This window comes from Euphorbia lathyris, chromosome 8, assembly GCF_963576675.1.
Source record: "Euphorbia lathyris chromosome 8, ddEupLath1.1, whole genome shotgun sequence".
In the NCBI taxonomy this organism is placed as follows: Eukaryota; Viridiplantae; Streptophyta; class Magnoliopsida; order Malpighiales; family Euphorbiaceae; genus Euphorbia; species Euphorbia lathyris.
In genome coordinates this window covers 74,024,968-74,097,056 of record NC_088917.1, presented here as the reverse complement: position 1 = coordinate 74,097,056, position 72,089 = coordinate 74,024,968, and the positions used below count along the sequence as shown (strand labels likewise).

At 36.9% G+C, this 72,089-nt stretch overlaps 1 protein-coding gene, 2 long non-coding RNA genes and 1 other non-coding gene across 9 annotated transcripts; 2 read left to right on the top strand and 2 right to left on the bottom strand.

The window, feature by feature from the left end:
• The first annotated feature begins 5,495 nt into the window (after nt 1-5,495).
• On the top strand, nt 5,496-5,602 carry LOC136204331 (small nucleolar RNA R71). Its single transcript, XR_010675175.1, has one exon. It is a non-coding gene; the product is annotated as a small nucleolar RNA R71 (small nucleolar RNA).
• Nucleotides 5,603-45,436: 39,834 nt separating this feature from the next.
• LOC136202959 (uncharacterized) lies at nt 45,437-47,272 on the bottom strand. The gene is made up of 4 exons (XR_010674681.1): nt 47,049-47,272; nt 46,726-46,908; nt 45,779-45,922; nt 45,437-45,689 (listed from the first exon to the last, which is right to left on the bottom strand). It is a non-coding gene; the product is annotated as an uncharacterized lncRNA (long non-coding RNA).
• A 2,448-nt stretch (nt 47,273-49,720) lies between these two features.
• LOC136202497 (uncharacterized) lies at nt 49,721-59,299 on the top strand. 5 transcript variants are annotated; one of them, XR_010674458.1, is made up of 4 exons: nt 49,721-51,006; nt 54,259-56,395; nt 56,680-56,754; nt 56,846-57,291. It is a non-coding gene; the product is annotated as an uncharacterized lncRNA (long non-coding RNA). The 5 variants fall into 5 exon arrangements; XR_010674456.1 differs by having other exon boundaries at nt 49,722-51,006; nt 54,259-54,532; nt 54,859-56,754; XR_010674457.1 differs by adding an exon at nt 57,645-59,299 and having other exon boundaries at nt 49,724-51,006; nt 54,259-56,754; nt 56,846-56,985.
• Nucleotides 59,300-64,512: 5,213 nt separating this feature from the next.
• On the bottom strand, nt 64,513-68,793 carry LOC136202609 (uncharacterized). 2 transcript variants are annotated; one of them, XM_065993338.1, is made up of 3 exons: nt 68,422-68,793; nt 65,943-67,162; nt 64,513-65,327 (listed from the first exon to the last, which is right to left on the bottom strand). In XM_065993338.1, the coding sequence occupies exons 2-3, from the start codon at nt 67,156-67,158 to the stop codon at nt 64,720-64,722; spliced, it is 1,824 nt and encodes a 607-aa protein (XP_065849410.1). In that variant the 5' UTR covers nt 67,159-67,162; nt 68,422-68,793; the 3' UTR covers nt 64,513-64,719. The 2 variants fall into 2 exon arrangements, with proteins under 2 accessions (XP_065849410.1, XP_065849411.1); XM_065993339.1 differs by having other exon boundaries at nt 65,027-65,308.
• Nucleotides 68,794-72,089: the final 3,296 nt, after the last annotated feature.

Here is a 72,089-nt window from a genome sequence, read left to right as displayed (position 1 = left end):
AAAGAAAGAGGAAAAGGACCCATGAAATCAATTCCCCACACGTCGAAGATTTCAACTTCCAATATGTTCTTAAGAGGCATCTCATCTTTCCTTCCTATATTCCCCGTTCTTTGACATTTATCACAGTGGATAATAAATGAACGGACATCTTTAAACAGAGTAGGCCAAAAGAATCCGCATACAAGTATTCTAGCTGCTGTTTTTCTTACGCTATTATGACCTCCGTAAGCGCTAGCATGACATTCTAACATTATAGAGTCATGTTCAAACTCACTAACACATCTCCTAAATATTCCATCGCCGCATGTTTTGAACAAGAATGGATCTTCCCAAAAATATTTCTTAACTTCTGAAAAGAATTTCTTCTTTTGCTGGTAAGTCAATCCATCTGGCACAACATGTTCAGCTAAGTAATTGGCTATATCCACATACCATGGAGTTATGACACTTTGTAATTGCATGAGATGTTCATCGGGGAAATCATCTCGAATGCCTGATGTTTCACCGATGGGACCGTTTTCATCCTCAAGTCTTGACAGATGATCGGCGACCAGGTTTTCAACTCCCTTTTTGTCTTTAATCTCAATGTCAAATTCTTGCAATAGTAAAACCCATCGAATAAGACGTGGTTTTGCATCTTTCTTAGCAAATAAATATCGTAGAGCTGCATGATCAGTATAAATGATGACCTTAGATCCTAATAAATAAGATCGGAACTTATCACATGCAAAAACTGTTGGTCCCGTGTAATTAGTTCCAAGGGGGGGTTAGGAACTAATGTAACTTTTTCGCTTTTAATTATGCTGACTTAAAGTTATTTTAGGAGTTTGATAACTTATTGTGTTGGTCAGCACGGCTGATTCTTAAGTAACATAGTGTTAGTACTATGCTGACTAATACTGCTTTACTTGTGAGTTGAGAATTGACATTTGATGAGTCAGCTTCCAACTCAGCACTCAATATTTACTCAGTTTCAGTTTTGACAATTTATAAGCTGAGTAAATTTTACAAGCAACACATGCACATATATATATTGAGAGAGAGAGATTAGAAGTTACTCAGTACGACTTATCCTGGTTCGGGCTCTCTGCCTACGTCCAGTCCCTAGTTCGTCCTGGGATTTCCAATCCAATACTGAGCTCTTTCAAGGTAGAGCACAAACCTTTTACAAGGCAGTGAGTATGCAAGAGTACGTCCTCTATTCGTCTACTCAACTCCTACTAAGTACTACAACCCAGCACTTAGATTTTCCTACCCCTGAATGCTTACAACCAAGCACTCAGCATACACTCTCAATATTACAATTGATGAACGATCTGTTCTTTATCAGGTAAAGAACACTTTAGAAGATTACAAAGAATCACTCGAGCATTTACACGAGAATAGAAAGTTTGGTGTAAGATCTTTTTGTATTTGAGTGCTTTCAGATTTTTTTTTCTCTTGGATTTTTATTGCTTCTTTTGGCTATTTTTCTATATGTTTGATCCAAGGATTCTGATTGTTCTTATATAGGTGAATGATCTGGTGTTTGGATCCTTTTAGGATGATGTAGCCGTTGAATCCAAAACGGCTCTTTTTGGGGAACATCTTCAGGTCAGCGCATTCCTTTTCTCTGATTTCTTCAGACGTCAGATTTGTCTTCTTCCTGCAATCTTCGTCTTCTAGTGACAGTTTGTCTTTTACCAATAATCCATCGTCCCATGATTCTTGGAATTAGCCTTCTTTGTATTTTCGAGACTTTAATTATTGGTGCAGAAGATCGGCAGACTTTGTCCTTTAGTGAACGGATCTTTCATGCTGTCCTGACTGTCACTCAGCTTCATTCGTTGTCTTCGAATGTTGTCAACTTCCATGCTGAGTTCCTTCTTAGTCAGCTCTGTTCTGCTCGGATAATGCTGAAGAAATCCTCTGATGCTAAGTTTCGCTCGACTTAGCTTCTATTCTTTCATGCTGAGTTCCGTTCTACTTAGCTTCACTGACCAGTCTTCAAGCTTCTATTCTCTCATGCTGAGTTCCATTCTTCTAGTCAGCTTAGTTTCTGCAAGACAATCTGAATCAGACTTCTGATTTAGTCAGCTTCGTTCTGCTAGACAATTCTGGAAAAGACTTCTGATTTAGTCAGCTTCGTTCTGCTAGACAATTCTGGAAAAGACTTCTGATTTAGTCAGCTTCGTTCTGACAATTATGAAGGAAGCTTCTGATGTTGAGTTCTACTTTACTCAGCTTTTATCCTTTTGTGCTGAGTTCCGTTCCACTCAGCTTTTGGCTTATGCTGACTTCTGACCTGTCTTATTTTATATATATGTTTTTGCACTCAATATTGAAAAAACACATTAGTACAATTAAATCAAAGCATTTAAATTTAATTGCCTCTTAATCATGGATGATTTTGTCAAATCAAAATCTTGTGGAAAGGTGTTTCAACAAAAACTACTGCTAACATTTCCTTTTCAGTTGTAGTGTAATTTAGTTGTGCACCGGACAAAGTGTGACTCGCATAATATATAACATGAAGTTTCTTATCCTTCCTTTGACCTAATACACATCCTACAGCTAAGTCACTCGCATCACACATAATTTCGAAAGGTAGATTCCAATCGGGTTTTGATATTATAGGTGTACTGACTAAAGCCGTTTTCAAAGTATTGAAAGCTTGTAAACAATCTTTATTAAAATCAAAAGTTGAATCCTTCATAAGAAAATTAGTAAGTGGTTTGGAAATTACAGAAAATTTCTTTATAAACCTTCTGTAAGAACCTGCATGACCTAAAAATGATCTTACTCCCTTAACAGTGGTTGGTGGGGGTAATTTTTCTATAACTGAAGACTTTGTTCTGTCCACTTCTAAACCTTTTTCAGAAATCTTATGACCTAAAACAATTCCTTCATCTACCATGAAATGACATTTTCCCAATTTAATACTAAATTCGTTTCCTCACATCTAGACAATACTTTATCTAAGTTCTGTAAACATGCATCGAAAGAATCTCCATAAACTAAAAAATCATCCATGAAAACTTCCATTATGTCTTCATTGAAGTCATTAAATATTGATGTCATACATCGTTGAAAAGTTGCTGGTGCATTACATAAACCAAAAAAGCATTCTCCTATATGCAAAAGTTCCGTAAGGACATGTGAATGTTGTTTTGTCTTGGTCATCCGGGTAAATGTAAATTTGAAAGAATCCGGAATAACCGTCTAGAAAACAGTAAAATGCATGACCAGCTATCCTTTCGATCATTTGATCAATGAAAGGTAGAGGAAAATGATCTTTCCTGGTTGCTTTGTTTAGGTTCCTATAGTCTATACAAACCCTCCAACCGGTGGTGGTTCGTGTAGGTATGAGTTCACCTTCATCATTTCTTACAACAGTTATGCCTCCCTTTTTAGGTACACAATGGATTGGACTAACCCATTCACTATCCGAGATCGGATAAATGATTCCATTGTCTAAAAGTTTAGTAATCTCATTTTTTACTACTTCTTTTATGTTCGGATTTAAGCGTCTTTGCCTATCCGCTTTAGGTGGCTTATCTTCTTCTAAATGAATTCTATGCATTAATATACTAGGATTAATTCCTTTTAAGTCTGAAATTTGCCATCCCACACTTCCTATCCTATTTCTAACAACTTCTTTCAATTTTTCTCCTTAATCGCTCGTTAATTTGTTAGAAATAATTATAGGTAGAGAATCGCCTTCGCCTAAGAAAGCGTACCTCAAATGACTGGGTAACTCTTTAAGTTCTAATTTAGGGGGTGTGACAATTGAAGGCGGAACTGGTCCATCTTCTCTAATCAAAGGCTCTGGGTCCTTATCGTTTAATTCCTCATATATTATAGGTTCAATTATTTCTTCACGTTGAATTACATCACTGACACATTCCTCGACTAAATCAAGTTTCATACAAGCGAATTCCTCCATAGGGTATTTCATCGCTTTGTTCATGTTAAACTCGACCTTATCTTCTCCTATCCTTAAAACTACCTTCCCTTCCGATACATCTACTAGAGCGCGTCTCGTGTTCATAAATGGTCTACCGAAAATTAAAGGGCAATTTACATCATATGCAAAGTCTAAGATAACAAAATCGGTAGGAAAAATAAATTTATCGACTTTGACTAAAACATCTTCAATTATACCATATGGCCTTTTAGTGGTTTGATCCGTTAATTGCAAAACCATATTGGTACGTTTGATATCTTCTTCTAAACCTAACTTGTTAAAAATAGATAATGGCATCAAGTTTATACTTGCTCCTAAATCACAAAGACAACTAGGGAATTCAATATCTCCCAACTTACACGGAATAGTAAAACATCCGGGATCCTTGAGTTTAGTGGGAAAATTACTTGATACTATTGAACTACAGTCTTCAGTTAACGAAATGGATGAAATTCCTTCCCAACTGATTTTCTTTGAAATCAAATCCTTTAAAAACTTACCATAGTTAGGAATTTGTGTTATTGCATCCATAAACGTCAAATTGATATGCAAATTTTTAAGTTTATCCAAAAACGTTAGAAGTTGTTTATCATAGTCCTTATTTCGGACTTTGTGCGGAAAAGGTGGTTTGGGTACAAAAGTTTTGGTACCTGTGTCAAATGGTGAATTATTTGTGTTTAAGATATCTTCTTTGGACTTTGGTAAATCAGTTCCTTATAATGTTGCATCTTTGGGCATTTCAGGCCCTTGATAATTCTTTCCTGAACGAAGAGTGATAGCCTTCACCTGCTCCTTCGGATTTTCTTCCATATGGCTGGGAAGACTTCGATCTTTTCGGGATGGAATTGATTTAGCAAGTTGACCAATTTGAACCTCCAAATTATGGATGCTAGATGAGTGGTTTTTAATAAGCTGATCGAATTTATTTTCGATCCGTTTAAAACCATCGTCGTGATTACTTATTTTTCCACTGATGGCATCTATAAACTTGTCGATTTTAGAAGATAAAGTGCTAATCGTATCTCTTGACTGATTTTGATAATTAGTGGTACGATTTTGGTTAGCACTAATATTATTGTTACTGTTATCTTTCCAGTTAAAGTTAGGATGATTCCTCCATCCAGAATTATAAGTATTAGAATAAGGATTATTAGTTTGGTTTTTCCCTTGGACAAAATTTACTTGTTCGATCTCACTCATATTTTCGTAGTCCACATCCGTTTGGATTGGATTACCATTGGTATCGCGCGGTGCCATAAACTTATCAATTTTGTGCGATAAAGCAGAAAATTGGGCTTGTAGCATTACGATTGGATCAAGTTCAACTATACCTTTAACTGACGATGTGGTTGAGGATGATGGTTTTGCTACCAGCATATGTCCATGTTCCGCGGGCCACATACTGCTGTTGATTGCCATTTCCTCCAAAAGTTCCCTCGCTTGGGCTGATGTTTTCTTCATAAATAGTCCTCCCGACATAGCATCTAATGAACCCCTAGTTGTAGGATTAAGTCCATTGTAAAATGTTTGCATTAAAAGTTCAGCGGGTAATTGGTGGTGTGGGCATAAACGTTGAAGTTCTTTAAAACGTTCCCAAGTTTCATAAAGAGTCTCATTATCATTTTGAGAAAAAGATGTTAACTCCTTTATGACTCTTGCGGTTTTTGCTAAAGGAAAATATTTAGATAAAAACGCTTGGGCTAATTGTTCCCAAGTGGCAAAAGTTGCGGCTGGCATAGAAGTTAACCATTCTTTGGCTCTATCCTTCAAAGTGAAAGGAAAGAGTCGAAGTTTGATTGCTTCTGCAGTCACATCTGGGATTTTAAATGTGTCACAAATTTCAAGGAAATTTGTTAAGTGGGTGTTAGGATTTTCGTTAGATAACCCGTAAAATGTTACATTATTTTGCAACATATTAAGCAAAACTGGCTTGATTTCAAATTGATTTGCGGTGATTCTGGGTCTAACGATACTATTGGTTACACCGGCCACACCTGGCCTAGCGTATTCCATAAGTGTTGGTGGGTCTGCCATTTTTTCTGGCTCGGTATGTGTGTTTTACTAGGGTCTTATTTTTGTTTTTCTTATTTTTCTTGTTCTTCCTAATGGTTTTCTCAATTTCTAGGTCTATAGGGTCTGGTGCAATGACTGAATTTCGAGAACTGCGCATGAACCTGAAATCTTGCATGAACCGAAACTACCTACAAAACAGAATTTGAAAAATAAATAAATTAGTATATGAAAACTTTTAAATTATAAAAGTTAAAATAAGTATGTTTAAACCTAGATTCGAAATAAAACACGAAAAATTTAAAATTTTGTCAAAAATTTTGGCGATCTCCGGCAACGGCGCCAAAAACTTGTTGAGCGATTTCCGCAAGTGCACGGTATACGCTTGTAGTAATAATAGATATCGAACCCACAGGGAACGCTTTTTAACTAAAACTTTATTTAATTCGGTTTAATCACGTGTTTAGGTTTAATAAAAGAAATACGTTTAGTTGATTGAATAGGTTTTGGTAAATTAGGGTTAGATAGAAAGATTATATCGAGTTTAGAGAACAATTCCGTTTTGGAATTTTGATTACAAAACAGATACTTCCGTAATTGGAATAAAATAGATTTTATTTTCATAAAGCAAAGTAAACAACTTTAACTTTGTGAGATTATGGACATGTAACAATATAGTAATTTACTCAATTAAATGGCTTCGAACCATAGAAATCCCTCTAGCGTAGAGACGATTCCTACCTTAATCAAACTAGTGTTTTACTTCTGATAAGCCGCGATCAGCGATCATGTCATCCATAAAAACTAAATTTTTTAAGTGTTCAACAAAGTTCTTATATGAATAAGATGGAATAGAACGTTTTAATGAAAACACCAATATATCATTTTGAAAATCGTTTTGTCAGAACAACATCAAAATAACAACAGTAAGAATATATTGAATAAATAAGTATATCATTAATTGAAATGTGAATTTTCACAAGTTAACAGAGAAGTAGAAACTTGGATAGCATGGTAATGAAGACTTTGAGATCCGGGTCGTCAAACTTTCTCTCAAACTTCGTAGGCTCGTCAAACCTTATGCGCTTCAGCTGTCAATTCTTCTCGCTGGATCTTTGGAATAGAGACTGGTCTCGTCCACTATCAGAATGAAAACTAAACTAATACTGTGTTTATAACTAATCTAAATACAATTCGTGTACAACACGATTGTTTACAGAAATGAAATCTAACTTTCTGATTCTTTTTTAAATCAGAAACTCAACATAACAGCTTTCTTCTCTAATTTCTCTAACTTTTCCAACTCTTTCAATTCTGAAATGAATCACTTATTTATAGTTGTTGAAGGGTTGTGAATGATGGGTCGTGTCTGCTGGTGAAGGGTCGCTTTTATCCGAACGAACAGACGCGTTTTTACGAATTAAACATGTGTTTTGTGTGCAGGAAGACTTGCTGTCACGACTGAGATTCTGAAAATCTCAGTCGCGACAGGGGGTATAGGGGCGAGTTCAAAACGTTGTTTTCCCCCGGTCTGGCCTCCGCAAGTCGCGACTGAGATTTTGAGAATCTCAGTCATGACAGAGAGTTTTCCTCCCTGGCGCTCGACTGTTTTTCGTCCTCCTCGAGCGTTCTTCTGACTGATATGCATTCTCGGTACGTTTTTAAGGTTTTTCCTCCATTTTAGCTCCTTTTTTGCTCCTATTTGGATTTTACCAAATATTTAGGTACCTTGCATCAAAGAAGTAAATAAAGACGTAAAAGTATTCTAAATGAATATAATTAACACGATTTCAATGTAAATTTATCATATTTATATAGGATATTTTAGGTATATTTTGGGCTTAACACAAGTCAGGATGACAACGACTGGAAGTCATTTCCCTCCAACGGTTATTTCTAAATTCGAAATGACCGATGCCTCAAGACGTCTCTATAAATAGTGCCATCAGAAGCTTCACTCAACACAGAACTTGATCAAGCCATTATGCTAACCAAATTTCTACACAAGTTCTGCAAGCAAAGAAGCAAAGCAATCTTACACTACATTTCATATATTTGTGTAAAAGTCTAGAGTGATTATCCAATCATCTAAGGTGTCTTAGCAATCATTGTTTAGGACAAACACTTATCATTTCTAGAGATAGAAAGGAGAGGCTGAGTACTCGGTTATAGTACTCAGCAAGAGATTAGGATTGAGTGGAGGTACAGAGGAAGGTACTCTTTTTATACTCAGTTTCTAAGATTGTAAAAGGTTTGAGGCTCTACCTTTAAAGAGCTCAGTAGAGAATTTGAAATCTCGAAATGTGTTCCGGGGACAGGACGTAGGCTTAGAAGAAGTCGAACCTGGATAAATCTGCTGAGTAACGTATTTCTTACCTTTAACTCCTTATATATATTGCTTGCTTAAATAACCAAAAACTGACCAAGTAAAGAGGTCAAGCTGAGTTGTGCGCATCGAATATCTGAGCTCAGGAAAAGACTTTAAGTGCTATTTCCTGACTCAAGCTAAGAAACTGACCTAGTCACCAGTTGACTAAGCCAGTATCTTGCTGATTACTCAGCGCCGCTGTTAAAACCTTTTTCCTAAAGAAAAAGAAGTCTTCCCTAATTGTTAAAAAGTTTAAATAGTTCCTAACCCCCCTTGGAACTATACTTGCAACATTATAAGGGACCAACAAGTGGTATCAGAGCTTAAAAGCTCATTGTAAAAGGTCTAACAACCTTGAGCTGATCCCTACCATGGGCGAAAACAGCACTCGGTTTCTCCCTGGAAACCAAACAACTCAGATATTGCCTGAGGGGCTGTCCATTACTAGGCCTCCCCTATTCTTCGGGTCAAACTATACCTTCTGGAAGAATAGGATGAAAAACTTCATTCAGGCTACAAACATGAGTGCCTGGCTATCTATAGTCCAAGGCCCATTTGTACCTGTCGAAGTTGTTGCCGGCCAAACAGTTATAAAAGCTGAGGCTAAATGGACAGAGGATGATCATAAAAAGCTTCAAAATCATGTTTCGGCTATCAATATGCTTCACTGTGCGCTCGATGCTGCAGAATATAATAAAATCTCAGGCTGTGAGTCGGCGCAAGAGATCTGGAAGAAGCTGGAAGTCACCTACGAGGGAACCAACAAAGTAAAGGAGTCCAAGGTGAATCAGCAGATGAGACTGTACGAGCTGTTCGAGATGAACAATGATGAGGGCATTTCAGACATGAATGCAAGATTCGCCAACATCATAAATGAGCTCAAGAGACTTGGGAAAATCTTCACTGAGGAAGAACAAGTCAAGAAGATCCTCAGAAGTCTTCCTAAAGATTGGCAAGCAAAGAAGACCGTTGTAGAGGAAGCTCAGGATCTCACCACCTACAAATATGATGAGCTCATCGGTTCACTGCTGACCCATGAGATCTCAATGAAAAAATTTGAGGTGAAAGAAAATTCTGATGACAAGAAGCAGAAATCTCTTATCATGAAAGCTGACTCCACTGAAGGGAGCTCAACAGAAGATGAAGAGATGGCTATGTTCACAAGGAAGATGAAGAGGCTATTTAGAAAGAATGAAAAATATTCTAAGAAGCCATGCAGAAAGTTTGACAAGTATAAAGCTGACTCAAATGACAGCAAATACAAGAAGGACAGCTCAAACCCCATTACTTGCTTTGAGTGTCATCAAACTGGCCACATTAATTCGAGCTGCCCGACGCTGAGGAAAGACAATAAGAATGGCAAAAAGGCAATGGTGGCAACATGGAGTGACAGTGATGATTCTTCATCAACAGAAGCTGAGGCCACCGAGTCAGCAAAGATATGCTTCATGGCTGACGAATTTGCTGAGCCATGCATCTCTAAGCATGCTGACCCATCTGATGCATCAGACGATGAGGAGCAATCAAATGAGGTAATATCACTCTCCCTGCTCAGAAACGAAATGGGTAATGCCCTGAGTGATCTCTATACAGTTGTCAAAAAGTGTAATAAGAAAATTAGAGCACTCAGCAGGCGCTGTGATGAGGTTGAAGAGGTCAAGCTGAGTGACCTTAGATACCTCCTTCAGGACAACTCAATTTTGCATGATAACATGAAGATCATACATGAGTCTGTCACTGAAGTCCAATCAGTTTCAAAGAAACTGAGAAAGGACGTCACAACTATCCAGAACCAACTAAAGGTTCCAAATAAAAGAAACATTCCTCTGAGAACTCAATACCAAGGTACTCAGCAGAGATGGAATCCCCAGCGAAACGTCTAGTGTGACTTCTGTGGGAAGAAAGGACACACCACGAAGGTGTGCTAGCACGCTCAGCACTGGGGTGCTGACAAGTCAGTGAGAAATCCTAAACAGAAGGTCAGCTGTGACTTTTGTGGAAAGAATGGCCATACTGTCCATGTATGCCGCCATAAGATAAAGTATGATGCATTACATGTTGAACCTAACAAGCCAAGATCTAAAAAGAATTGGGTACCTAAAAGAAACTAGTTACAATGCAGGTAAGCATGAGGTGTGCTGAGAAGTCAAGGATGTGGTATATTGACAGCGCATGCTCGAGGCATATGACTGGTGATGAAACTCAATTCATCACGTTTGAGCGTAAACGAGGAGGAAGTGTAAGTTTCGCAGACAACAAGAAGGGTAAGATAGTAGGGTCAGGAACCATTGGAGGTAATCCTACTATTGACTCTGTCTCCCTAGTCAGCGGACTCAAATATAACTTACTCAACGTAGCTCAACTATGTGACAATGGGAGAAAAGTTATATTTGATGCTACTAGATGTAAAATATACGAGGGTAAATCAAATGAGTTAATTTTAACTGCCCCTCGGATAGATAATGTCTTTATGCTAGACTTAGAGAAAAAGTTTTCAAAAACTTTATGCTTAGTTTCAAATGAAGAAAATTCCTGGCTATGGCACAGGAGACTTGGTCATGTAAGCATGGACCTCCTGGCCAAATTAGAAAGAAAGCAATTGGTTGAAGGACTGCCTGAACTTAAATTTGAAAAAGATCAATTATGCCACGCTTGCCAAGCTGGAAAACAAACCAAACAATATTTTCATAGCAAAAATATTGTCTCAACTAAGCGTCCGTTAGAATTACTACACTTGGATCTCTTCGGTCCAGTCCAGCCGCTGAGTCTGGGTGGAAGAAAATTTTCCTTGGTCATTGTAGATGACTTCTCTCGGTACACTTGGGTCATCTTGCTGAGTAGCAAGGATGAGACCTTTGAGACATTTTCAAATTTGGTTAGAAAAATTGAAAATGATAAAGACCTAAAATTAGCTCACATCCGTAGCGATAATGGTGGAGAATTCAAAAACCAAAAGTTTGTTGAATTCTGTGAAGCCAGCGGCATTGACCACAATTTTTCTGCTCCTAGAACACCTCAACAAAATGGGGTTGTTGAAAGGAAGAACAGAACTCTGGTTGAAATAGCCAGGACAATGTTGGATGAGCATAGGCTTCCAAAGTATTTTTGGGGAGAGGCTGTCAACACAGCGTGCTATATTCTTAATAGGGCTCTAGTTAGATCTATACTAAAGAAAACCTCCTATGAACTTTGGAAAGGACGAAAGCCCAACATTGGATACTTTCGTGCCTTTGGTTGTAAATGTTTTATTTTGAATACCAAAGATAGCTTAGCAAAGTTTGACTCAAAAGCTGATGAGGCTATCTTTTTGGGCTACTCAACAAACAACAAAGCATACAGAGTTTTTAATAAGCGAACTCAAGTTCTAGAAGAGTCAGTACATGTGGAGTTCGACGAAACTAACCCTGCATTTAGATACCAGCCGCTGACCGAAGATGATCCACACTCAGTACCCACTGACCCAGAACCAGCTACTGAGTCATTCACTAAGAGGTTGACCAAGAGTAAAAGTGAACCTAAAATTGTTTTCACTAACCAGTCTACTTCTGTAGAGAATGTTGAAACACAGACAGCGCAAGACGTCAATCTACCTAAAGAGATAAGGATCCCAAGAGGGCACTCAGAGAGTGTGATCCTTGATTCTGCTGGGAATACCCTGATGACCAAAAATCAACTCAGGAAGTACCTCAGCAACGTGGCCTTCGTCTCAGTTCAAGAACCAAAAAATTTCGCTGAAGCTAAGCACGACGAATTCTGGATGATCGCAATGCAAGAGGAGCTAGATCAATTCAGAAGAAACGATGTATGGGAGCTAGTGCCTCATCCAAAGAGTCAAAAGACCATTGAAACTAGATGGGTCTTCAGGAACAAGATGGATGAACAAGGGAACATGGTCAGAAACAAAGCAAGACTTGTAGCTCAGGGCTACAGTCAGCAAAAAGGTATTGACTACGGTGAGACCTTTGCCCCGGTGGCAAGGCTAGAGGCAAATAGAATTCTATGTGCATATGCATCATACATGAACTTTAAATTATTTCAAATGGATGTCAAAAGTGCATTTCTTAATGGAGTTATAAACGAGGAGGTTTATGTTAATCAACCTCCAGGTTTTGAGGACCTTAAATTCCCAAACCATGTTTATAAACTCAAAAAGGCTCTGTACGGCCTCAAGCAAGCACCACGTGCTTGGTATGAGAGGCTGACCAGTTTCCTGCTGACTAGAAATTACGTCAGAGGCAAAGCTGATACAACCTTATTCATTAAGAAAAAGGGTAAAGATACTCTGCTGGCCCAAATTTATGTTGATGATATAATATTTGGTGCAACTAACGAATCAATGTGCAAGGAGTTTAGAAAACAAATGCAGATTCAGTTTGAAATGTCCATGATGGGAGAACTCAACTTCTTCCTCGGTCTTCAAATTAAACAAGGAAAGAATGACATCTTCATCAGTCAAGCCAAGTATGCCAATGAGATATTAAAGAAATATGATTTGGAAAATTGCAAGCCAATATCCACTCCTATGGGCACTGACACTGTCCTGTGCGCTGACAAGAATGGTAAGTCAGTAGACAGCAAATTATATCGAGGTATGATAGGCTCTCTACTTTACCTAACAGCAAGTAGACCGGACATTCAGTTCTCAGTATGCTACTGTGCTAGATATCAATCTAACCCTAAGGAATCTCATTACATAGCTGTAAAAAGAATCCTTAGATTTTTGCAAAGCTCAGTGAACGCAGGTTTATGGTATCCCAATGCTCATGATTCACACTCATTGGATACACTGACGCTGACTATGGACGGGACAAGCTGGAACGAAAAAGCACCTCTAGAGGATGCCATTTCTTAGGAACCTGTCTTGTATCTTGGTTCAGCAAGAAGCAGGCGTCAGTAGCCTTGTCTACCACTGAAGCTGAGTACATTGCTGTTGGAAGCTGTGTTGCTCAAGTCCTATGGATTAAGCAACAGCTTGAAGACTATGGTGTTCAAACAAAGACAATCGAGGTCAAATGCGACAATAAAAGTGCAATTGACCTATCAAAGAACCCAATCCAGCACAGCAGAATGAAGCATGTCAGCATCAGACATCACTTCATTAGAGATCATGTACTCAAAGGTGAGATCAGGCTGACCTATGTCCCAACGGGTGAGTAGCTTGCAGATATCTTCACGAAGCCACTGGCTCGTGAGCAGTTCAGCATACTGAGGGAAGCTATTGGTATGTTTAATCCTCTTCAGTAAATTCCTGTACTAAGTGAATATGCATGCTGAGTAAATTACTATGTTGAATGATTGTTTTTGCTAAATACTCATTAAAACTGATTGAACAATCAAATACTGAGTAACTTTCACACCGAGTAAGTTAGTTTAAACTTAGAAATCATCCCTCTATGCAATACTGACCACTTAGAATATCAAACGCTTGGTATTCTAAACGCTGAGTGTTAGATCCGTTAGAATAAATGCAAAAGCACGCGTATAGCCACCTAGGATGACGTACACGCCGAATGTGTCATAAATGCCATGATCATTGTCGGTTCACAATCCCGAGGCAAAACTGACACATTGATTTGATAAGATCCATTCCTCACCTCTATAAATAATGGAAAATTCCCCATTTTTTATTCTTTACGTTTATCGAACTCCCTGGCATAGAAACTCTTTCTCTCCAAGATTTCTATACCTTCTTCTCCAAAAATATGACAAAGATTTCCTTCAATCTCTCCGGCGCTGGTCACTCAAAACCCAGCTCCGATGAACCTACAAGAAATCCTCCCACACCCAGCAAAGGAAAAGCTGGTCAATCCTCCTCTGGTAAGGAAAAGCCTACCAAAGTCAGGACCTACACAAAGGTCTTTAACAACGTACGAGAATGGAAGGTTGAGCCCTCAAGATGGGTATCTGAAGCCTTCGTACAAAACGAACAACCCTTCTGTGAGTGGATTTCACAGAATGGATGGACTGAGCTGTTTTCAGTTAGGGATCCCACTTACCCTGGCCTTGTAAAGGAATTTTACCATAACCTCCGTGTTGCTAATGACAACCAGGATTATCTGGTAACAGTGGTGAAAGAGAAAACCATCTTCATCAACCCTCTCTACCTAGGAAATTTGCTCAAGTTAAAAACTGGGGGAGCAAGGCTGCGGAGATCTGGAGATCGGGATGGCACTGGGTATGAACTAAAGTTCTGCAAACCTGAAGGCTACTCAGGAGAAGTCTCGAGTTCATCTATGGGTCAGCACCAGAAGATGGCTCTTTATCTGCTGACTTACTTCATCTATCCGAAGATCAACTGCACTACCTCAGTAACAAACTTCGAGCAATGCTTTATATGGCATATGCTGACGTACAAACCAATCAATATGTCAGTCTTTCTTATCGCTGGCTTCCTACGTAGTACTAGTACACTGAGGCTAGGATCGATCATCACCAGGATCCTAATTGACCATAAAGTTAGTCTTAAAGGTGAGGAGATGACTCAAGGCTCTGAAATCACAGCAGCTTCGCTGAGAGCTTTGAAGTTCGGTCAGCCTCTGAAGAAAGGAAAAGCTGCTGCTGCTGCGGGTGCTGAACAGCAGGCTAAAGAAAATGTTGTCCCAAAGAAAGGGAGAAGGACTAAGGCCCCAGCTTTCAGAAAAATAAAGACTGCTGAGACTCCTTCAAAAGATGTTGAGTCTCCAGCGAAAAGGCAGAAGTCTGCTACTAAGTCAGCTGAGAAATGAAGCAGGCAAGATGAGCCTGCAACTGAGGAAACCACTGAGCAACCTCAGAAAAAGAAAAAGCCTTCTAACCTGACTCTCATCAATGTTGTACCTACTGATTTTGTTGTGCCTGGTGACTCTTACTTCACCCAGTGTCAAGGAAATCTAGCTGAGTATGGAGAAGATGAGGTGCATTTGGACGATCACTACTCATTGCACAAGTTGAGGAAGAACTAGATGGTGACAGTTCAGAAGAAGAAGAATAAGAAGAGGCCAGCGGTTAGGATGATGCTGAGGATAATAAGGAGACAGCTAGTGAAAACGAAGCTGAGTATGCCAATACTGAGTTGGCTGCTGGAGAAGAGCAAGAGCTTGACCAACACAATGTTAATCAAGTCCAAGTGCAAGCTGACCAGCCTAATGATGAGCAACAAGAATCTTCTCCTTCTCACTCAGGAGATGCTATTCAAGCTGACACTCCACCTCAACAAGTCAGGTTGAGGCGATTACTGTCAATGTTGTTCATCCAAGCATTGTGCTGACTCCAAATGTCTCTGCCCCAGTCAGCACCGACAGTATTCGGATTTTCACTTCTCCTATACACATATTTGTCGATCAATAAACCCTTCCAGAACCTCAAGTGCAGATTAGAACAACACTACCAGTCACTGACCAAGTCATTCCTATAACTCCTCTTCCTACCGATCACACTGATGTCACTGAAGGATCACAAAGTTATCTCAATGCCACTGAGTCTGGCAAACGAATAATCGACTCAGTGTAAGCTTTGATTAAAGATCTTCAATAATCTACTCCTCCTGTTGCTGGGTCTTCCACTATTGAGACTACTCAGCTTTCCCAAGTCACTCAGCTTCTCAATGAAGTTAAGGGATTCAAGGACTTGCTGAACATCATCATTACTTTCCAAGCACAGCAAACTAAGCAGGACTCCATCGCCAAGCTGGCTGAGTCTACACCATCAAGTCCAAAATTTGTCAGCTGTGAACCCTGGCTATGCCACTTCTGCTGAAGTCAAGATGCTCTTTGCTCAGCTTCACACCGAGCAACTCAAGACTAATGAGCAAATGGTCTCTTACTCTCAGTGCTCAGTAGAGAAAATTGGTGAAGTTGTTCGATTGCTAAATCTGAATAAGCAAGAGATGGATACTGACGCAATGAAGTAGAATGAGATGCTGTCTATCACACGCCAAACCTTCAACCACATTCGACACAGCAATATTCAAAGACAGTACTACGACACAACACTTTTAAAGACCTTTCACCAATTCATTGCTGGTCTTACAGATGCACTCACCTGGCTGGGCAAATCTAAGGCGTTTATCATCAATATGATCAGCGCTGCTGAACTCAACATACCCGAAGAGGTATCCAGTGATGGAGTTGCAATTTTTGATGGAGTCAATGAAAGCGCTGACAAGCTTAAGACACTGTCCTAAGAACTGACTAGAGCTGTCTTAACTGACTCCTTCCGCATTCCTCCTCCCGATGCTGACAAAACGGAGGAGAAAGAACAAGCAGCTAGAGCTCAGCTTGAGCGTAGTCAGTCTCAGTCTCAGTATAAGAAAAAGAAATAGAGATAGGCTAGATCAGTGCTAGGATTGTGTCATCCTTTGTACCTATTTCTTTTATCTTTTGTATACTGACTATTTATATCAATACTTGCATATTCTGCTCAAACTCTGAGTTATGAATTATTTGTATACATATGATGCTTTGTATTATGGTATTTTGTATCTTCAATTAAATCAGCTATGTTTAAGGCTTATAAATTTCATTGATTGAACTAAATGCTGATAACATGTTTGACACTGACTTATATGTTTATAAAACAATTACCTTATAAAACTCATTGAACAACAAATTACTCAACACCCTCTGAATGATAATACCTTCCGCTTAAACACTGAGTAAAATAGAATATGTTCCATGAGCTGACCTATATCTGAAAACTGACCTTAGACATACTCGATTAAACCTTTAAATGTTTAGAGTAAAACTAAGTCAATAGCTCAACCCTGACGGGGGAGTTTGCCAAGTATATTAGGTCAACTATCATGGGGGAGCTCAATACTGAGTTCTTCGCTGAATAGTTTTGCCAACATCAAAATGGGGGAGTTTGTTGAAACACCTTTCCACATAATTTTGATTTGATAAAAATTTTTAAGTAAAATATTCTAAACACACTAAGTTTAAATGCTTTGATTTATTCAACTAATGTGTTTGTTCAATGTTGAGTTAAAATTGTTTATAAGACACAAAAGGCCCAAGCCCAATACAGAAGTCAAAGACAAAGTCAAACCACTCAGTACAACTCGGCCCGCGTTTTTCAAAACGTTATCGCTTTGGACAAAACACAACTCAGCGAGAGAAGGATCTAGAAGACCTTCAAGGAACAACTTCGGAACGAAGCTGCTGAGTTGATTCGACAAAGCGTACAAGACAGCAGCTGGCTATGGAAAACTTCCAGACAAAGAGTTTCCTCTTTGGGTAAAGTTCAGATGACACAGTATGCTGTCTAGTTGACTTTACCATAAAAGGAGAGACATTCTGCCGAGCTGACTAAAAGCTGACCGAGGACTGAAGATACTCAAATCTGATTGGCCGAGAGCTCTGAGCAAGTCAGGATGACAACGACTGGAAGTCGTTTCCCTCCAACGGTTATTTCAAAATTCAAAATGACTGATGCCTCAAGACGTCTCTATAAATAGTGTCATCAGAAGCTTCACTCAACACAGAACTTGATCAAGCCATTATGCTGACCAAATTTCTACACAAGTTCTACAAGCAAAGAAGCAAAGCAATCTTACACTACATTTCATATATTTGTATAAAAGTCTAGAGTGATTATCCAATCATCTAAGGTGTCTTAGCAATCATTGTTTAGGACAAACACTTATCATTTCTAGAGATAGAAAGGAGAGGCTGAGTACTCGGTTATAGTACTCAGCAAGAGATTAGGATTGAGTAGAGGTATAGAGGAAGGTACTCTTGTTATACTCAGTTTCTAAGATTGTAAAAGTTTTGAGGCTCTACCTTTAAAGATCTCAATAGAGAATTTGAAATCTCGGAACGTGTTCCAGGGACAGGACGTAGGCTTAGAAGAAGCCGAACCTGGATAAATCTGCTGAGTAACGTATTTCTTACCTTTAACTCCTTATATATATTGCTTGCTTAAATAACCAAAAACTGACCAAGTAAAGAGGTCAAGCTGAGTTGTGCGCATCAAATATCTGAGCTCAGGAAAAGACTTTAAGTGATATTTCCTGACTCAAGCTAAGAAACTGACCTAGTCACCAGTTGACTAAGCCAGTATCTTGCTGATTACTCAGCGCCGCTGTTAAAACCTTTTTCCTAAAGAAAAAAAAGTCTGCCCTAATTGTTAAAAAGTTTAAATAGTTCCTAACCCCCCATTGGAACTATACTTGCAACGTTATAAGGGACCATCAGAAGAATCATCCAGTCAGCTCAAACTCTCCTTCAAGAGATTCATCAATCTCAAGCCAATGATGCTGGGTCCATTCCTACTGAGCTAACTGGAGCTCGTGATATTATCTCCTCTACTTCTCAATGCTCTATTGAACAGATTGGTGAAGCAATTCGCCTACTCAACTTGAGCAAAGAGGAAATAGATACTGACTAACTCAAGACCAATGACATACTTCGTTGCTGCCAGTCAACGCTTGTGCATGTTCGGCACATCAATGTTCAACGTCATTCGTATGATACTGCATTCCTCAAAATGTCTCATCAATCCTATACACGAATGACGGATTCCTTTACTTGGATTGCGAAATCCCTTGAGTACTTACTCAGCATGCTCAGCACGAATATTAAAATCCCAGCTTCAAGTATGGTCGATGGCGTTCAAGTCTTCAAGGGTCTTAGAGAAAGTACGGTCCAAATGCAACAGTATTCATCCATCCTGACTCGTGTTGTCTAGTAGGGTACATTTTATGCTCCTCCCCTTCCATCTGATACTGACAAAATGGGGGAGAAAGATAAAGCTAAGCAGCCAGCTACGGAACTTAGCAGAAGCCTCTTGGCTCAACTTCTGCTGACCCTGGCAACCAAAGTCAGCATCAAAGAACAGCCAAGACTAAGGGCAAATCTAACCAAGTTCAAGTCAACATGAAGAAATAGAACTAGCAATGTCTTAAGCTTGAAACTTGTATTTTGTATCTAGCATGTTCTATCTTTTGAGCTGACTGTCTATCTATATAAGCATCTATTCTACAAACTGTTTTTATATATATGATGCTTACTTGGGGTGCTGATCTGTCTTATTTAACACATTGAACAACAAACTAATAAAAACTTGTGAACATAGAATTTAAACAAGTACAAACTACTCAGTATACCTCAACTTTGATTAATCCAACTTTGATACATGTACTTAATGAAATATTTCAGAAAATATCTAAGTATCAAAACTGAGTAATGTTTAAATGTTCCAAGTATTGACCTTCTTCGGAAGCTGGCATTGGGCTCTTTTCGATTAAATCTTAGAAGGTTTAGAATTGAACTAAGTCAGTGACTCAAGTCTTATATTCACTCAATTAGATCTTAGAAGGTTTAGAGTTGAACTAAGTCAACAGATGCAACCCTTATGGGGAAGTAATATCAGAAGAACAAAAAGGTCAAACAATCATGAGGGATGCTCAACAATGAGTTCCTTGACTAAATACTTTTACCAACATCAAAATGGGGGAGTTTGTTGAAACACCTTTCCGCATGATTTTGATTGAACAAAATTATTTAAGTTAATCCCATGATTAAGATAATTAAATTTAAGTGCTTTGATTTAATTGTACTAATGTGTTTGTTCAATGTTGAGTAAAATTACTAACGAGAACAGGAACTAAAAGTAAGACAGAATGAAGTCAGTATAAGCCACAGAAGTTGAGTGGAATACAAACTCAGCATTGCAAAAGAAAAGTATTCTTCAGAATAACGCTTGAAGGCAAAGCCGGCCGAAGAAGCTGAGCAGAACGTAACTTAGCCCCGTCAAAGGAAATCTTGAAGGCGAAGCTGAACAATCAAGCTAGTATTCGTTAGGACAGTGCCAATGATCCGTTTACTAGAAGACAAGGTCCGACAAATCTCTGCAACAAATCAGAAACCTCGGAAATATGATCAAGGACCTTTTCGAGATGCATGGATCAACTGGCATTTGGCTAGAAAACAAAACTGGCAAGCCTAACTCCTGCTAAAATTATACGACAGGATTAGCCTACAGCTCTGAAAGCTGACCACATGGTGACAGATGACTGTTCTACAAACAACGGCTATTTAGAATTCAAATCATTAAAGACCAGAAATCATTATAAATAGACAAAGTTCATCATTTTAACATAGACAAGTAAATACAGACAGAAAAGTAAATCTTCACAAGAGTGAAAATCCAAAATAGAAGTTGTCTAAAAAGAAAGCAAGCTCTTACACCAAATTCCAATCTTTGTGTAAAAGTCTAGAGTGAATTTGTATTCATCTAAGGTGTTTTTCAGTTAGAAAGAACAATTCTGTATCAATTGTAAAGGTTAAAAGAGTGGTACTGAGTACTCGGTTTTAGTACTCAGCGATAGAGAAAATCTGATATATATATATGTGTGTGTGTGTGTGTGTGTGTGTGTTTTTAGCTTAAATTGCTTAGGAAATAATCTGTATAAGCCGACACTGTGTAATTAAAGTGCTGAGCTGGAAGCTGACATAAAGTGTTATTTCCCAACTCAATATCAAAACAGCTCTAGTCAGTTTCTGATTAAAGCTGTCTTGCATATCACTCAACCTTGCTGACCTAAAGCTGAGTTAAATTATCAAACATTTAACTAAGTCATCATTATTAAGCGAAAAAGTTATATTAGTTCCTAACCCCCCCCCCACCTTGGAACTAATCCTATTACATTACACGGGACCAACACAGTTTAGTGATGTTTCAGTTCAGTAATATTTCAGCATAGTGATATTTCAGTTCAGTAATGTTTTAGTTCAGTAAAATTTCAATTAAGTAATGTTTCAGTTTAGTAATATTTTAGTTCAGTCATGTTTCGGGTTAGTAATATTTCACTTTAGTAATGTTTCAATTGAGTGATGTTTCAGTTTAGTAATATTTCAGTTTAGTGATGTTTCAGTTCAGTGATGTTTCAGTTCAGTGATGTTTCAGTTCAATGATGTTTTAGTTCAGTGATGTTTCAGTGCAGTAATATTTCAGTTTAATGATGTTTTAGTTTAGTAATGTTTCAGTTGAGTGATGTTTCAGTTTAGTGACATTTCAGTTTAGTGATGTTTCTGTTCAGTGATGTTTCAGTTCAGTGATGTTTCAGTTGAGTAATGTTTCAGTTTAATGATATTTTAGTTCAATAATATTTTAGTTCAATAATATTTCATTTCAATAATATTTCAGGTTAGTAATGTTTCAGTGGAGTAATATTTCAGTTCCGTAATGTTTCAGTTTAGTAATATTTCATTTCAGTAATGTTTCAGTTCAGTGATGTTTCAGTTGAGTGATGTTTCAATTTTATAATATTTTGGTTTAGTAATGTTTGAGTTCAGTGATGTGTGAGTTTAGTAATATTCCAGTTCAATGATGTTTTAGTTTAGTGATGTTTCAGTTCAGTAATGTTTCAGTTTAGTATTATTTCAGTTCAGTAATGTTTCAGTTGAGTAATGTTTTAGTTCAGTGATGTTTCAGTTCAGTGTTGTTTCAGTTCGGTAATGTTTAAGTTCAATAATGTTTCAGTTTCGTAATGTTTTGATTCAGTAATATTTCAGTTCAGTGATGTTTCAGTTTAGTGATATTTTAGTTCAGTGATGTTTCAGTTAAGTGATGTTTCAGTTCAATATTGTTTCAGTTTATTAATGTTTCAGTTTATTAATGTTTCAATTTATTAATGTTTCAATTGAGTAATGTTTCAGTTCAGTGATGGTTCAGTTCAGTGATATTTTAGTTCAGTGATGTTTCAGTTCAGTAATGTTTCAGTTCAGTGATGTTTTAGTTCAGTAATGTTTTAGTTCAGTAATATTTCAGTTTAGTAATGTTTCAGTTCAGCGATGTTTCAATTATTGATGTTTTAGTTCAATAATGTTTCAGTTCAGTGATGTTTCAGTTCAGTAATATCTCAGTTCAGTGATGTTTCAGTTCAATAATATTTTAGTTCAATGATGTTTCACTTCAATAATGTTTCATTTCAGTGATATTTCAATTCAGTGATGTTTCATTTAAGTAATGTTTCAGTTGAGTAATGTTTCAGTTTAGTATTTATTTCGGTTCAGTAATGTTTCAGTTGAGTAATGTTTTAGTTCAGTAATTTTTTCAGTTTAGTGATGTGTGAGTTGAGTGATGTTTCAGTTTAGTAACGTTTCAGTATAGTAATGTTTCAGTTTAATAATGATTTAGTTCTGTGATATTTCAGTTGAGTAATATTTCAGTTTAGTGACGTTTCAGTCGAGTAATGTTAAGGATTTAGAAATTGAGCTTACAATCCTAATGATTTATAAGTTGAGCTTATATTTATTACATTATGCTACTTTATGTTATATTAGGTTAGGTTAGATTAGAGATTGAGCTCACAATCCTAATGATTTATAAATTAAGCTTGCGTTATGTTATGTTACATAACGGATTATAAGCTTAATGATTTCTTATTAATAAATGAAAGCTGAAAAGAAATAAAAAAGCCTAAGGATTTTTAATTTGAGCTTACAATTCTAAGGATTTATAGATTGAGCTTACAATCCTAAGAATTTATAATTTGAGCTTATATTTGTTACGTTACGTTAGGGATTGTAAGTTATGTTAAGTTATGTTATGTTAAGTTTAAAGAAATTAAAAAAACCCAAGGATTTACAAATTGAGCTTAGAATCCTAAGGATTTATAAATTGAGCTTACGATCTGAAGGATTTAACATTGAGCTTATATTTATTAACGTCACGTTAAGTTACGTAATGTTAAGTTACATTACGTTAGGTAACGTTAAATTACGCCACGTCACATTATATTAAGTTATGTTACTTCCGCACATTAAGTTACATTACATTACGTAACGTAATGTAACATAACGTAACACAATGTAACATTATGTAAATATATAAGATTTACTTAAAGTTTAAATGTTTTACATAAAACTCGATTTTTCGCAATGTTAATGATTTTTTTAAAACAAATACAACTTTACGTTAACTAAGTCAAACTTTACATAAATTATCTCTAAAGATGTGATTTTGATTTTGTAACATAATAACTTTACGTAAATTGAGCTTATATTATTATGTTACATTACATTACGTTACGTCATGTCAAGTTATGTTACCTTATGTTACGTTATGTTATGTTGGATTACTTATGTTAAATTACGTGACATTACATTACATCATATTACATTTATCGAGTTACGTTACGTCATGATAGCTCCCATTTGTATACGGTTTTTAAACCCCTTTTAGTTCATTTTTGTTTTATTTCCTTTTAATTTTAGTATCGTTTTGTTACCTTTTAGCGAAAATTAGTAATTTCTGGTATTTATGGTATTTTCTGTGGTTTCAGGTGTTTTTAGGCCTATTTGAGCATTTCCGAACCAGACCCAAGCCTATTGGAGCATTTGTAGATTATTCAGGGACCGTCAGAGCACTTTTGGGATCTATCAGGGACCATTGGAGCACTTTTCGGAAGTCCATCGACCTAAACAGATAAAAGCCGGAGCAAAATCGCCCTAATTAGGACCTGTCTCGGTGAGACAATACCTGTGTCGTCGAGACAAGCCCTCGTCTCGTCGAGACAGGCCTTGTCTCGACGAGACGAGGCGGGGTAAGGCGCACCAGCGCCTTCCCCTTTGCTGAAATCCGCGGATCAGGCCTAGAATCCCAACAAAACACTTTGTAAATGTCTATTTCGCCCCCAGAGACATTAGGGTTTCTCCCTAACTCTATAAATAGGGAGCTAATCTTCATTATTCGGAGAGACGGATTCTTTAAGAGTCGTCATAATATAGACTTAAATTTCAGAATAGTTCTTTTTGCTTTTTAGATTAGATTTCCAGCTTTCTAGCTTAGATTAATTTTAGTTTTTATTTATTATTCAAGAACAGTTGATGGGAGAAGCGCCAGATCTTCTATTTTTGTAATCATATCAGACAAAGCGGGTTTTAGATTTCTATCTCTCTCTTATCTTTTGCTTTTATATTCAATTGAAGATGTTTTTCCATTATTCCTTTACTTCCTATTGCTATGATTAGTTTGTCTATGAATTAATCCCCATCCAATTTGGGATGTGGATGAAATTGATTGTATGAATATGTATGATTAGGGATCTAGGACCTTTGATTGATCGGTTTATGCATGCTTAATGCCTAGAAATTGTTAGGAACATGATTTATGCTACGATGAACATTAATAATGATCAACTAGCTTGTTTATGTATATAATGTGCTTAATGCCTGTGACCTTGACATTAAATAGGATTATAGATAGATGAGAACCTGACCACGGAATCGTCTATACCGAACTTGTGTAAATCTGACTTCGCTAGAGACCACTAGGAATGAGGCTTTGTGGTTGGGCTATGGCTCTAGCCTTAATTTCAAATAAACCTAATGCTTTGCATGACCTAGGGTATATGCCTAATCAAGCCGTCACCCGAATGCATGTGAATAGGAGGACAATACTGATCACATTAGTCTTTCACTTAGGGCAATTTGTTGGGGTTTAGTGTCCTATAGACAATTGTTCTAGGATACAAACTTAATGTAAATGAAGTGTTCTTCATATCATTTGTTTTAATGAGATATATGTTTTATAACTATATAAAGGCAATCCTTTTTAAGCACTAAATAAAGTCTAATAAAAAGGAAACCCGTAAGTTTGTTTAAAGTGATTATAAAGTGTTCATACAAGCATGAAGTGAGATGAAACTTTGTAATAAACTAATAAACTTAAAACCACCCCAAGTCAAGCAATATGTTTAAGATTGACATATCGCAGTTGAGGCTTGCATGTAATAATGTCTTCTGTCTGACAAAAAGCTGATCTCACAAGCTTCATATATATAGATATCTGAACAGTTACATGGATCCGATGAAAAGTAGTTCATTAGGATTGGGGACCCGACTTGAGATAACAGGATGGGTAGATTCATCCTTGTCACCTGTTCATCTCATTGGTATTAATAGGTATAAATAATCCTCAGACTCAAAGGAATGTTAATTGGTATTCTGAATTACGGAATGTGACGCTTTGACTCTGTTGTAACACGATCCTTAACAGAGATGACTCTGGGGTGTGAACATCAGATGTTGGGTATCACAGGAAGTGATTGCGGGATCGTTATACATTGGATTTAGCATTTATCACTCCCGATAAATGGGAGATATGTCCATGGATCGTTTGTGGAAGACTTGACTCTAAATCCTTGCAAGGTGATAGCTTAAGATTGAAATGTGGATTTCTCTTAACCTATCTAATTGGAGTTGACTCGTCCTAGACAAGTAAAACAAACGTCTCGCTATATGTGACTTGACATTATCCATAGTCATAAGATTCAGTTCAAGGACGTAGTTGATAAAGGATCGAATTATACCGTAACTAATACGGAAAGGTCAACAACAGAATCAACTTGTCTTCTTATAACTCTAGGGGAATAATTACGGACTTGCTAATCACATACTCTGTACATCATTCCGTTATGCAAAGATTAAATATAATTTTTTGAAAATTAATTTCAATAAGTTGCATACGGCTAGAAGCAATAAGAACCTAATTGGTCACACATAAGACTTGGAGCCCAAAAGAGAGACAGATGTTAATTAATTGACGGAAGCCCAACTGAGCCCAATAAGGCCCAAGTACTAGGGGGGTCGAAATTTATGTGTATTAGATACATAAATAATTAATTTGATTTTATCAATTCTAATTAGATTGAGATTGTGAATTAAATTAATTAAAGGATAAATAAGTTAGGAGTTTTAATTAGATTAAAATACTCCCATTATTATCCAATAAGGTTATTATTATTATCTTTATATTTAGATATATTAATAGATAATAATTAAGAATTCTATCCCGAAGTAAATTCTTATTAAGTAACCTAATTCTATTTAACTAGGGTTTAGATACAAGAGATTATAAATACCCCCTTAGTGTAATTTTCGATACATACAGAGCAACCGGGAGAGAGAATTTCGACACCCCTTGTTGAGGACGAAATAATCCACCGCTTCCTACCCATTCAATTGATTTCATCTCTTTCTCTTTATCCTTGATCTTGTATTGATTAATTAGAGGCAATCTATTTTGGTTGCTATTCATCGGTTGATTTCTAATCATTTACTTGTTTTGTTTTGTTGTGTTCATGAGAAGAAAAACAAACAAAAGGGAGAAATTCGTTTTACTACTCCTACATCAGATCAGTTCATGATTTCACGGATTCCCGGAGATTGAACCGTCGGATCGTCGCGATTTTTGGACAGGAGCTTCTAGACATATTCTTCCACGTTTCCACCGTTAGGATTGTCGTTTGGAGGCCTTGAAGGTATTTTCGGGTAGGGGCAGATTGGTAGACAGTTTCTATCTCTTATGAAGTTGTGGGCACTTCGTTTGCAACGGTAGATAGAACTTCTGAAAGGTATTTCTTTTATCCCTCTTTATATGAAATAACGATTAACGGATCTTGGGGTTAATGGAAATAGGTTAAAATTTTTACATTTCCGCTGCTATACGTTAGTCTATTTTTCCTTCACAATTACCTTCAATCATCGGTAAAACATAAATCTGAACTCCCTAAACTTATACATAGGATGTAATCAAAGGATTCCTCAGCCTAAATTGTGTCATCCATTAATTCACCTTCTACCCTGTCAATCGTTCACTTTATTTTGCTATCTTTATTGCTTTCAATTAGTTAATTAGTTATTCAAAAACCCAACTCTTTATCCAACCCTCTAAACAATTAGATCATTCTAGGTAGATTCAGTAGTTGTAACAAATAGTCTTTGTGGTTTGATCTCGTGCTTAGCACAATATTACTTGGTGCGATAGGATACACTTGTCCTATTAAATGCTATATATTTTACGAGCATCAAGTTATGTTACGTTATGTTACGCCACGTTACGTCACATCATGTTACGTCACATGACGTTATGTCACCTTACATTATGTTACATTACGTTATGTCATGTTACGTCATGTCATGTCACGTCACATGGCGTTATGTCACCTTACATTATGTTACATTACGTTATGTCACGTTACGTCATGTCATGTCACGTCACGTTACGTTACGTCATGATATGTTACTATTAGCATGAACTTTTTCGACCCTTGTAATGAAATTATAGTTATCTTTGCTCCACATGTTGCAGGTGGGCCCCACGTCTCGTCGTATGGGATCACAGTTTGGAACACGATGAGAAAAGCTAGAAACGGCTCCTTGTCTCGTGAATTCAAAACACAAGCTCTTGATATCTATCATTTTTTATTAGCATTTTCATAATTTACATCGTTTTTTATATTATTATTATTAGTTTTTAGTTTACATAATTACATTATTGATAACATCAAGATATTATCCCAAGAACCAAAAGAGATATTACTCTTGAAAGTACGCCACGTAGTAGTCTTTCAAAGGAAGCTAGCTGGCGGATCCCCCTGGATCAGCTCCAGGAAATCCGCTGGTGGATCTCCAAGGCGAATCTCTTTGTTCGCCTCGGTAACGGCTGGCCACCGGCTCGGCCATAAAAGATCATTAATGAAACGTTAACTGTCTTACCCGCCAGGTTAAGAGTAACTTGTAACCGCCATTAATGGAGCATTAATGGAGACTTTCTAGTTACTTGAGGGTTACAACTTCCCAGTTATATATAGCCTAATTTCCTAGGTTATCAAGGTACACCTACTTTCTATATTCTCTAAGCTTTGTCAATTCAGTTTATTCTCCATATTCTCTACTGACTTTGGCATCGGAGCTTCCCCCCGTCGAACCCAACGACGTCCCTCACAGAGACGAGCTCCGATCAGAAATTCTCCACATGTTATCAATTGGTGCGGTGAACGTGGAATCCTTGATCAAATAAAGGGTTTTTTCATTCACAATGAGACATCATGACCAGCGGAGGACAAAATCCCTCCTCTGGGATTGAATCACCCTTAGTTACACCGTCTAGTGCTGGTCGCACCTATACAACTGCTCCTATAACATATGTCGACACAAACATGCCCACTGCTTCTTTCATCAATATGTGTGCTCAAGATATTGAGGCACGATATGGGCTTGAGATAGGAAACCGCCTTCGGGCATTCATGACTCTTCCTCCACGTTGGAGCACGACGTCTACCTCAGCCGTTTCATCTTGGCCTTTGCTAAAACTTTGGTCTTGGACCAGGTGCCAATAGCTCTTCATTCCTTCAAGCTCACAACACAGATTCCATGATAACTACCACGACATCGGGTGGCAAATGACCGATTAATCGGAAGTTATTCCTTGGTGAAGGAAGTAGAAGGAATGATACGGTCCTCCCTGGCGGAGCTGAGGTCCCAAGGTTGAATCTTGGTGGGCCAAACGTACCTAGGCGTCCACGAACGAATTCGTCTCTTGGCGGATCTAAAGGGCCAACTCGTAAGAGGCATAGAAAAGATAAAGATAAACGAGCAAGGTCCCCTTCGCCCCGACGAGCAAGATCTTCTCGCCGTGGCACATCACCCCCATCTACTGGCCATAGACGAAGTAAAAGGCCAGAAAAAGCACCCCATGCAAGTGGACCACCACCACCTCCATCTTCAGGAACTGTTGGACACATCCCGTCAGGAGGCCAAGGGGGAGGAAACAGTCCAACTCCCCCAGGTAGAGGAGGAGGTGGAGGAGGTGGTGGAGGAGGAGGAGGAGGTGGACGCGGTAATGAGGGAAGACGTTCGCCATCGGATCCATCATCTGATTCGAGTTCTTCCTCTTCTTCTTCTTCTCCAAGCAGATCGCCACGAAGAGGCCATCCCAGGGCGGATCTGGAAAACTTTGATGATAGAGTAAGGGCCCTGGTGCTCCAAATGAACGAAGAAAATGTCAGGTACAACCCATTCGCCAATAGGGATTCGCCTTTTGTAGCTTGGATCGAGGCGGAGGAAACGGAAAGAGCTTTTAAGATTCCTAATCTCGCAATATACACAGGCAAAGACAATCCAGAAGCTCATGTTCGAAAGTATCGAATCCTGGCCAGGCTCAATCGAGCCACTGAGCCCGTGCTCTGCAAAATGCTTGTCACCACGCTAGGGGGCCCAGCCTACTTGTGGTTTCAATCTCTACCTCCAGGCTCGATAAACAGCTTCGATCAATTAAGCAGGGAATTTTGTGCTAAATTTGCTGGTTGTATTCCTGCAGTGGTGAAATCTGGAAAGCTTTTTGAATTAAAGCAAAAGGCGAATGAATCCCTTCGGGACTATGTGGACACTTTCAACCAATTGTGCATACAAATCGTTGACGTGGATATCTCCGTAGCTGTGGAATGTTTCGTAAGAAACACTACCTGTAAGAGTTTGCAGGAAGATCTCATCCGAAAGAAACCCACCAGCATGGCAGAACTAATGGAGCGTTGTAAAGACTTTATAGAGGTCGACGACATTCACCGAGGTTCACCATCATCGCCAAAAAAGGACAGAGGCGAATCTCGTCCTCGGGACCGGGACAAAGACAAGCGTCAGGATTCTTCCTCTCGGAACAAGCGAAGGGATTCTAGGAATAAATCGACGTTTGTCACCTCCTTCACACCTCTCAATGCTTCTAAGAGTGAGGTTCTTATGTGGATTGAGAACAGCCAACACAAACGGAGCATTTCATACCCCGAACCAAAGGGGGGGAGTATACCAATAAGATATCTATATATAGCCATGTGGAGATGGTGGCTGATCCGCCACTAAGGAAGAAGATGAGGAGGAGCGTGTCACAATGGCCTTGGGCGAGACTGAAATGTATCTTATGGCGGAGGAGAAGTAGGTGCGAATGGCTAAGGGGCTCAAAGGCGAGATCAAAGATGCAATCACCAAAGTACTTTGCGAGGCGGAAGATGTCTTCGCATGGAAGGATGAAATTCTCCCCGGAATCAGCCCGGACGTGATCACTCACAAACTCAACATTGATAAGGATATAGCTCCTGTGGCTCAGAAACGGAGAAACCATGGTCCGGAAAGGCAAAAGGTGATAGAGGAAGAGATCGCCAAGCTCCAGAAGGCGGATGCCATTGAAGAGGTGCTTTACACTCAATGGTTGGCGAACGTCGTGCTGGTGAAAAAAGCTGGCGGGTCTTACCGTATGTGCATTGACTTTACAGATCTCAATAAAGCTTGCCCCAAAGACAACTATCCTTTGCCGTGCATTGACATGCTTGTAGATGGAACTGCCGGTCATGCAATGTATTCCTTTACTGATGTGAAGTCGAGTTATCATCAAATCCCTATGGAGCCTTCAGATAGAATCAAGACCTCGTTCGTAACACATCAAGCCACTTATTGCTTTAAAGTTATGCCCTTCGGGCTCAAGAACGTAGGTGCTACCTATCAGAGGATGATGAACAAGATATTCGCAGATAGTAAGAGGGGTAATTATTCTGTCTATGTAGATGATATGATCATTAAAAGCACAACTGCAGAAAGGCATGCGGAGGATATAAAGGAGGTACTGGACGTACTCCGTCGCCACAACATCAAGTTGAATCCAGAGAAGTGCACTTTCGGGGCAACATATGGAAAATTTTTAGGATTCATGATTAGCGAAAAAGGAGTTAGCCCAAATCCTGACAAGGTCAAAGCGGTCCTGGAAATGCAAGCGCCGCGGAACATCAGAGAGGTACAACGCCTTAACGGGCGTATCATAGCCTTGGGCAGGTTTATCTCTTGTTCAGCCCGCAGATGCCAGCCCTTTTTCGAAGTCATCAAGAAACAAAAGGCATTCGAGTGGAATGAGGATTGCCAAAATGCCTTCGAAGGAATCAAGCAGTTCCTCATAGAGCCACCCATGATGAGTCGACCTTTGAAAGGGGAGGATCTTACATGTATGTATCGGTCACGGATAAAGTTGTATGCACAGTCATGATACGAGAAGAAGATGGCCAACAGTTCCCGATTTATTACGTGAGCAAAGTTTTGAAGGACGCTGAAACTAGGTATTCAAAACTTGATAAAATGGCACTGGCTGTTGTAACCACGGCAATTCGCCTTAGGCCATATTTTCAGGTGCATACTGTAGTAGTTCGAACAAATATACCAATGAGAAAGGTATTGCAGAAGCCAGATACTTCTGGAAGGTTGATGGAATGCGCAATTCGCCTGGGCGAATTCGATATGAGGTATGAAAGCAGGTCAGCTTTGAAAAGTCAGGTCCTGGCGGACTTCGTGAATGAATTCACTGACGAAGGGATAGATCATCCCAAGCCCCCGTTAGAAGAATGGTCGATGTACACTGATGGAGCCTCCTCGGCGGACGGAGCAGGTGTAGGAGTTGTGATCAAAGGTCCCCAATACATAAGGTTGCGATACGCAGCAAAATTAAATTTCCATGCCACTAATAACGCTGCTGAGTATGAAGCTCTGATATTGGGATTACGCCTACTTCAAGAAATTACCCCGGAGCGAATCGTGATCTATAGTGACTCGAAACTAATGGTCAACCAAGTAATCAAGAATTATGAGGTGAAAGACGAGGTTCTGGCCAAATATGTAGTAGAAGTCAAAAAATTGCTGGATCACCTTGAAGTTAAGGAAACTAAATGGGAGTTGATTCACATACCGAGGGAGTCCAATACAGAGGCTGATCAATTGGCCAAAATGGCTTCTTGTGAAGAAAACTGGGCGGATCCGGATTGTCCCTTCGAAGTGAAAATGGCCCCGGCATTCGCCTCGAAAGAAGTATCCCTACTTACAATGATTGAAGATGATTGGAGGTCAGTCATCCGCCAATATCTGCTAAATGGAACATTACCTGAAAACAAGGAAGAGGCACGGCGGATAGTCAGGAGAGCAGCTTATTTCTCCTTGATCAATGATGGTCTTTACAGAAAGTCCTTTAGTCATCCTTGGTTGAAGTGCATTCTACCGGAGGAAGGGCAACAGATCCTCAAAGAGCTACATGAGGGATCTTATGGGGCGCATGAGGCATCCGCCACCATCTTGAAAAAATCCAGGTTAGCAGGTTTCACTGGCCCACAGCTGAATTGGATGCCCAAAGTTTGGTAGAATCTTGTCACAATTGTCAGATTCATGCGAATGAGTCACATACTACCAAACACAATCAGAGGCCAATCATCGAAGGACGTCCATTCGCTCTCTGGGGAATAGACATTGTTGGCCCATTTCCCCCAACTCGCCGGTAAAAGAGGTACGTGGTAGTGGCAGTAGACCATTTCACCAAATGGGTAGAAGTCGAAGCTGTTTCCTCCATTACAGCAGAACGAATGGTGGAGTTCGTCAAAGACAACATCGTAGGAAGATACGGTGTTCCACACACCATCATCACTGATAACGGAACACAGTTTAACTGTGACAAATTCAAGGCTTTCTATGAGGGGTTGGGCATCCTGAACAGATTCGCCTCCGTTTATTATCCTCGGTCCAATGGAATGACCGAAGTTACCAATCGGACGATCGTGAAGGGGATAAAGAAGAGATTGGGAGAGCATGATAAGAGATGGGCGGATCAGCTAACAAGTGTTTTATGGGCTTATCGTACCACCCCAAGAACAGCCACTGGGGAAACGCCATTCGCCCTTTCTCATGGTGTTGAGGCTGTTATCCCAGTTGAAATACAAGTCCCCAGTGATCGGGTGGCCTTTTATTGCGAAGAGGACAATGACAAACGGTTAAGGGAGCGCCTGGATCAGGTTCAGGATCGCAGGGATCAATCCTATGTACGCATGGCAGCATACAAACAGCGGATTGCGACCTACCATGATAAAAATGCCAAGCTTGTGGATCTAAAGATGGGAGATCTTGTGCTCCGTAAAGCTGATGAAGTCCAATCTCGAGAAGGAAAGGGCAAGTTAGGACTCAACTGGACGGGTCCATACCAAATAGTGGACAAGGTCGGACCAGCCACGTTCAAAATACAAGACATGGAGGGCAATACATTACCACGCACGTGAAATCTCCAAAATCTCCGCAAGTACTTTGTCAGAAAATGAAGTGTATACACGGTCTTGAGTACTCTTTTTCCTTTAATGAGCTTTTTCCCATGTGGTTTTTCTTATTAAAGGTTTTAATGAGGCTCATTTATAAGACCTATTTGCTGTAATAAGGCATTTCTCCCATTAATAAACATCATTTGTTCTATTATCTATGTTCTTTTTATTGTCTACTGCAACAATATCAATATTCCAGTCTTAAAAAGAAAGGGGGCACCCAACGCTCTCCACATTTGCAATATATCGCTACATGATACCCTTAAAAACATAAGAGGATCAATCTTATGGGTGGATCCGCCTCTAAGCAGATCCTGATCGCCAATAGAGTTAAAACGATCCTTGGACGCAAGGTCTTTACACTCTCTTATCCTTCCCAGAAAGGAGTTCACAAGTCCTACGGGCGGATCATTTCACCTCAAAGATAGGTAGCAAATAGATTCCCTAGGCAAGCTTTACTCCCTCTAAGAAGGGATAGAACAGCTTCAAACCTTCACAAAGGTTCATACCTTGGAGTATGGCTGGCCACCTACTCCAACATAAATCCTAAACATGCCTATATGTATATATATACTTCCTTATGCAAACGTAGGGGTAAAATAAAATAGCTGTCATAAAGGATTAACTAAATTATACTTAGGAGGTTTTTTACAAAAATCTCAAGTAAACTAAATAACAATGGGAGCCTCCTCCTTTGCACCATCCTTGCTTACGGCGCCTGACTGCAGGGTCTCCTTCTCCACACCCCCAGATACGCTGGCCAGAGATGCATCCTTCTCGGTGGAAGGTTCAGGATCTTGGGGAAGAGTGTTTGTAGGAATTGGCTCTTCATCTGTCTTCGGGGACACCTTTGTGGTCTCCTCAACCAAGATAGTGGTGGACGGCTTGATTTCCTCTGCGGATCCCTTCATCCACTTCCGAACATATCTGCAGATGTATTCCTTGGCATCCGTCATCTTGTCAAACTTGGCCACGTCTTCTGGTTCGGGAACGGCAAACTGAGGATCTGTGAAATCAATATCGGGATGCGCCAAGGAAAAGTACACCATAAGCAGTTCGCCATAATAGAAGGCTTGCTCACCCGCCATATACTCAGCCTCGCCTATGGCATCCTCATGATTTTTGGCGTCTGTCGCAATCTTTTCCTTCAGCTTCCCAATCTCCGCATCTCTGAGGATTAAGGCGGCAGTAGCTGAGGAAAGATTCGCGTTGGCATCCGCCACATCTTTCTCCAACTTTTCAATAAGTGCTTTGTCAGCCACATTCTGGAGGAGCTCAGCCTCCAAAGCACGCATTCGAGTGTACAACTGGCAAAAACAGACAATCCGGTAAAAAAAAGTGAAACGTAGTAGGGGATTAATATCTTTTGCGAAATCCTTACTAAAAAGAACTCACCATAAGCAGCTCTGTTTTCCCCTTATGTACGTGGATGGAGCCAGGAATTTGGTTTGACTCCTCTGCACTTCGCCCACTTGGCCCAGGGCTTCATCCAAATCATTCAAGATGGCTTCATTCTCAAAGGATCCTTAGGCTCCGAATTTGGCGGACCAATATCCACCAATGTCGGGCTTCGCCGTCTACACAAGCATTTGATAGTCCAAACTTGAAGTTCAAAACTCAATAAGTGGATAAAAGTAAAAGATAACCCACCTGCGCTATCTCACCAACAGGCCTGGCGGACCTCATGGCATCCGCCATAAACTTCAAACCTCCAGTGGTTATGGGCTTCCTTCTCTTTAGTGGCGGATCAGCCGCCATCTCCACATGGCGTTTCCCGGAATCCTTTGGGGGATTCACCGTTTGGTCTTTCTTACGCGCTTCCGCCTCTAAAAACTTCCTATGCTTCTTTGCAATAGCGTGATTGGCCTTAGATAAACCCCTGCCAAAGCAAACATTAAAGCAATCAAGGTTCATAAAGAGATAAAATGTACCTTGCTCAAATTGCGTAATCTTCGAGTAAACGAATTGATCCCCCTCTCGGCGAATCAATGGGATGTTGTTGAAACACCTTTCCACAGGATTTTGATTTGACAAAGTTATTTCAGTACAATTAAATATTCTATAACACACTAAGTTTAAATGCTTTGATTTATTGTTACTAATGTGTTTGTTCAATGTTGAGTTTATAATTGTTATAAGACATAAAGATCATAAGGCCCAAGCCCTATATGGAAGTCAAAGCCCAAGTCAAACAAGGCCAAGACCACTCAGCCCACGTATTACAAAACGCTGCCGTTGAGTGTTGAAACGCAGCTGAGCAATGAAGGATCCAGAAGATCCACGTAGACAACTTCGGCTAGAAGCTGCTGAGCTGTCTCGACAACGTACAAGACAGCTGCTGAGCACAAGGCAACTTCAAGACCAAGTATTTCCTCTTTCAGTAAAGAACAGAAGACGCAGGAAGCTGTCTAGTTGACATTACTTGAATTGGAGGAACATACTGCCACACTGACCGAAGAACAGAAGATGCTGGAATCTGATTGGCTAAGAGAACTGCTGAACAGACTGAGTGAAAATGACATGCAGCCGTTTTCCTTCCAACGGTTATTTCGAAATTCAAAATAACCAGATGCCCTCACAGCTCTCTATAAATAGAGCCTTCAGAATCCTTATTCTATATAGAACTTTGAAAAAAAAAGCCGTTACGCTGACCAAAAGCATATAAAAGTTCTGCACCCAAAAGCAAAGCAAATCTTACACTATAATTTCATATCTGTGTAAAAGTCTAGAGTGATTGATCTTCAATCATCTAAGGTGTTCTAGCAATTGTTGTTTAGGACAAATCTTAATCATTTCTAGAATTAGAAAGGAGAAGCTGAGTACTCGGTTTTAGTACTTAGTGAATTAGAATAGAAGTGAGTAGAGGTATAGAGGAAGGTACTCTTGTTATACTCAGCTTCTGATTTGTAAAGGGTTTTTGAGTCTCTACCTTTAAAGAGCTCAGTAGTGAATTTGAAAGCTCGGAACGTGTTTCGGGGACAGGACGTAGGCTTAGAAGAAGCCGAACCTGGATAACTCGGTTGAGTGAAGTATCTCTAACCCTTAACTCCTTAATACATTGCTTGCTTAATATAAACTAAAACTGACCAAGTAAAAGAGGTCAAGCTGAGTTGTGCGCTGCAAATGTCTTAGTTCAGGAATAGACTCTAAGTGCTATTTCCTGACTTAAGCAAAGAAACTGACTTAGTCACTAGTTGACTAAGCTAGTGTCTTGCTGATTACTCAGCGGCGCTGTCACATATTCTCTTCTTAAGAAAAAGAAGTCTGCCCTAATCTTTAAAAAGGTCAAATAGTTCCTAACCCCCCCCCCCTTAGAACTATATTTGCAACCTTACAAGGGACCAACAGATGTCACTCATCATGAAAGCTAAGGCATCAGCATATGACCATGCATCCGCCTTAATCTGCTTCATGAGCTCAGCTACCACCTCATCACTGTCAGTCAAAATTCGCATATCGCCTGCCATATGCAGTGGCCTGGGATTCCAAAATGAAGGAAAGCCTAATGGCTCGTCCTCTTTTATCTTCACGTAGAAGAAATTCTCATCCCAGCAATGGACGTTAGACATTTTGTCACAGAAAGGTGAATACACTCCAAACTTGGCAAACGTAAGATATGATTCGGACTTCCGTTTCGATGGTTTGTGAAAAGCTCTAAAAATTTGACCCGTATACACCACTCCTAAATTTGAGGCGAGGTAGCAGTCTAAAGCGATGTCTAACCAACAGTTTGGGTGTAGTTGGCTAACTGTGATATCGAAGTAAGAAAGGATGTCCGCCATCATTTTTGGTAGAGGAAGTCGGAACCCTCTCTCCACATGACTACAGTATACAGTAAGAAAACCATTGGGCGGACCGGAAGGACGTTGATGAGCTGCGGGAAGCATAGTCTCATAGTTCTTGATCCATGGAAAGCGATTCGCCAAATCCATTAAATCCGCGGCACTCATACGGGATGGAGTGGACTCTGCTCGAGGGTTCTTTTTTCTAGGAAAAACTGAGGAAGAGGCCATTTTCTTCGGGAACCACCTAAACGCACTAGTCGGAGCGGCGGTAGAAACAGAATTAGAACGAACTGAATCCCTAGTGGAACGAGTTTGATAGGGATTACGCGCCGAGTTACTCAACCCAGTTAAATCAGCACTAACTGTCTCCTCGGAGGAAAATGAGTTCCCCGACGAAGAAGTGGTCCAGCTAAAATCGACTACGATTTCTGAGGGAGATGCTAAATTAAAAAGTTCCGACGTTGATCTAGAGGATGAGGAAGAACTCCTAAACATTCAAAGAAAATTAAAGAGAAGAAGGAGTACTTACATGTGAAATTGAAATCTTCTCAAAGAAAACTCTGAAAGGTCCAAGAGAAAGCTTCGCGCAGAAGAGTGAGAGTGAAGACGAAATGATGAGGAGAGAAGAAGAGAAAGGAAAGGAGGGAGTCTTTCCTCACCTAGGACAGTGCGTCCGTCACACGTGTCACACATCGACTGGCCTCGAACAGAGAGCTCATTAATGAAAGTATATATGACGGCGCGCAGAAGCTCAAAAGCCCTAAAGGACTTTAAAAGACATTTTGGGGGGGATTCTGATAACATCGAGATATTATCCCAAGGACCAAAAGAGATATTACTCTTGAAAGTACGCCACGTAGTAGTCTTTCAAAGGAAGCTAGCTGGCGGATCCCCCTGGATCAGCTCCAGGAAATCCGCTGGCGGATCTCCAAGGCGAATCTCTCTGTTCACCTCGGTAACGGCTGGCCGCCGGCTCGGCCATAAAAGATCATTAATGAAACGTTAACTGTCTTACCCGCCAGGTTAAGAGTAACTTGTAACCGCCATTAATGGAGCATTAATGGAGACTTTCTAGTTACCTGAGGGTTACAACTTCCCAGTTATATATAGCCTAATTTCCTAGGTTATCAAGGTACACCTACTTTCTATATTCTCTAAGCTTTGTCAATTCAGTTTATTCTCCATATTCTTTACTGACTTTGGCATCAGAGCTTCCCCCCGTCGAACCCAACGACGCCCCTCACAGAGACGAGCTCCGATCAGAAATTCTCCACATGTTATCAATTATCTTTATTATTACTTAGTTTTAAGTTAAAATAAGAAAATCAATAAAAGACAAAAGTATGGAAGAAAGAGATGAGGGGACTTCAAAAGAGAAAAGGCAGAGAGAAGGGATGAAAATAATAAATAGGGGGGACAACACCATTAATTAGAAGACCAAAATCTCAAAGAAAGGTAAGAGATATGGATGTGGAAAAAAAGGGGTTGTGAAGATAATAAACGAAAAAATAGAAAAAATTAAAAGAGGGGTTGGACTAAATAAAAGAAAATAGATGTAGGACTTAAGGGGGCAGATCTAGAGGAAAAGAAAACGAAAAAGGAGGAGAGGGTCTGAGAAAGAAAAAAATGAGCTGATGAAGAAAAAAAATAAGAGAAAGAGGTAGAGTGCTGATGTTCATGAGAGGAAATTAGAAAAAAGAAAAAAGAAAAAAGAGTTTTTTTTAGAAGCGTGGGATTGAGACCCGAATTCTAGACATCCTAGCTATGCTGGCACCCACATAACCCCTGCCCAAGTACCCGAATGAATAAATAAATAAATAAATAATGAAAGAATACAAAAGGTTTCTGCCAAATAGGCGTTAAGAGAACTGATAGTTGTCTCTACTTATCAAGTCAGCTAAGACTAGACTATTACAGAAAGAGGTCCCCCCACCATGTATTTGAAGATCCAAGTCTTGTGTGGTTGGCCAATGAGTCGACGATGCAATTACCCTCCCGCGGAATGTGAGAAACCACAAACCTCATTCCAGATATAAGCTTCTGACATTTATTCCAATCCTCTAGAAGAGTCCACGGTACCGCCTGCAGCGAATTCCTGAATAAATAGACCACATAGGTGGAATCGCTTTCTAACCAAATATTACGCCATCCTCGAGTACCTTCCAATTTGACCGCCGAGATTGCAGCCCGTAGCTCCACCAAATGCACTAGTCGGTCTGCAGCAGTAGCAGCAAAGCAACCCAGAACATGTCCAAACTCATTCTTGAATACCCCGTCGTAGCCAGTAAAAGAACCTGAAACCGAGGCATCGCAGTTAGCTTTGATTCAATCCTTCGGTAGGGGAATCCAACGTACAGCAATCATCTTTGGAGCTCGCGAGCAACGCAGAAGAATGTTCAAATTGCACAGAATTTCCAGTTTCAGCAGAATTCCAGACATTACCAATACGGAAATGATCAAATATGCTGATGTTACTCTAAAGAATTTTTAACACGTGATGAATGTTAGGGGTGGCGTCGTTAAAGACACATTCATTACGAAGATACCAGATCACCCAAGCCAAGTGAATAAATGCACTAGTCCACATCACCTTAATCTGCGAACTGAACTTTTGCATCGCTGCCCACTTAATCACTTCCCTGTATGTACCGTCGACATTCAAGTGTCTCCAAAACAGCGATGATACGCTCAGGCAAAGAGCTTTGGTAAATTTGCACTCGACTAGGATGTGTTGTAACGTCTCGAAATTTTCTTCACAGAAGCAACACCGGGAAACCACGATTATACCCCGTTTCTGTAGTATGTCATGAGTTGGGAGATAACCCAAGAACGCTCTCCAAGAGCAGAACGAGTGAGCCAGTGGAATTTATTCCATATGAATCGAAACACCAGTTCCAAGGGCGTTTCTGATCCCAGCCACCTGTAGAAGAGCTTCGAAGTGAAAATCCCCTTGTCCGCTGGCTTCCATACGCACTGATCAACTGTACTTAATGCATATAACATTGGGATAGCCCCTATATAAATAATATTGTATTTGATTGTCATAAATAATATTGTACATTTCCAATGTCAAGCTTTTCATGTTCCCAATTAATAAGCATTTATTAAGAGAAATATATTTAATGCATATAACATTGATTAGACGGATACAAAATTACTCAAAAAAAGACATCTTCTTATGCAAAATAAAAACATCCGAAGAAAAAAATATATATTTCTTGAAAGTTGATCATATCTTGAGAAAAGGTTTTTAAAGAACAATATTCTAAGTTACAATTGACATGTCATCAGGTAAAACCCATTTTAATATTAAATCACAACTTAAATCATGGACCATTGGATTTTGATCCAATGACTATTAAACACTCACCATATATGGAGATAATTTAGTGCTCACCATTGAGAACAACCTCATATATATACATATGTGTGTGTGTAATTTCTACTATATTACAATATATATAATTTTTATTATAATAATAGTTATAATTGGAGTTTTTTTATTATTCTAGGTGCTACAATGTCTACTATGTCAATTATAATAGAAAATAAACTTGCTTCCTACAACCAATGAACTCTCTTTATACTGAACACTTTGTTTCGGTTATATTGGAGCTTACGATTGATATACAGAGTGAACGCCTAAACTAATATGTTTTTTACTATTTATAATGTTATAATTCACATAACTACATATTACTAATGCATGTGGACTTACGTACCTACCTTACATGTCAAGGAGTTAAAGTTCTTATTTTGAAGGACTTAGGATCCATGACTAGTTTTATGTTCCCCCTCATAAAAATCTTATGTTTAGCGAGTTAATGGGTTTCAAATAATTAGCTATCATATGCCTATAGTTAGGAAATGTTGTGTTGTTTCTGCTTTTTGTATTTATTGTAACTTTCTTTTTCATGAATTTTATATATTTTGCAAGATATACATAGGCAAATATAAATCCACAATACATTAATTTAATCGAATATGTCTTTCCATGATACTGGTTTTAATGTTTATATTCATTCCTTATATGTCTCGTGAGAATTATCCGGTCCTAGAATAAAGTTCTCTTGATTTTGAGGTTTCTATACATTGATTTGGCTTTCTTATAGACAAATTGCTTATTCCCAGCATACGGAATGAAAGACTATCAAGTTGCTTGAGTTTGAAGCTCATTAATTTTATAACATATAAACATGTAAGGTGGTCTATTCTTGAAAAATGAAAGGCATTAAGAAACAATACCTAATTCGCCAAAAGTTTTTCAGTCTAAAATATGATAATTTAGAGATGTCACTACGCCGATAACTGCTTCAAATGATGATTCAAAACCCTCGTCCCTAAGAAATTAAAATTTTCAGGGGACTCGTTTCCATCTGATGGTACTTCAGAAGACAATTGCTTTCTTTCATCCCTAATTGCTTCATATAACAAGCGCTTATTTGCATTCTGTCATCTTCCTTATGTTACTTATTACAAAATTATTAAGAACTGTAACATTATTTATATTTGAACAACAGTAAATTTATTTAAACTGTCACTAAAGTAAGTGAAACACTGGCTTTTATCACTAGTGGAAAAAGGGCCATTTGCATCGGCCGTTTTGGGCCTTTTGCATCGGCCGCAGCGCGATGCAAAAGCCCTCGACGCAAATGCAATTGCGTCGGCCGCTGGCCGATGCAAATGACGTGGTCATTTGCATCGGATCCTTAAAGAGGCCGACACAAATGCCACCTCTATTGCATCGGCCCTTTATAAAGGGCCGATGCAAATGATATGTCAACTACGTTAAATGACACAATCATTTGCATCGGCCCCTTACTATGGCCGATGCAAATGATTGCTTATTTGCATCGGTCCTTACAAATGCCGATGCAAATGATTGTATCATTTGCATCGGCCATATTTAAGGGCCGATGCAAATGATTATATCATTTGCATCGGCCCTTGTAAGGACCGATGCAAATAATTAATTAATTTACAAATAAATTAATTTATTTTTCCAGAATTTAATTTTAATATCCTACGAAGAAAATTTGGATTGAATGGAGCTCTATCGGATATCAATAATATGAAGAAAACAAGAAAACAATACTTATATAATATGCATTTACGTGAAAGTATAAATATAACCTATTTACGGGAGATTCTGAATTTCTAATCAAAATTTGCAAGATACAAAAGATTAATTAAAAAATAAGCTAACACGTGATTCAAGTTGGAAACAAGTGGCAATAACAGCGAGTCCGACATGTTTGATCTTCTCATGAAAATCTTATCAACATTCTCCATATTTCTTTGTGCTTCATGCTTATGTAGAATTAGCAATCAGGATGAATCAATGGTTACCTGTATACTTGTAGAAGAACTAGTCATATACCTCAATTTCCTTCTGTGCTTTTCGGGTCTAATCCAAAGCAGTTCTTCATCTATAAAGGGAAGCTTAGATTTCGCCTTTCATAACAGGATAGATGAATTAGTATCAGGACTGAATCAATTAACATGTTAAGTAAATGTATCTGCAAACTTGCCATATAAACCGCATTCTATTTGTATCAACATCGAACTCTGTCCATATAGAACAGAAACTACTAAGAAACTCAAAGAAAACAGAAAGAAAAGCTAAGACTATTTCAAAGAGGCCTTACCATTAGGATAGAAGTCGATAATGTTCGAATCCTCATCGATCATCAGCTTCTGATATGCTTTCGGAAGAAACTGCGAGCTGCAAAAGAACATTCTGAACAATCAAGACATTCTTATTCATTCATCTAAGCTGCCAATTAATACAAGGCCAACTTACCATTTTAAGCAAGAGCATGCCCCCAACCAATGATACTTGTTTCGAAGTTGAGAGTACTTTAAGCCTGCTACATCTGCTTCAGATTTGAAGCATGTAAACACATTCTAGTGTTTACCTGAACTATCTTTTCTCCAGAAAGTGCCTCAACTCTTGTAGGAGTGAAGGCCTCAGTGATTCCTTTCCCCAGACCAAGTTGACCTCGCTTAGACTTGCCCGAAACCCACAATGTGTGATCATCCCCAATTGCTGCAGAGACAACACCCGATGCTGATGCATGAACTATGTTAATATTATTTAATCCTTCTACCCTCTTTGCTTCATTCCATGTACCCCTGCAAAATCAACATTTTGTGGTCAATGGCCTACTCCTCATAAAGAAAAATTTGAAATCCCAGGAAGAGATTATGCCCAATTGCTGCTCATTCATTTTGGAGACAACAGAACTGAGCATCTTCTTGGAGAAAGCATTCAACTTTATCCACAAAGTTTGATTGCATAAATACTCCCAATTAGAAATGTTGGAAATAGGACTAAGGTATAGCAGCGGAAATATAAAATTTTTAGCCTACTTCCTTTTAACCATAAGATCCGTTAATCGTTATTTCATATAAAGAGGGATAAGAAGAAATACCTTTCGATGATCAATCTACCGTTGCAAACGAAGTGCCCACAACTTCAAAGGAGATGTAAACTGTTTACCAATCTGCCCCTATCCGAAACAGACCTTCCAGACCTCCGAACGACAATCCCTTCGGTGGAAACATGGAAGAATATGTCTAGAAGCTTCTGTCCAAAAATCGCGACGATCCGACGGTTCAATCTCCGGGAATCCGCGAAATAGTGAACTGACCTGATGTAGGCGAAGAAAAAAACGAATTTCTCCCTTTTGATTGTTTTTCCTTCTTTCGTGAACACGGTGAAATTAAGTTAGAATCAACCCTTATGAGATGCAACCAAATTAGATTGCCTCTAATTAACCAACACAAGATCAAAGAGAAAGATGGATGAATAAGATTAATCAATCGATGGAATGCCGTATGAATTCTAGTTCACGAACTTGGGAATAGAATTCTTTTCTCTCTCTAAAATAGCAATTTCGAAAATCACCTATAGGGGAGGGATTAGTGTGTGTCGAAATTCCAAAGGGAATGGGGTATATATATTAGCTTGTCTCTAAACCCTAGTTAGATAGGAATAAGTTACTTAATAGGAATCCAATTCGGAATAGGATTTCTAATTATTATCTTACTATATATCCAATATAATTAGGATAATAATAAATAACCTAGTTAGATAATAATAGGAGTATATTAATCTAATTAAAACTCCTAACTTGATTATCTCTTAATTAATTTAATTTCACAATCCTAATCAAATTAGAAAGAGTGGAATAAATTAATTCCTTCCCCTAATATACATAAATTTCGACCCCCTCCTTAATATGGGCCTTACTGGGCTCAATTGGGCTTCCATCTATTAATCATATCCATCTCTCTTTTGTTTTTAAGTCTTATGTGTGATCCATTAGGTCCTTACTACTTCTGGCCGTATGCAACTATTAAATTAATTTCTTCAAGAATTATATTTAATCCCTGCATAACGGAATGATGAACATAGCATGTTATCGGCATGTCCGTAATCATTCCCCCAGAGTCCGTTAAGAAGACAGGTTGATTCTGCCGTTAACCCTTCCGTATTAGTTACAGTATAATTCGATCCTTTATCAACTACATCCTTGAACTGAATCTTATGACTATGGATGATGTCAAGTCACATATAGCGAGACGTTCGTTTTACTTGTACAGGCCGAGTCAACTCAAATAGATAGGTTAAGTGAAATCTGTATTTCTACTCTTAAGCTATCACCTTACAAGGATTTAGAGTCGAGTCTTCCACAAGCGATCCTTGGACGTATCTCCCATTCGTCGGGAGTGATAAATGTTCAATCCAATGTATAACTACCCTGACATTACCTCCTGTGACACCCAACCTTTGCAGTTCACACCCCAGAGTCATCTCTGTTAAGGATCGTGGGACCACGCGATCAAAGTCTCACATTCAGTAATTCAGGATGACCAATTAACATTCCTTTGAGTCTGAGGATTACTTATACCTATTAATACCAATGAGATGAACAGGTGACAAGGACGAATCTACCCATCCTGTTATCTCAAGTCGGATCCTCAATCCTAATGAACGACGTTTCATCGGATCTATGTAACTGTCCATATATCTTTATATATGAAGCTTGTGAAATCAGCTTTCTGTCGGACAGAAGACATTGTTACATACAAGTCTCAACAGTGATATATCAATCCTAAACATATCACTTGACTTGGGGTGGTTTTAAGTTTATTATAAAGTTTTGTCTCACTTCATGCTTGTATGAACACTTTATAATCACTTTAAACAAACTTATGGATTTCCTTTTATTAGACTTTATTTAGTGCTTTAAAAGGGGTTGCCTTTATATAGTTATAAAACATATATCTCATTAAAACAAATGATATAAAGAACAATTCATTTACAATAAGTTTGTATCCTGCAACAATTGTCTATAGGACACTAAACCCCAACAAGAAATTCAGCCAAAATCCTCATAAATGAATATCCAAATACCAATCCAAATCAATTACTCAGAAATTCAATAGCATGGAAAATGAATAACTGATTAGCGAGTTGATATAGTGTTTTAGGCAATGGAATCAAAGACCCTAAGTGAGATGATTTTGGTCGAATATAACTGGAAAGAATGAAGTGAACAAAATAGCTCAATCAAAACAAATAGACCCTAAGTGAGCTGAGCTTGGTCAACTAGGGGTGGCAATTTTGATCTTGGTCAAAGAAATCAAGTCGCTCCTCAACTTGTTCTCTCAGTTTCTCGCCCAAAATGCTAGAGCTGCTGTCTGTAAGGCAACAAGGAACAAATGTCAATTTTGACGGCTCAAAAGACTAAAAACAAGTAGGATTTACCAACCAACATGATAGAATTTACCAGCAAAGCAATCCATTCGAGATGAGATGGAGCATTTGTTTGCAAGATAACGAGCCATGCGTCCCTTATTGCCGGCAGATGCTGGCCCAATGAAAGATGAATGGAACATCATATTTGAGTGTGTTTCCTCGAGTTTTCAATGCCCTATACACAACACCAAACAAGTCAACCTCGAGTTTTAACATCTTCTTTAGAAACATTTGCCCTGCAAGAGGAAGATGGGCAGAGATCTTCTTTGATACTCATAAGTTCACAGTATACTGTTAATTTATCTAAATTCTAATCAAATTGATGATATGTATGTTAAACAAACTTTTTCAGTATGAAAGATTCGAAGGCTCTTGGGTTAGTTTTAAGCTTCAAAAAATGGTAGTCACACTTTCACTTGATAGTTTATCACAAAGGCATCCTTGAAAACATGAATCATCAACAGAAAACAATTACCTATTAGCTTAGTAATTCCTATCATTAAGATATAACAAGACTCAAAATTCCAATCACCAAAAAAGTACATTAGAAATTCTTGTTAAACTTATAATTAACTTGAAAACCAAAGACGTTGTGGATTAATGTTGAACTGAAATAGTAAATTACCAAATAATCAACTTGAAACCAAGTTTATCAAGCTTAATTTCCACTCATATTTTGGAAATCTGTCGGCAACCAAGTTTATCAATCTTAAATTAAATTTGCCCAAATTGCTCATAATTGAGTTCCTTCAATGCAAAAGTGAAGTAAATGGCATTTCATTTATTTATTCTTTTTTCTGGTTTAAACCATAGGTATTCTAATTGAGATAATCTTGTTGGGGACTTAGTCATACTTAAAGGCTCCTCACTCCTCATTTCAGTCTTTCAAAAAATGCAAAAAATAAAATCCCTCTTTTAATCAAACTAAAACTCGTGGAAGCTTAATAATGACACTAAAGTGGAGCAATTGAAGCTTACTTTCAATCCGAGAATCGTAGGAGAGGCTTTGATAGAACCATTGTCATCAAGAGAATATATTGTCTCATATATAGCAATCCTAGAGAGTGGCTGAACTCCATGTCAACTTGCTTCTTGAAGAAAAGCTAGAAGTAATACTATTACAGAGAAGATCAATTTGGATCCTCTCATCACACTCAACATCTGAAATTGAAATCAACAAGAAAGAAATTCAGTTCAATTAAAACCTCAACCAATCTATATAAAGCAAAGTATGAGCAAGTGTATGTTCAGATGATGAAATTATAAGAATTGAAAAGTAGAAGAGCAAAGAAAATACTAACCAGAATATTTATTTCAACTCTGGAGCTTTCAGAGACTTAGATCGACAGTCTCTAAGAATCCGCGTTTGGTCGGAGCTGTTTCTGTTCTGAATCTCTTATGAAATTCGAGAGTCTCCGAGCAAGGATAACGTGAGCTCTATCTGAGATTCCGACGGTGGAAAGCGCAACCATGGAAGGTTGGATTTGGTCTTGTGAGAAGGAGAAGAAGGAGATGGAGGCGGCTGCAAATGAGAAAGTAACCCTAAAATAAAATCTGAATTTATACTTATCTTTTCATTATTTATAAATTTGCCCCAATTAATTACAAAATACCCCTTTATATTTTATTAATTTTTTAAAATTCATACTAACACTAATTGCATCGGTCGATGCAAATAATACACTTATTTGCATCAGTCCTATTTAAGGGGCCGATGCAAATGATGCAAATAATAGTTGAATTACTATTTGCATCGGCCTTTTAAAAGGAGCGATGCAAATAATACGTTCATTTGCATCGGTCCTTAATAAGGGCCGATGCAAATGAACCTTTTGCATCGCGTTTTGTAAGGACCGATGCAAATGCGTCGATGCAAATGATCATTTTTCCATTAGTGTATAAATATGTTATGACATATGTTTTGGTCCCTTGTGAGATAGAATTGGTGTTGGTGTGCCCTAGTTCATAGACATTGTTTCTAGAATATGTATTAGACATTTTGTATATTTTCATAGACATTGTTTCTAGAATATGTATTAGACATTTTGTATATTGTTTGAATACATTGTATATGTGTTATATGAATAAAGACATTAATTCATATTGTTTATATCGTGTGCTATGAAACATGTATGATTTATCCGTTTATTGATAATGATAAACTGTCTGAGACCTATTCACTTTGATATATGCCTAACAGGTCCGTAACAGGATGCCAAATATGGGTATATTGGGTGAATCGTTAAAGATAGATGAAGTGAAGGAATTACTACACACCTAACGGTGAGATGATATCACCGGCCACTTGATAAGTGAAACTAAAGAAGTGTATGGTCATACCTTGATAAGTAGTTTGCTTATCTGATTAATCAGTTCACTTTTGGTCAAGAAGTATGATAAACCGTATGGAGAATGTCAGCCACTATGTCTCTGGTTTATAATATAGATATGCAATTGGTAAGAGATACTGAGAGATCATCTACTGGGTTTCATGTGTCTTCTAAAGACGACTGAATTAATTCGTATTAGTCGGGGATCGTAATGGTTTGATAGAACCCACTTACGGTCATTTTATTTGATATAAAATTATATTCTAATTATTTAAAATATATATCAGATAAATAAATATAATATTAGATATTTTAATTTACATACATGTGGTAATTAGATATTATTAACTTTTTGAATGAAATGAAATAATTTGCCCTAAAGAATGAGAGATTGTATCTACTAAGGAAATTATCTCCTGGCCAAATGCGCCCTTCCTTTTTTGAGATTAGATGAATTATTTTATATGGTGAGAAACTAATCTGGATATTAATTTCTAGGCATATTTTATTTTATTTTGAGAAAAAAAAAAATTAGTTTGAATTTAAATCCCACCTCTAAAAAAGAAAATAAATTATTCTTTTAATATGCTTTTTCCACCATCCAAAAGGAATACATTGATTGGAAAAAAAATAAGAACCCTAGCCGCCCCGCTATTGCAAGAGTTTGGTGCCCGAATTGCAGGAGTGGATCCATGGACTTGAACTAGAAGACTTGAACGTGTCAATGGTGACTTGTAATCTATGTTCATAATGTTTTGCAATTCGTCCCTCCGATAAAAGGTAATTTTTCTTGCCATTACTTAATGCATGGGATCTTTGAGATTGGTTTTCTGTTGAAAATATTTTATTACATGCTATTTTTTACACCTAGAAAACCCAACACCTACACTTTGTTTTAGTTGCAATGAATCTTTATTTGTGTTAAAAAAAATACATCACTATAATTACGGGTAAATTGTTCTGATGGACTCTGATATTTGAGTTAACTTTAACAAAAGTCAAGAAGTTCATTTTATTTAATAAACTTATTATATTTTCCTTTTTGTCTCAATAAAGTTATTTTGACCAATTCAGGTACAAAAAATCATCTAAATAGTGACGTGACAATTACATTAGAAAAAACTTATATAAGCAAGTTGTTATGTATATTACTTTAAACAAGCTCAGGGAGCAAATGGATCAATATAAGCAAGTTTAGGGGGAGTATGTCACTTTAAGCTAATTTAGGTGTCCAATAGATTATTATAAGCAAGTTGAGGGAACTAATGAGATACCATATATATTATAATTTACTAAGTTTTATCATTGATTCTAAAAGTGATAGAAGTATAAAGCTACGAAAACGATGATTTTAGAAAATTGAAAATGTATCTACCTAAGCAATTTTAATTTTTGAATTTTAAAATAATGTAATTTAATTTTATAAGATGTAAGGGGACGTTTGGTTCACAAAGGGTAATGTAAAAGGAATCAAGAAATAGAAACTAAAAGAAATGAGAGGAATAAACATTAATTCCCTTATATGTTTGGATATGTTTAGGAAAGAGAATGAGGTAAAGGGAATCGTACAGAGCCTGGGGTAATGGACTTAACCTAAAGTGGGGTAAACCCATAATCTAAAATGGGTAAAAGGAATAAGTGTTTTTTTAAACAAACAAGAACAAATGGAATGAAACCCTCTCATTACGCTTTCCAGTCTTAAAGACCCCGAACCAAACGCCTCCTAATAATATTAATAACATGGTTTAATACATCACTTGTATAAAAAGTTTGACCTATAAAAGTTTTACCATAAAGTTGACCAATTTTTATAAGGTACGGGTGTAATAGTAATTTGCCCAATCCTCCATTTTTCTTTCTGGTCGAACCAATTCTTCTTTCTTTTGTTCAGATTTTGATTGAATGATAGGTTTTGAAGGTTAATTAAAGAGAATGGTTAGTGAAAACCATTGTTTGAAAAATTAGAAAAATATGAGATAAGAGTTTTAAAGAGTTAATGAAAATGTTTTGAAGAGTTCAAAATCATAAACTTTTAAATAGATTTTCAACCCACCAACCCACCAAATCCGTGGAATTAGAAAGGTTTTGATGAACCATTTCTTTTCTCAGGGTACCTTCCCTACCCTTACCCATCAAAACCTCTCGTACGATCAAAGCCAGTTTCCCATTTCACATTGAAATAAAATTGGGTCTTTCTTCTCGATTTTCTATTTGATCTCCGTTCAGATAATCGAGATGGTTCTTCAGACGATTCTTCCCATTTTGATCGAATTAATTTCAGATCCCATCAGACAATACGTTTTTACGCCTTTCAATTTCAACTGTGCCAGCAAGGTTGAGAAGAGACTTCGCCATGAGCTTTATCAGTTGCTGAACAAGAGAGTCAGGCCGTTGGTGATGTTACCTAGTGGCTGAGCTCTGCGCAAAAAGACATCTAGTCGCAGTGTTACTGAATTTGGAAGATTTAGAAGCAAACTAGTCACAAACGTAATTTAATAACCCCTGGTAAATAACAGAGCTAATTCATATGTTGTGCTGCTATAAGTTTATTTCAACAGTTATGCAAACATGATTTATTGTACTTTTTTAATTTTAAAGGGGAATGAGCTACTAATCCTGTTAAAAAGTTAGATCGGAAGATTTTTATTAGTTTGTTCTAGCCAGTCATTTTGTTGTTCTATTGTATACTATTGCAATTAATTTTATAATTTATTTGGCAAGTAGTTCTTGTCTTGATCCTTATGAGGGCTTCCTCAATTGATTCTCGAAATATAAAATTCCTTTGATTGACTTGTGCAAATTTTATCGATGTCTCTGATGGGGAGAATGTTTATGATTTCACATGTGTTGAATTGTGGTACATACTCATATATGTGTTGAAAGAGCTGTACCATCTGGTGGGGAGGTTGCAGAGAATGCTGCTAGGCAGGTACAACCCTTTTCTGGATCTTTTGAATTTTAGTTTTGGAGTGGTCAAAGGATAAAAGAAATTTATGTTAGTAAATGACAAAGTTTAGAGACTTTTATGGTTGATTTTGAAGTTCAGGAGCCATAAAGAAAGTAAGGTCAGAGTTGAAGGGTCACGGTTGTAATTTACCCTATATTTATTTGCAAAAAAATTCCCATGCACTTAGAGGATCTAACACTGATGGTTTCTATAGATCTGGAAGTGACTTAGATGCTGGTTCAAGTGAAAAGAAAAGGATGCCTTTGATAAGCAGCTTCCCCTTAGTTTCCAGTAAGCGTCTTAGTTGCTTTAGTCAGTAGGGCAAGAAGCTTGGCGACTGTGATAAGTATGCCTTTCTAGTTCTGGGCCAAGTCTGTCAATTATGTCCTTCCTTCATGTCCAGCATTCTAAGGTAGTGAAAGTGGAATCTTACACCAGGACTACAACGCTGATTTTACTGCTCTCCTCAGGTAGCTTGGTCAATGGAAGTGGGGTCAGTTTCACTCATCCTCGTAGCTTGAAAGTAAAAGAGTCTCATGGACTTTCTTATGGAACTATCGCTTCAAATAATCAGCCCACAATGGCATACTGTCTCACCCGGAGGAAGATTGGTCTTCTTACTAGCAGAATGGGAGAGGCTTCGGTTACTTTCGGGAGGGATAATCTATGTCTCTTTCCTTAGAGGTGTCTGACAAGACCTCTGCAATCCTAGGGAAGAAGGTAGTTCCCTAGGGAACCTAAGGGCTCTGTCACAACTTAGTGGTGAGATTTACAAAACAGGAGATTATTGGCACAGGCTAGCTAAAATGCTTAGAGCATCTCCAACAGCCTAAGTTAAAATCAACCCCAACCAACAGTCTCTTAGTGACTCACTAAGAGCCTCTCCATCCTATCTATTAATAGAGAGTCTCTCTCCACTCTTAGTGCCCTCCTTATATTTGTACCAAGCTGGGGCATGATTAGTATTTAGATCTAGCTTGAGGAGAGTGTCATGGAATGTCATAATTGTATGCAGCTATAGGAGTCAAATCCCAAAACATAGGAATCATAAAATAAATGTAATTAAGTGTAATTAACTCCTTCCTAATTTAGGTAGCTCTCATGTATTATAGGTGTGTTTATTCATATATATCATATGAATAAAAAGAATTCAAATTTCCATTTTTCTTTCTATTTAATGGTAACTATTATTTTTTCTTGTTTTGTTTACCTTGTGTGTAAATGGAATTAGTGTTTGTCATTTCATTGGTCTTGACATTTTGCTGAAATGGATCATCAAACTGATGTGTTTTCTGATTGAATAATCTATGGCTTAATATATCAGGGATCCTGTACTTGGCCCAATTATCTGATTGGCTCTCTAAACTTTGGAGATGTCTCATTAGTTACTTTAAAATGTGACATGATTAATCCTCTAAGTCCCATGTGGCAGAACAAAATGAAGATTTAGACAAGTTGGAGTGTGTTAAGTAAGTTCAGATGGCCAATAGATCGCAAGTTCAAGGGACCAATAGGTCATTTTAAGCAAGTTCAAATGGCTAATAGATCAATTTAAGCAAGTTAGTTGGCTAATGAGATAGCTCCAAATTTCAAGGGGTTAATCAGATTTTTTGGCCATGTAGTGGCCCCTGCTGTATTAAGCCATAATCTATAACTTTTTCCAAATTATCATTAATGAAGAGACGAACTTGTTGTATTTTTTGAATTTTAAAGGGGAATGGGCTACTAATCCTGTTAAAAAGTTAGATTGCAAGATTTGTTATTAGTTTGTTTAGCTGGTCATTTTGTTCTATTATATACTATTGCAATTAATTTTATCATTTATTTGGCAATTAATTATATTCATTTTGTTATCTTGAACCTTATGAGGGCTTCCTCAATTGATTCTAGAAATATATAGTTCCTTTGGTTGATTTGTGCAAATTTTATGGACATCTCTGATTTATGAGCGAAACATTCTATTTACTGATTGCAATGCATTGAATAACATTGTGTTCAAATTTTCAAATAGAAGAGTGATTTGGGTCGGATGGTGATTCTCATAGCACCAGCACACTGGAAATGCTCTTCCATTGGATCCCATCCCACATCTCAATCCTCCCTCCGTTCGACTCTATCTTATGTGAATGTTGAGCAGTTGTGAACCTCCGAATCTGCATTGCTTTGCCATCATTCGCCTACCACTGCTTTCCGATGACAAAAACGGACTTCTTGTATTTGCTAAGACAGCAATCATAGATAGAAGAAAAAGACATACTGAAACTAGCTTACTAGTGCGAGTATGAGTATCCATGGTTGGGTGCTATTGAGAAGTGTGGTGAAGTTCAATTTCATTTCATAGTGGGTGCAATTTGGAATGTTCGCATTGAAGAATGTCTTTCTGTGAAGTAGGAGACGCCACTTTTAGGTTGAGCTGGTATGCCGGAGATAGTACGTGGTGGTCGGAAAAAGTCTTTTGCATGCAGATAATCTTGGATTAATTCTGGTGATCTTGATATTCACGTTACATGTAAATGTATGAGAAAAGAGAAGACAAGTGGATTACGTTCATGCAAAAGACTTCCTCCGACCACCACATAGTATCTCCGGCATACCAACTCGACCTAAAAGGTGGTGTCTCCTACTTCACAAAAAGACATCCTTCCATGCAGATGTTCCAAATTGTACCGGCTATAAAATGAAATTGAACTCCACCACACGTCATCAACAGCACCCAGCCATGAATACTCATACTCACACCAATAAGCTAGTTTCAGTATGTCTTCTTCTTCTATCTCTTGATTGCTTTCTCAGCTAATGCAAGAAGGCTGTTTTCGTCATCAGAAAGCAGCAGTAGGCAAATGATGGCATAGCAATGCCAGATTAAGAGGTTCACAACTGCTCAACTTTCACATAAGATAGTGGGACGGGGGATGATTCAGATGTGGGATCCGGTGGAAGAACATTTCCAGTGTGTTGGTGCTGCTGCTATGAGAATCACCATGTGACCCAAATCACTCTCCTTGCCCAAGTTTTCCCCTCTCCTCGCCTCATCTATATTATGCAAGGTCTTTGAATAACATTATTATGAAATGAAGGTATATGATTGCAATGTATTGAATAACAATGAGAGTACTGATGACGAAACACTCTTCAATGAACTGGTTATGTTTTGCTTTCTACTTTTTTTTTCTCTGCAAAACTCAAAAGTATTTGGATAAGCCTCACTTTATCTTTTGGAACTATTAATCGCAGGTGACTTTCTCCAATCTAGAGAAATTATACTTCGGATTCATGAATAACTTAGAGATATTTATGGCATCAGCAATTCTCAAACGATGATTCATTTTCCAAACTAAAATCGTTGGATATTTTTAGTTGCTCGAAACTGTCTGTTATTTTCCCATCCAATGCATACAGAAGATTTCATAGATTAGAGTCCCTTACTCTATCTAGTTGTCGTGGAGTTGAAGAGATATACGGGGTCGGTTTTCTGGAAGCAAATATTTTACAATTTGCTCTATGGGAGGTACGTATAACTTATCTAGACTCATTGAAGCGTATAACCTGATCTTGAATAACCAAATGAAGGTCATTCAACGTTAGATATAGGCTTATTAAAATCTTATAATGGAGATTCAAAACATGTGAAGGCTAAGATTTAATAAGCATAGATCTAATGGTGAATGACCAAATTCAATTGGTCGAGTAAAGACATCGATCAGGCTTTGAGTTTTCCGAATCTGTAATCATTTAAAGTGTCTTTTTGTCCAAACTTGAGATATGTATTTCCCGCATCAATAGCTTGTAGTCTTTTCCAACTTCAACACCTCAAAATAAGATATTGTGGCGTAGAAATGATAATTGCGGAGGCAAAAAATGAAGGATCGGAAGACAATACTACTTGTACTTATGAGTGGCCTAAGTTGAAATGTTTGGAAGTATGTTTTGGGGATAAATTCATCAAGTTCGGCTTCAAACACAATATTCCATGCATGCCAAACAGAGTATGTGAAAAGACAAACAAGAAGAACCACAATGTTTTGAAATTAAAATTAAAAGAATCACTGAACTGGAATTCAAATTAAGAGAATAAAATGTGCTAATTATGGGTCAAATATTAGCTTTATCCCACAAGAAAAGCCTAATTGTAATCTTAACAAAAAATAGCTTTATTGTGAACTTATAAAACAAACAATGCAGCATTACATAAATGCCCAAACAAAGTATACAAACAATAAGAACCACTGAAAAATAATTACTGAAACTGAAATTCAAAATAACTGAATAAAAAGTTCCAATAACCATGAAAATCAAAGAAAAAAACAAATACCTCAACTTTATCATCTTTACATAATCTCTTTCCTTGAGGAAGAGAGCGCAAGGTTTCATGCTGGAAACCTGGTGCCACTGAAGAACATTACAACTGAGAAATCAGGGTGTTTCAAAAGAAATCAAAACGGTATATGCTCTACTTTACAAGACTTTGGCTTCCTCACAAATTCTAGTACTTTAAACCCAAGTAAAACACTGGTAATGACCAAAGTACCTCTATTTGGAAATTTGTGCTATTGCGCCTCCCTAGTAATTCGTGAGGAATATATCATATTCTAAAACGAATTACTAGGAAGACGTTTTCCAATAGTGCTGATTTGATTTCAAAATAGGGGTACTTTGGTTATTAGCAGTGTTATACTTGGGCATAAAGTAATGGAGTTTGTGAGGAATCCAAAGTCTAAAGTAAAGTTATATACCGTTTTTTATTTCTTTTGAAATGCTCTGATTTCCTCAATTGTAATTTTCTTTAAGCGCATTGGGTTTTCAGTAAGAAAGCTTCGGCTCTTTCGAGAAAGAGATTTTGTAAAGATGATAGAATTGAGGTATTTGTTTTTTTCTTTGATTTTCATTGTTACTGAAACTTTTTATTTTGAATTTCGGTTTCTTTGATATTTTTTAGTGCTTCTTATTGTTTATATACTATGTTTGGGATTCATGTATTACTGCATTGTTTGCTTTATAAGTTCACAATAAAGCCATTTGTTAAGATTAAAATTTGGCTTTTTCTTGGGGATAAAGCTAATAGTTATTGCATTTTATTTTGTTAATTTGAATTCTAGTTTCAGTGATTCCTTTCGTTTTAATTTCAGTACCTATTTTGTGGTTTTTCTTGTTTATCTTTTCATATACTCTATTTAGCCTAAGGTAGGTCCTCATCGTTAGCAAAACAAAGACTTTTAGGTTGAAACTGTCAGTTTGATCATTGATGACTTCAAAATAGAAGACGCTACTACTTGTACTTATGAGTGGCCTAAGTTGAAATGATGATAAATTCATCAGGTTCGGCTTCAAACACAATATTCCAACTCAAGGTTCACCATGTTTTGTTGAAAAGGTACGAGCCATCCAAGCTTTCTCATATATATAATGGGCCATATGCTTTTATAACTGAGTTAGCATCATCTACGAGTTTCTTATTGCGAAATGATGGAAGAAATTGTTGCAAACAACGTCAGAGATGATGAGATGATGTTATTATTTTCAAGAAGCTGAAGCATTTGGAACTTACTCATTTAGATAGATTCAAAAGCTTTTGTTGTGGCAATACATGTTCAATTTCCCCTTGTTAGAACAAGTAATAATTCAGTAATGCAATCAAATGAAGATTTTCTGTTGCAGAATCTTAAGCGCACTGAAGTTACGGTCGGAAGAAAATCTTAATTCTATAATCGCACATCAATTACAAGAGAACGGGTAATAATTATTATTTTCTATAATATTTATGCTTTCAGTTTGTTTTTAATATTAATATTTTTAGTATAATGCTATTTCTTGGGATTGAAAGGATGGTGGACATTTGGTAAAAGGGAGACACTTCCAAAATGAAGAATTGCTACAAGTCAGGTAAATCAGCTATGGTATAAATACATACATACGGAGAGGAGATGGTTGAAAGATGATGATGGGGCGGATTCTTGAGGAAGGGTGAGTTTTATATATAAAATTTGAGCTTGGGTATAATGAAATTGAGCGTGCTAGTAGGGCTGTAAATGAGTCGAGCCGCTCATGAGCGGTTCGGTGTTCGCTCGATTTATAAACGAGTAGTTCACGAACACGATTTAGAAGCTTGATTCGTAAACGGCCCGAGCTTGAGCACGGGAAAGCTCGGCTCGAAAGTTCGCGAGCGGACTTGGTTATAGATTCGTGAACAAGTTCATGAACAAGCTCCTGAGTAATATTGAAGAAGTTTAATGTTTAATGTTTAATGATAGATAGATCTATTTTTATTTATTGTTTAAGAGTATTAAAATGGGATGTTTAATGTTTTTTTTTTTTTTTGAATCAAAAGAATAATGCATTAATGAGCCAAATCATGCAAAATTGTAACAATGAATCAGAAACATAACTCGGTAATAAATTAAAAAAAGGTCAAGTGGATAAACGAGAAGACTGTGCTAACACATGTGTCATCTCATTCGCTTGCTGTCGTATCCATTTGACTGAGTAAGAGTCATTTGATATTAGAATCGATCGTATTTGAATAATTATGTCCCCAAATTCAGAATCATCAGCAGAACTAGAATTTATTGTATCAATCACTTGTTTAGCATCCAATTCGAAAACCACATTCCTTATTCCAACAGTTTATAGCCATTGCATAGTCTATTGGTCTCACATTCTCGACTTGTCGGACAACATAATAGACCCGCACATCTCCCCATTACAAACTGTCCATTTGCATCTCTTACTGCTGCTTCCATCCCTGCACGACCATCAGCATTAAAGCATGCGACATCAACACAACACGAGAGAAATCCTTCTGATGGTGGGTGCCAAGCCGTGCAACCAGCGAATGAATTATTTCCTGCTACTGTATTTCCAATCCGTTGTTCTTCTGTACCAGTTCGATTCCTCAAGGCATTTGCTTCTGACCAATCATTAAGTACTGTGCAAGCTTTGAGCCACTATTTGATTTGTTGTGCGAAGCTCATACTGCCAAAGACGAATAGATGTTTAATGTTTATGCATGTAAAATTGTATTTATTTCATTTGCTAAACATTTTATTGTTTTATTTGATATTATTTCATTAGCTTCTTCATGAACATGTTTAACGAGCTGCTCGCGAGCAAAGCTCGTGAACAAAATAAATGAACAGCTCGCGAGCTAAGCTCGTGAACAAGATAAATGAGTCGGCTCGTGAGCAAACGAGCTACTAAACGAGCCGAGCACGAAGCTCGGTTCGAGCTCATTAACATTATGACAAGTTGAGTTTGAGCAGGCCAAAGCTCGGCTCGGGTCGATTACAACCTTACGTACTAGAGGTATTTTTGAACTTCATTTTAGTGGCATCCCAAAGTTAGTACTTGGATTCGAAATTTGAGATGAAAAATGAAGAAGTTGGAGGGTGTAGCAATGTGTATGAAAGGGCGATTGAGAACTTGGGTGATGAGGAGGGGGCGGGGGAGTTTTAGCGAGTTTAAGGAGCGGTGGAGATAGAGCGGTGGAGATAGAGCGTTCTCGGTGTATTTATAAATTTCTTATACACTCCTCAAAAGCCACAACGAGAATGCTCTATCTCTTTACACTGCTTCCAAACTCACCAAAAAAACCCACAAACAATTGCCCCGCCTCCTCCTCATCACCCTACTTTTCAATCGCTCTTCCATACACATACCTACGCCTTTCAGCATCTCGGTTATTCATCTCAAATTTTGTATACTGAATTCAAGCACCAACATTGGCATGCCACTCAACAAAACGTTTAAAAATAGCTCTTAACACGTTCAATTTCATTATATTAAAGCTCAAATTTCATATAAGAAACCCACCCTTCCTCCTCAAGAATCCATCCCGTCATTTAAAAAAAAAAATTGTCCCGCACTGCCTACATTTCCAATCATCTCCTCTATTTATATCATAGCTAACGCATTTGCACTTCTTGAACAGTTTTGGGATAAAGTAAAAATTTAGTCTTATGATTATTGGAACAAATTTAGTTTTTACGAACAAAATAGTAGTAATTCATAAGTACCCTCGTGGATTTTCTTAAGTTTGTCATTATATATATATATATATTCCTAAGCTGGGAAATATTGGTAATTCATTCAATTGGTGAATTTTCTTAAGTTTGTCATTATATATATATATATATTCCTAAGTACCCTCGTGGATTTGATATCGGCTCTAGCCAGCATGGGGTTTTATTTCTTATTTTATTTATTTATTTTAGAAGAAATAAATAATAAACACTTAATAAATTAATGACAATATTTTGGATGTTAAAATAATAACATAAAGGCTTAATACATCATTTACTTTCTGAACTCGTTCAAAAAGCTTGATTGGTCTCCTGAACTTTCAAATTATCCCGATAGTCGTCCCAAGTTATTTAAAATGTAGTCTAAAATGTAGTCAATTAATTATTTAATTGCAAAAAGGTAAGTTGTAAGCTAAAGGTATATTGCACTCGTCTTGAAATTTTATTATATAATTTAAAGACTAAATTGAAACATATGAAAAAGGAAATTCTTACTTGTTCAATGTAAAACATGTCTTCTTTAATATTAGAATCCCATAATTCGACTTTGATCGTTTTATTTTTTTTTAATACATGTGTAACACACATTTCGCATGATCTTATTTCTTTGCAATATGATGATTGATTATTTATATTTTAAACAAGTTAAAGAGGATTGTGGGACACTTGAAAGTTGACAATTATGTATTAAACCTAACATAAATTATGGTTCTAATTTCTTATTGTATTTATTTATTTCTACATAATTCATGTAGTATAGTACCAATTACATTGAGCTTTCATGTATTATCAAACTGTTACTTGAAAAAAAATACTCCAGAAGGTGACTGATCTTTTTGTTTTGTTAAAAACGAGACTCTTTTAGTTTGACACTATAAAAATGATTGTCAACGACTTTAAAATGAAAAGTTCTAACAATTAAAGTTGTTTAGTACCACATTTACTATGTGATACCATGCTAAATGATGTCCGCACCATCCTCATTACGGTCCAAATTCAAGTAATAAAGGCCCAACGTGTCTATAATGGTCCATGACCCACATCGACAGTCCAAAAACGTCTATAGCGGTCCAAGTTCAACAAATATCAACCTAACACAGCTAGCGGAGTTGCAACTTCTAGACGCAAATGAATCTTCTAGAACCCTATGAGATAAATGATTCCTTACACGATTCGGACTCCTTAAGGGACCAGGAATCCTAGCTCCATAAGTATTTTCTGTAATTCTAGAATTTCAAAATTTTGGAAATTTGGAATTTCAGTATTTTTTGAAATTTTAGAATTTTAGATTAGAATTCTGAAATTTAAAAATTCCAGTATTTTTTGAAATTTTAGAATTTTGAAAGTCCAACATTTTCTGAAATTTTAGAATTATGAAATTTAGAATTTCAGTAATTTTTAGAATTCTAGAAAATACTAAAATTAATTTCACTATTTTCTAAAATTCTAGAATTTTAGAATTCCAGAATCTAGAGTTCTAGTGTTTTATAAAATTTTAGAATTCTGGAATTCCAGTATTTTATAAAATTTTAGAATTCCATATTTCTAGGCATTTTTTGAAATTCCAAAATTTTCTAGAATTTTAAAATCTAGAATTACAAAGTTTTTCCGTTTTTATGCTTTTTACATATTTTTTATTTTTTTATAATTTTTAATTAGATTTTGTTAATTGGGTAATGAGTCAACTCATTTAATACATGGATTAGATCATGTTAATCTATATGTAAATGGATTGTTTCAACTCATTTAGTAAATGGTTAGGTCGGATTGATCCATTTATTAAATGGATTGGATTAATCTACTTATCCATTTTGACACCTCTAAATTACATGTCCACGGGTCCGGGTACCCGCCCGGCCCGTCCAGGCCCGTGTCCCTTGGACCGGGCTTGGACAATAAAAATTGTTCATCGGCCCAGCCCGGCCCAGGCTCGACAAAGCCCGCCTATTTTTTGGGCGGGCTTGGGATTAATAAAAATAACACGGACCGGCCCAGCCCGACCCGCTTATTAATATTAATTAATAAATAAATATATATATATATATATATATATTAAATATTTATTTTTAAGTATAATATTTATTTTTTATAATTAACAATTATATATATATTTAGGTGGGCTTATATGGGTTGGGCTCGGGATTTGATTTTTAAACCCGAGCCCAGCCCGGCCCGAGCCCGCCAAAAGTAATTGTGGGCTGGACTGGGCTTGGGCTGAGCATTTTTACCTAAAAACCCGACTGGCCCGGCCCATGGATAGGTCTACCTCTAAATAATGACAAATTTAGAATTAAGTTTTGTAATATGATGTAATTATGATTTTTATATTTAATGTGATTTTCATGTAAAAATCCTAATTTTTATTAGGTATCAAAACGACTTTAGACCTAAAGGGATAAATAAGATTGCACAACTTTTTAATGCAACAGAAATTAATCAACATTCAAAATTACAAGAATTCTAGAAAATACTAAATAGTATTATTTGGATATCAAAACTTGTTTAATACATCTGCAAATGCTTCTTAAATAGCAAAAATGAAACTCTAAACTGTTTCCTACGAAATATGAAAAGAGTTTAAAAAGAAAATTACATAAAAAAAAAAAACAGTAAATCATATTTGCGCTGGTTTAAACGAAAGAATTTGACCGAAATTACAAAAATGTCACTGCATTAAAAAATTTATCAAATTACTCTAAGAACTTGCAAGCTAATTTTTCAATCGCATCACTTTTAATATTAAATGTCGCGCATTGTTTAAACTTGTCAAAAGTCACTAAAGTGAAGATGAGCAATGGTGCTACCCATATATTTAGTATGGTTATTTTTTGTTGGGCTATCAAAACTGTTTTGGATCCAAAAGCTTAAATGAGATTAAATAACAAGCCATGATATATGATGTCATAATCTCATATATCTTATAGGTTGAGTTTGGCAAACAGCTATTAATTATTAGCTATTAGCTGATTATATTAATTGTTAATTGATTACTTTTTTTAGTTAACTGATTGTATAAACTTGTTTGGTAAAACTTAGCTAATTGTTAATAACTGTTTGTGCAAAATGAGAAATAAGAACAACTATATTTTACGGCTATATTTTATTTGGAGTTAAGGGATGATAATTAGGAACAAAAATGTCCTTCAAAATAAATGGAGCAATAAGCTAATTGAAAAAACTCCTAAAACCAGCTTTTTCAAAATTAGCTTTTTAAACCTAATAATCTATTTCAAACTTCTATTCACCAAACACCACTATTAGAAGCTTAACTAATCAAAACCTAAGTGGCACAAATCTCCAATTTTATCCCAAAAAAATCTTTACCAAACGAGATCATAATAAGATTTAGATAATTTACTTCACATGATATGCCAAAACTGCCACGTTAAATATGGGTCTTAAGGAGACAATAATTTTTTTAAACAAGTATATAAGTATATTGCTAACGATATATTAAACTTTTTTTCGGTACAATTTCACGTTCTGGGTCTTTATTGAACCTCGAACATTTGACCACATAATAAGACTTAAAAATGTATATTTTAGCTTAATGGAGAAAAAAAAGAACTCATATTCGGTTAAGACTTGAAAAGCACAGTCCGGTCTTAAATTTAAAATTGTAGGTAAAAGTTAAATCCACTCTCTATAGATCTAAATTTGTATCTCATCTCTTATTTAATTTTGGAATAAAAATCAAAATAACATAGAAATTTTTGGGAAAGAACTAGCTTAGCTAAACATACAAAAATAGCAATAATTTCATTCCTAATAAATTCTCACTAATACAAATCGACACATCAGATGTCACAATGTTCAGATGTCACAATGTTTATACAATTGGTAATGCTGAAAAATGAGAACGATATTAAAACTGAAATATATTATCTAGACAAAATTGACGATACAACATTGATCTGTCATGATCTATCAATTTCTGTTAATGGTAGCTTTAATCATACCATTTAACAATAGTTAAGATTGAAATTGTATTTTTTTTATGCGCGAACTAAATTAGTTTTTTCTTTTTAATTTGAAACCATTTTGATTTTCAATTATACCATTTAACAATAGTTAAGACTGAAATCTTATTTTTTTTAGGTGCGAACTAAATTAGTTTTTTTTTTTTTAATTTGAAACCATTTTGATATTTTATTGGCTTAATACATCAGTTACTACCTGAACTTGTACAAAAAAAACTTGATTGTCCTCCTAAACTTACATAGTGTCTCATTAGCCCTTTGAACTTGCTTAAAGTGTCATAATTAAGTCCCTACATTTATAAAAAAAAAAACGTCCTAAAGGTCTAAAAAACATAAAGTTAATTTGCTCTAAAGAATTAGAATCGCAAATTAGACCCTTTTTTTTAAGTTTTGATTCTTTCTTTTTTTTTACAAATTTAGATAAATTGAAATGTATATCACTTTAAACAAGTTCAGAAGGCTAACAGGTCACTGTAAGCAAGTTTAGAGAGTCAATTCACTTTAAACATATTCAGGTGGCCAATAGGTTATTTTAAGCAAGTTTAAGGAGCTAACAATACACTTTATAAGTTTAAAATGTCAATCAAGCTTTTGGGACAAGCTCAGTAGCTCAGGAGCTAACGATATACTTTGCTTGATTATTGTTACATAATAATTCAATGTAATAAATGTAAATATGCCTAAATCAACTAAAGCATGCTTTAGACTGCTATAGAATTGTTGTAAGATGCTACGGGGGTCTTTTATGTATCCTTGATTGAAGGAGAACCTTATATATATGTGTTACTCCTAAATAAAATATATCAATCTAGTCTCTTAATATACATAGTATCCCGTGTATTATTATATGGTTTATTACAATTATTAATAATTTATAGATTGCATGTTAGAATTTATACATCTCATTACTGGTATTACCTAATACTTGAATAAAAACCTAACTTTGATAACATAAAATAAAGTTTAAAAAAAACGAAAAAGATAACCAAACGGACAAGTAAAGTTGAAACATCCGAAACCACACAATAACAATGGTGGTTTAATCTTTTTGCAAATGCACCCATGATTTTATAACTCAAACAAAAGTCCGTGGTTTGGTTTGTGCTGTTTGCAAACTCATGCATTCTGCAAAATATTTATTATCATGGCTATTTAACCCAAAAAAGAGCAATTTAAGCAATTAAAAAGAATAGCTTTACAAATTAGCTAATATATAAAGTCTCACTTTACAAATTAACTAAACAACGAGTACTTTTTTTTTGACCAAAAATTGACTGATATCCTTTTAATTATAAACTGCACAAATCACAAATATCCTTTTAACTATAAAAGGAACAAATCACAGACTCATATTTACTTTTTAAATCACAAGACAGCATTTGCAAATCGGTTAAACCACGAATACATTTTTCATTTACCTGAAAAAAGAACTCCATATATCTATAATTTGGAAATAGGGTTAAATAGATTATATTTCAAATTCAAGCTCACACTTTACTTCATGAAAAGGAACTAATTTATTATTATTATTGTTTTTTTACAAGGAAAGCTTGAAAAAACACTAACTCTCAGATCATAGTAAGGAAGCCACTACTAAACCTGGATACTTTAGGCTTTGTAAAAACCTAATATAAAACAGAAGATAAATTACATTTACAGTCCTAAATATTTTCTCGTAACTGACACTAGACGTATAGGTACTATTGACCTTTCCCCAAAAACGTCACTCTGTTATCCCCATCAGTACCCAACGTTACCTCTCTGGTATAGCAGTTTATTACCGCCCTATATTGTGACAACCAATCCATTCCCAAAATAACATCAACATCTTTGAAATCTAATATAGTTAGGTCAGCCGGAAACTCTTTCCCTCTCACTGTTATTGGACAAGCTTTTACAACCTTATTCACCAGTTTAGTAGTATCTCCGATCGGAAATGCTACACTCATCCCAGAACCTAGAGATTCTACTCTTTCAGACACTTTTAAGCTAAATTCAGGTGTCATGAATGAATTGGTTGATCCAGAGTTTATTAATGCAAGAGCGGGAGTACCAAAGATAGAAATAGTACCGGATATCACATCAGGTGCAATGAGTGCCTCCTGTTCGTCTTGGACTCTATCAGCCCCAATTGTGTCGTCTATTGCGTTGCCCCATCCTATAGTCTGAGATGGAGCTGTTCCTGTACCATATGGACACGCATTTCTGTAGTGGCCCACCTCACCACATCCATAACATGTGATCTTTTTAAGTCTCCAGCACACCCCTCTATGATGTCGTCTACAAGTGCTACAAGCAGGAACGAAATCTGACCTTGCAAACTAACTATTATTATTTGTTATAAGGGAAGGCTGAAAAAAACACTAATTAAACCGAACCTCGGATCCTAGGAAAATGACGAGTAATCAGAAGGAAGCCACTATTTACTAAAACTGGAAACTTTTCGTTCCGCGAAAACCTAATATAAAACAGAAGATAAATTACATCTACAGTCCTAAATGTTTTCCATTTCTCTTTTAAAGCCTGAACTATTGACACTAGACGTAAAGGTACTATTGACCTTTCCCCAAAAAGGTCACTTTGCTATTCCCGTCAGTAACCAACGTTACCTCTCTGGTATAGCAGTTTATTACCGCCCTATATTGTGACAACCAATCCATTCCCAAAATAACATCAAAATCTTTGAAATCTAATATAGTTAGGTCAGCCGGAAACACTTTCCCTCTCACTGTTATTGGACAAGCTTTTACAACCTTATTAACCACGGTACTAGTATCTCCGACTGGAGACGTTACCCTCATCCCAGAACCTAGAGATTCTATTCTTTCAAACACTTTTAAGCTAAATTCAGGTGTCATGAATGAATGGGTTGATCCAGAGTTTATTAATGCAAGAGCGGGAGTATCAAAGATAGAAATAGTACCGGATATCACATCAGGTGCAATGAGTGCTTCCTGTTCGTCTTGGACGCTATCAGCCCCAATTGTGTCGTCCATTGCGTTGCCCCATCCTATAGTCTGAGATGGAGCTGTTTCTGTACCATATGGACACACATTTCTGTAGTGGCCCACCTCACCACATCCATAACATGTGATCTTTTTAAGTCTCCAGCACACCCCTCTATGATGTCGTCCACAAGTGCTACAAGCAGGAACGAAATCTGACCTTGCACTTCCTCTGAACGTATTACCTGATCCACTACCATATTGCATATTGTTGCCCGTAGATTGTCCACCTGAAACCGTACCATATTCCACATATCCACTACCCCCTAATCTACCTTCTTCGTAGTAGTTGTCATTCTGATAAAAATCATCTTCCTCGCTAGAAAAGGACTGTGATCCTCTTCTCTTGGTTAATCGGTTCTGCTCCTCCGGACTATCAGATCTAGCTCTCTTAGCTGCCCATGACTGGCTTCTCTGATTAAGAACATTCTCAATCCTCATGGCTGTCTCAACAAGGAGTTTGAAATCTCTAATGCGGGGTATACCCATTTTGATTTCTGGGTTCAAACCCTGCTCAAATATAATACATTTGTCCTCTTCAGTTGCAACAAATGGTGCATAGGTGGACAATGCAGCAAAGCGGTGCTCATACTCATGTACGGCCATCTCATTTTGTTTCAAAGTCAAAAACTCTATCTTTTTCTTATCACGGTATGACTGAGGGAAGTACTTATCATCAAATTCTTTCTTAAAGTCGGTCCATGTGATCACCTGATCGCCTCTAGTCCTCTTTAGAGAATTCCACCAAGTCCATGCATCACTAGTTAGGAGACATTCTACATATCTCACCCACGTCTCAGGAGCACACGGTATCAGCTCTAGAACATCCTCGACCTTCATAAGCCAATAATGAGCTTCCTGTGGGTCTAGACTTCCTGTAAAGTTCTCAACTCCTAACTTACGGATCCGCTTAAGGTTTTTATCGAAAGTCGGCACTTGTGCTTGTGCTTGAGCTTGCATTTGGGCTGTCATCGTGCCAATAACATTTGCAAACTGCTGAATCCATCGAGGTACACTAGGTGTCCCGCCTAAATCAGCTCCACCCTCAGCCTTAGGTGCAACAAATTTGGAGTTGCCTCCCTTAGGCTCTTCATTAGATGCATGGTCAGCATTGTCATTCTTATGAGATGTCATTTTCCTGAATGCACATGGTGATGTTAAAATTTATGAATGTAATATGTTTATACACTAGTCTAATTCTAGAAACGCAAAGAATGCTTTGTAACATTCATTAGGAAGATAAATCCGCTCTGTTATCACTAAATGTATCGTCCCACTCCGATCACGTTAATCATGCACATCAATCAAATCACTAATCACACAATTTCCAACATAAAATAAATTAAGTCTTCTTTTATCTATTAGTGTCCATGACATGTGTATGAGAATGAGATTGTGTTGACCGACCTGAATGCAAGATGGGCAGATAAAAACTAACAAACTGAAGATTTTTTATCCATCTTAAAAAAAAAAAATTGGCATGTTGTGAGTTGTGTTGCCTATTAAATAAACATATATATATGTGTGTGTGTGTGTGTGTATATATACCATACATATGAACGCATCAACCAAGAATTAAACTAGACATTGCAAATACACATACCCTGTATTACGACAGATGTTTGCTAACAAATTCAAAAGTCCATTATATTTATATTAAGAAAACCAGCTAAGCTAAGTGAAATATACCCAATGGTCTTAGTTAAATAATTCATCATCGACCATAGGCATAAACTATCACCTCTGTGTACGTATTTTATCATAACGGTACTACTATTGCCTCTGTTTGAAAACAGAGTACTAGCTCATTTAGAGCTATGAAATACCCTATCGTCTTCCTTTAAAGATAGATGTATGTGATCACGGAATTAACATCCTCCGGATCATTGTACATACTGACTCAAGATAGTCATTTACATTTGATTCTACACTTAATCATACCCATTAATATTTCACTTCATGAAATTCATTCTTAGATTCATAAATCATCTCATACTTCATCAATAATCTTACTTTATACCATACATCAATTCCTAACATTTGATCACGTATCAATATATCAATTAATATAATCATCACATATATCTTAATCCAACATTTTACAAAATCTACCTATGTCACTAATTCATTCAATACAAGCAATTACGCCCAATTAGCTAATCAAAGTATTCGAAGTCTTACTCACTTAAAGTGCATTCTCTTATAATTAAATGTCCAATTAGTTTACACAATGATATTTATGCTAGATTATACTCAACATACTCTTAAAACTCACTTAAATGTCCAATTATATAAGTTTATATATCGTCCCAATAATAATTTATCCGTATTATAAATTAAATTTATTGGAAAAAAAATTAAATCTATAGGTCAAAGTTATGTTCGAAAAAGGCTCACAAGAATATCGCCTTCACGTGGTGGACAGTCGCCGGTACTATCGCCGGAGTTTGCCGATAATCCAAAAAACACCACCAGTCAGCTGATGCTTTGTGAAGTCTGATGGTGTGCTTCACTCACCATTACAATCGGTCAAATGGCCAGATCTACTTATTTTTCCGCCGCTCCGATCAACAATATTTTCGATGAGTTATGGTTTCAAATTGGTATCAGTCTCTTCCTTGAAATACGAGGAATTCAATAGTATTTGTTTCAGGTTGAGATTTGACCGGAAAATTAGATTAGGAGGAAAGGATGAATGAAAGAAAACAGAAACAGAAGAAAAAGCGGCTAGAAGAGTGTGGAAAGAAGGAATAGATAAAAGAAATAAAAAGAGTTGGTACCTGTATAATATTCTTATTATTTATTATTTATCTTCGGATGTTAGATAGTAGGGCTCTAAATGAGCCGAGACGTTGGTCAGCTCGATAAAAACTCCACTCGATTCAGTTCGATTTGTAAATGAGCCGTTCATGAACATAATATACTGGTTTGGTTCATAAATGAGTCGAGATTGAGCAGGTCAAAACTCGGTTCGAAAGCTTGCGAGGATGCTTGATTAAAATATTTATCAATAAATTTTAATTTTGTAGAAACTATATAATTTTGTGCTAGTTCACAAATATCTAAACTTAATTATTATTTTTAGTAGGGATAAACTTTATATTATTTCATTTGCTATTAGATAAGTTCATTCACAAATGTAATAAATGAGTAATAGACGAACTATCTATAAGCATCTTGTTTATTTATTCACGAACTTTATTTGTACGCTTGTTTATGTACACAATTAAAGAGTTATTTGCAAGCAAATTTCATAAATATAATTAATGATTTACTCACAAACAATTTATGGTTAGATAATTTTCTTAATGAACCAAGTTCAAAAAGGATTTTGGGCTCGAAACAAGCTTGAAGCTCGACTCGAGCTCGTTTATTTTCTAATGAGCCGAGCCGAGCTTGAGCAAACCAAAGCTCAGCTTGGGCTCGAGGTCGTTAATTTTATAGCGAACCGAGCTTGAGCAGGTCAAAGCTCGGCTCGATTACAACCCTATTAGATAGACGTAGACTAGGCGGGACGAGCTGTGGAATGCATTTCCCATCCCTATTTCTGGACTAGTTGGGAATTCCTCATGAGTTAGGTTGAGATAAATTTATTCTCATCCCTATCTCGCAAGGATTCATATTCCATGTTTATAGATGTTATAAAAACTTTATCAGCATTCTCCATCTTCCATTCCTTATTTTTTGAGGAATCGATATTTATGTTTCACAAAAGAATTAATAAATCCTTGAACTTTTAAAAATAGTAGTTAATAATAACAAACATCAACAATTATTTTCAAAATTTTCAAACCACAAAACATAAAAATTAAAAACAATCAATTAACTAATTAAAATATACTTAAATCATAAAAATTTAATTATCACGGGCATTAATCGGGTCCATCAGGGATTAACGAGGATCGCCGTGGGTGGGAATATTTTTCCCCATCCCCGCACCATCCCCTCCATGGAAAAAAATTATATCTATCCCCGTCCCACGGGGATTTTTACCGATGATGACGGGAAATCTCCATCCCATTTACATCTCTATCAGATAATTAGTATATATCATGTATGACTGATAAAATTTAATAAGAACTTTTACAAAATTGATATTATTTAAAAAAATGTGACAAATTTAACCCTGTAACATTTTTAAAAAAAGTGCAAATTTCTCCTTAATATACGGAATAAAAAAATTTAACTCTAATGTTTTCAAGCAAGATCAATTTTAATTATGAGCTACCAAAAATTTGAAAAGACTGGTTTGACTGTATTTAACTGTCACACCAAACATTCCAATTTGTAACTATATTAATAACATATTAAATATTTTAGACAGTTTGACAAAAAAAAATTATAATTAACTTATGTAGTAGATTTCGTTATTAGCATTTTAACATAATTTTTATAATTTTGTTAATAATACTTTAAATATCTTAGACATAATTGATGTTTGGAAGGTTTAAAGTGACCGTTAAATAACGGTCAATCGGTTTTTTCTAATTTTCGACAATATATGACTAAAATTGATCTTGCTAAAAAACATTAGGATTAAATTTATACAATTTCGGACGTTAAGATTAAATCTGTATTTTTTTTTGTCTTTATCCTTTGAAAGAAATATGTGTAACCATGAAAAAAAAATGATGTAAATAACTATAATTTAAGGTTTTGATTGGGTGGACTTCGAATTAATAAATGAAAGGTTAATATTTGTATTCTATTTATATGTCATGCTATCACTTCTCAGATAAAAAAAAAATATATATATGTTGTACTTTCTTTTAAGTTCAAAAAATGATATTGTGTTATGGGCTAGATCAAAAACACACGTGGGTACCATATATTCTTTTATTATGTATAAACATGTATTTGTCATTTATCATTACATCTAGACTTATTAATTAAGATTTTAATAAGTCTGTATCTAACAATGGAATCTAGATGATATTATGTGAAGAGTAAAATTGGTCTAATTTACACACATTAAAAATATAATTACATCATCTATCATCTATATAACATTAGAGATCTCTTTAATCTTTGGCCCTTGCAGTGGGTTTTTTCCCTTTTCTTCATAGATTTGCTCCTCTCCCTCTCATTTCAGTAAGTATTTTTCTATCTTCTTCTCCTTTTACCCCGATCCACTCCTTCCTCTGTTTTTTCTCAGCTTCTTCGACAGCCACCCCTTGGATATGATTCAGGATGACGGGGGTTGCAGCAACACGAGTTAGAAGGAACTCGGGGCCTCTTTGTCTCTGGTCTATGTTCTTGATCTTAGTGTAAAATCTGTTGTTGGAATTTTGTTTGCGGTATTTAGATCCTTATTAGCTTTGATTCGATACTTTGTATCTGGTTTATTTCCGTCAACAAATCGGGTTGTCCTTTCTGTTGTTCGGACACCGTTGTTAACTGTTAATGTTTTTTATGCTTTATCCTTTTTCGTTTTTAGTTCGTAAGTGTTGTATCCAATGCCGACGGCAGCGACAGCAGTGAGATTTTCTTTTTTAGTTCGTAAGTGTTGTATCCAATGCCGACAGCAGTGACTATTCACTTTCGCTGATGGTTTGCAAAATGAATTGATGAAATTCTTTCCATCTGCCTAGGGATCCTCTAGAGTTGGTGGAGTTATAATCATCTCAACCATTAATTGCAAAATGAATTGATGAAATTCTTTCCATTTCCAAAGACGATGATCGATCCCTAGACCTTTGGTTAAGGAATGAGGAGCTTTTACCACTACACCATAATCCTGTGGTTGCTTTATCTTTTTTCTTTACTAACTCTATATGACCATTCAAAGTCCTTCCATCAAATCATTAAAGTGATTTGAGATATTATCACTTAAAAAAATATCAAAATATTGAAATTAAAATATGGATTATAAAAAGAAAAGTGAAACGATAATTGATAACTATAATTTATTACATTACACATATGGACCTTGAATATGTTATAACCGCGTGGACAAATAGATGATTGATAGAAACACGCCAATTGATAGTAACATATGACTTGTGGTCAGAAATTGTCAAATCTTGATAGATCTGTTACGAGATATATTCCTCTTCATACCTCTA

What these genes read in the sequence shown, in the direction of transcription:
- LOC136202609 (XM_065993338.1), bottom strand. Translation starts at nt 67,158, where the DNA reads ATGACATCTCATAAGAATGACAATGCTGACCATGCATCTAATGAAGAG. An exon ending in TGCACCTGATGTGATATCCG is followed by an intron (nt 65,328 to 65,942) that starts GTACTATTTCTA and finishes TTGCAAGGTCAG; the next exon opens with ATTTCGTTCCTGCTTGTAGC.